Below are 72089 nucleotides of genomic sequence, written 5' to 3'. Positions count from 1 at the left end.
GTGTAGACTGCAGGGATAGTCTATCTGGGGGTGGGTAAAAAGCCCCGTGCAGACTACACCCTGGCTTCCAGTTGCCAACATTTCCATAGTCTGTGTTAATCATGAAACTGTACACAAATAAAGCAGAATGAGTCATTCTGAAACAAGGTAGGTGGAAGGAGTCTCCTTAATGTAATAATGTACAATGTAATAATGCATGAGGTAAAGGGGTCTGAGTCTTGGCCTGTTGCAGTGCAAAGGCAAATAAAGGGAAAAAGAAGGAGAAGGCTTTCATAAATCAACAGGAAAACACAACAGGAAAAACACAATTCTCCATCAGTGTCCTACTGGCCTCTGGCACTGCTGAATAATACAGTGCTTACTGATTGTGCATCATCCCAGTTGGCTTTTGCCAGAGTTGGTATAGCTTTGACTGGGAGGATGGCATACGGCCAAGCAAGACACAACTTTGATTGGCAATAACAAGGCCACAGTTTTGTTTGCCTATTCCCCTCCAGCTGGAGGGTTGGCCTGGCATGAGAAATTGAGCCAACCTGACCACAGCCGCCCAGCTGCTGTGTACCTGGGCTCCAGAGGCCCCATGGGATCTGCCTCTTTCCCAGCAGGGCAGTCAGTTCCCTTGCTCCTGGAGTCCCCACCCTGAGGAGATGGCCTGAACAAGGGCTGGTGGGTGCCCACCTGGCTCCAAGCCCCTGGCCTTCACAGCTGGGTGAACCATGCTCATTCACGAGCTGGCCTCTTAATGAGGCTCTTCAACCCCAGGGCTCCGGTACTAGATCCCTGACCAAAGGTTCTTTCTTGTGCCCCTTTAAACCACTGCTGTGACAATGAAAACTTACAACTGAAGGACGGCAAACTGTGGTGGCCGGATGCTTCCACGTGGTGCCATAAGCAGGCATCCATGTCCTAGCCCTGACGCTGCCACTGAGCTACCAGGCTTAGCTTTTGCCATGTCACGCAAGGCCAGCCCTCCATGGCGTCAATCAGCAGCCTCTTCTCAGTTGGAGTTGCTCTTAATGGCTGTGATCAGGTTGAGGCCTTGCCTTTCCCACAAATTCAGTCTAAATGGCCATAGACACAACACCCTCTTACCTTCAGTCTCCTATCTTTGCTGGGGCGCAGGAATAACACTGGCATACTATATAAGACTGTGGAACAGAATGCAACAGGATAATTCATGCGCAGCACTTTAAAACGATTGGATATATATTACCTGAAACTAACCCCTCTGCCCCAGCTACTATTTATGCCTCTGCAGACTGACTCGTTTTCACACATACATTGAAAACTGTGGAAATGAAGGATGCATATGTGTGTAGTGATAATTACTTCTTGATAGAGGTTTCAATGACCCGTGATCTATAAGGGGAAGAACCATCTGTTTAAATGTGCTTCAAGTTTTCAAACCTTAGTGAATTCACTTATAGGTGCTCAAAATGAGAACAGGATGGAATAAGTTCTTACATGACTCATTTTGTCAGCAGGGTGCTTGTAAAAAAAACAACAACAAGGGCAGGGATTGTCTGGGCAGGCTGTGTGAGCTTCAGTTACACAAGTGTGGCTGCCCAGAGAAATAGCTTGAAGCAGATTGTCTTGTTGTTCAGTGTCAAATTACAAAGAAGAGTGATATTATTGTATTATTGTATTAATTCTTATGATAATATTAATCATCATAACTGCGTACATTACCATCTCTACTGGTGTTTGCAGAACAAAAGAAAATATTTATAAATGGAAATTAAAGATTACTTTGTAAAACATGCTAGACAATGTTAATTCAGTATGAACTGGGACAGGTGATCCCACAACTCTTTACCAGGGATCAATGAACAGTAATCAATGAATCTTACAACCATTCATCTGTGTCGAGTCCCCATGGAGACCCCCAAATCCAATCATGATGCAAACAGAAAAGAGCCCAACATTCCATTTCATGCCCACCTTGGTTTACTTTCTGCTGTTATTATCACTTCTTTTAGATGGTAAACTTTTCATCCCCAGTATGCAAATGTAAGTTTTCAGATTTTTGTAGGAACCAGTTTTACTTGGATTAAGTACCAAATGTTAAAGATCCTGAGCAGACTCTACGTGTGTGTACATGCACATGTGTGTAAAGTTCCCTCAGTCACAGTAGGGTTGCCAACTTTGGGTTTCCAGGAGATTTGGAGGTGGTTCCAGGGGATGCTGGAATTTGGGGAGGGGAAAAAGAGCTACAGAGTCCAACCTCCAAAGCTTCTATTTCATCCAGGAGAACTTGGCCATCTGGAGACCAGTTGTAATTTTGGGAGATCTCCAGGCCCCATCTGGAAGCTGGCAAACCTAAGCCACAGTGGTTGACTTCAGACAAAGACACAGGCAAAGGTAGTTTGCCATTGCCTACCTCTTGGTGGTCTCCCTTCCAAGTACTAGCCAGGGGCAACCCTCTTTGACTTCCAAGATCTGCTTAGACTGGCCTGGGCTATCCAAGTCAATGCACCAAGTGGACCAGAAATAAGCACTTTATTCTCAGCTTCTAAAGTGTGTGTTGGACAATGCATATGCTAAATGGCAGTTTTCTGAGTAGGATAGGGTAGCTAACTACAGGTTGGGAAATTCATACTGGTTTGGAGGTGGAGCCTGGTGAAGGCAGAGTTTCAGAAAGGGTGGGAGCCCAGCAGGGATGTGATGCTGTAGATTCCAGCACTCAAACCTGCTGTTTTCTCCTAGGGAACAGATTAGGGCCAGGGCCTTTTCGATCCTGGCCTCGACCTGGTGGAATGAGCTCCCGGGAGACCTGAGGAGCCTGACGGAGTTATCACAGTTCTGCAGGGCCTGTAAAACAGAGCTCTGCTGTCAGGTCTGGGCTGAGGCCAGAGCCAAGATCGACATGGCCCCTCCTCAGGCTATGCATTACAGCTCTGCACCCCACCCATAGGTTAGTCTGTTCGGGAGGTAGGGGGTATTTTGGCTGCCAAAATACAAACAGTGTTTGTTGCGGAATTTTACTGGGGCTTTATTGATTTATGAAATTTTATAACTGTAAGTTGCCATGAGTCTTGTGAGAGTGGCGGGATATACATCTAAAAATAAATATCTGGAGATAAATTGAGATTCCAGGAGAAGTCCAGGTCCCAACAGAGGCTTGCAGCCTCAGGGAAGCATATGATTACTTTTAGACATTTAAAGGTACAAACTGAATCCCTTGTTTTGAGAGAAAGGTGCACAAATTCCCTCTACTTCAGTCTTGTCTAATAATCAGGTCACCAGGCACAGGGAAATACGATTCCTGGCATGAATGAGAAACAACTGTCTTTACATATTGTAAGTGCTCCCTTCCTAGAGGCTTCATAGGATGCTGTTTTCTAGGTAATGTTATTTACCTCAGTTCCAGAAAAGCCCTCAGCTGCCCATTAAGCCTCTGTTTAAAAAGCAGGATTATCCCCCTCCCCTCCCCTCGTGGCTGTTAGCCATCCTCTAGCTGGAGGCAAAGTACTTCAGCCATTTCACAGAAGTGTGTGTTCCTTCTCTGTTTCTCATTGCCAGAATCTAAACTGGATCCATCTGTTCATTAATCTCCAGTCTTTTAAATTTATTTTCTTATATTTATATGCCGCCCTCCCCTTGCAGCTTAGGGCGATAGTAATAGTGGTGATAGGAGCAATAACAATAATAATAGTAACAAGCAATAGTAACAATAATGAGAGTAATGATTGAAATGTTAACATATCAACTGTAGTGGAAATTCATAGATTGGTCAATGCAGGAATGCCCCTTGATGTATTTAATGAGCATATCTGTAGGGGAGGAGGCATTCTGGGGCCCCAGTAGTTGTTATTAGTTTGATTGACCTCAACCAAATGCCTGGTGGAAGAGCTCTATTTTATTTATTTATTTTATTTTGTTATATTTATATACCGCCCTCCCCTGAGGCTTAGGGCGGTTTTGCAGGCCCTGTGAAATAGTACTAGCTCCGTCAGGGCCTGGAGATCTTCTGGGAGCTCATTCCACCAGGTGGGACCAGGACAGAGAATAATCTGGCCCTAGTTGAGGCCAAATGTGCTTTTTGGGGCCAGGGATTGCCAGCTGATTGGTAGTGGCTGAGCATATTGGTCTTTGAGAAGCATAGGCAGGGAGACAGTCTTTCAGGTACACTTGGTTCATACCATGGATGGCCTTGAAGGTGATTACCAAGACCTTAAGCCTGATCCGGGATTCAGCTGGTAGCTAGTTCAGTTGTTGGAGTACGGGCCAGATGTGGATCCTCCACAATGTTCTAGCGAGAACCTTGGCTACTGCATTCTGGACCAATTGTAGCTTCTGGATCAGGGATAAGAGTAAGCCCATGTAGAGCGAGTGCAGAAATCCAGTCTACAGGTGACATATCTTGACATAGTTTTTCCTTCACTATGTCACCCCCCCCCCCAGAATTAAATGCAAACAAATGACAACTTAGCTTGTTATTTCTGTATGGTTCTTGAATCTGTTAAACATCTTCATTATGCCGTGTACTAATTTACTGCTCACCCTCTATGTATGGGCTGGTAATTCCCATTTCATTGTATCTGAGGAAGTGTGCTCGCATACCTTCAATAAGATGCTGTTGATCTTAAAAGTCCCACTGGACTCAGACTTTGTTCTGCTTTGTCCACAGACAAACTCACATCTGCCATCTCCTTTCAGGTGGTAGAAGGTTCAGAATTAAAAAAATGTTTATTTAATGTAATGCATAAGTCTATTGAAAGTAATTATTAGCCAAATAGATCTAGTGAACACTCCAAATGGAGGGGCTGTTCCTTGTGAAGACCTTTTGCTGGTGAGGGTTGCTGCCTTTGTGGCCTGCTTGCACAGACTCTGAGACATTTGGTACGCCTTTGTGGGAGACAGGATGTTGGACTAGTGGATCCTTGATTCAATTCAGGAGAGCAGTTATTGAGTTCTGAGATGATTCATGGTAACAGAGATGTCTTCTGTTCCTCTGGATGGATTCATTGTTGAATCGTTGCACAATAAATCCAGATTATCCAATGTTAACAAACTTGCGTGCCTCAATTTGTTATGCTGTTTTCTTGTAGTTAAACCTGAGGCACCCTTAATAGTTATGCAGAAGAAAGAGTAGTATGTGCTGTTTGTCATGTCACAGAACTACAAAGGTAAGAAAAGCCAGTGAAATGTTCCCAGAAAGCTTACAAACCGAGCATGGTGCTCATAGCTATTTTGTCCCTACAAGAACTGGCAAACAAAATTGTTCTGTCTCTGACTGCATAGGTTTAATTCTTAACAGTTACAGTTAATGCATGCACATGAAAGCTTATTCCTTGAATAAAACTTTGTTAGTCTTAAAGATGCCACTGGACACTTTGTTCTCCTGTTCAGACCAACATGGCTATACTCCTGAATCTAGTAATAGCTATAAGGTATTCTTTTTTCTAATGATCTTTTTCTAAGCAAGGGCTTGAAATCAGTCCCTTCTGAACCATAAGAAAAGGGAAGAACAAATGGAAGTGTCAGCATTATGAGGCAGCATGGTGAACAATAACGAACAGGTATGCCTGAAGCTAGACATTAAGCAGAGGGCATAGCCAGAAATGTCATCAGAGCAGCTCAGCCTTTACAATAGACTGGGGGATCACTGTTAATTTTTAAAAAATCACTTTGTATGTTAGGTACAGTGTTTGTTTGGCATAAGAGATGTTTCTCAAAACAAGGGATAACTGGCAAGGCAACCTTGTGTGAGATGCAACCCTGAAATGGTCACATTTGGTTTTGACAGAGACCTATGGATTGCCTGGCTCCTGCTAGTAAAGTGCCATTGAACTGAATTAAACATGTGCCTTCAGGAAGCCAAAGGGAAATAATAGGCTTTGTTGTTGTTTTCCATTCCTTGTGAGACAAGGTGAGGAATTTCAAGCTTGCTTTCACACTCTACTCCCTACATCAAAGGGCTTCACAAACTCCGGCTCCTAAAGTTCACCCCAGCTGTTAGGGATCAGGCTGCCCCTGCGGGAAATGAAAGGGCAAACAGTAAATCAGCAAAGAAGGCTCAAGAAAATTGGCTTCCAGGCTTCTCACTTACACAAACAGGAAAACCAAATCCTGCTGGCTAGAACAAGTAACATGCAGATGGCAATAAAAGTAGTTTTGTTTTGCTGCTAATGCTAACAATTTGGAGGGACTTGTATATAGTGAGAAATCCTTGTGCTTGTGATGGAAATGTACAGCAGACGGAGAACGATCATTAGGCCTCCCAGTAAACTTAATTTCTAATTTCTATGAATCACTTAATTTAAATAGATTGAGATGGGTAGCTGAGATGGTGTAGTGGTTTCTAATCTGATGAGCCAGGTTTAATTCCCCATTTCTCCACATGTAACCATATGGGTGACCTTGGGCTCCTCACAGCTCCTCACAGAGCAGTAATGTTAGGGCTCTCTCAGCCCCACCAAACTCACAGGGTGCTAACGTATGTAATGGCAGACTGAGTTGGCCTATGGCCTGGAGAAAAACTGGCTTTTCCCTTTAATAGATTCTTAGTGTGTGGAACTTCATACAGTTCATTAGTTTTAGGCAGTTTTCCAGTGGTAATATAATTTAAGGTTGCCAGGTTTGAGTTAGGAAATATTTGGAGATTTTAAAGGTGGAGCTTGAGGAGGGCAGAGTTGGTGGAGGGGAGTGGTTTCATTAGGGCACAATGCCATAGAGTCCACCTTCCAGAGAGGCCATTTCCTCCAGGTGAACTGATCTCAGTCACCCCAGAAGAGCTGTAATCTTAGGAGCTCTCCAGCTATCACCTGGAGATTGGCAGTACTATCTGAACAGAGTCTCAGTTTGTTTCCCCTTATTCTTCTTTTTACTGATTCCAGTTTCCTGTTCAGGATACCTGTTAGTTCACTTGATACTGATTAAATGAATAAACTGAGTTGGGTGCTATTTGCATATTGTTGAAATGCTACTCTCCTAATCTCCAGCAGGTTTTATATAGACCGATTCCACCGGGTTGGGGGGGGGGAGGCCAGGCTGACACCTGTATGGCAGTGGGGCTAATCCCTGCAGCCACATGACACAGACACTGTCCTGACCCCTTCCTAGTCCACTCTTGGCCCTGGCTCACTTTAGGCCCTCTGTTGCTCAGCAGGAAGGGGGTGTGGATCCCCCTGTTATCTTTTCCCCTGTGTGTGCCCTTTGCAGTGCCATGGGGCCAAATGGGGCATTGTTTTTATTAGCAGGAAGGTGGGATTGTGTTATTATGCAATCCCACCTTTGTGCAAATAACCCCTCTGCCACCCCAACCCCCCCTCCCCGCATGGTGGAACCTTTATGCCCCAGCTGTGTTGTAGTGACACAGAAATCCGGGGCACACAGGATCCACTGTCAAAATAGGTCTTCCATGGTGATAGAAGAAGCAGTGGAGCATGCTGCTCCATCATAATGTACTGACAGTGAACCTTAGTGGCGCTGCTGGTGCAGAATCAGTAATAGATGAGAAAATGCACTTGAGGCAAAATGTAGCCACAAGGAACACAATTTCATTAATGTCATTGGGCTGAGCAAGAGTTCCCAGCACCACTTGCTAGATTTTATAGGGCTATATCTGCTGGCACAAAATCCACAGGCCTCACCTTAGGTAAGTGGCCCAAAAGCATACCATGGCTGGTGGTACTGAATGAACAAGCTCACACTATTCAGGTCTCATGTAAATATGGGATAGGTGTTAGAAAGTCAGATAATGGTTGGAAAGATCCTTTCCAAATATCTGCTCAGAAAGAAAGCTCATCAGGTGACCTTCAGCCAGTCACTTTCTGTCAACTTAACTTATGTCACAGGAATGTTGGAAGGATAAAACAGAGGAAACGAGAACCATGTAAGCTGCTGTGAGTTCCTCTGAAGAAGGGCAGGATAAAAAATCACTCATCAGAACTACAAGACTGAAATTACTCAGTTTAGATTATCAATGTCATTCAGTACAGCCTGGCTTGTGTCATATTAGCCAAGGTTTGCCACTGGTTAGCACTGGATAACCACTAGGATTCCCAGATAACGTCTTCATGTGTGGTCTCACAGCTTCCTCACAGCCAAGACCATTTCCTCTCCTAAGGAAACATTCACTCCCTCTGAAATGTAGCTCACGACTCCTCTGTGTACACAAAATGCCATCAGGTTACAACCAATTTATGGCGACTCCAGCAAGGAGCTTTCAAGGCAGAGTTGGTTTGCCATTAACTTCCTCTGCAGAGTCTTCCTTGGTGGTCTCCCTAGCAACCCTGCTTAGCTTAATGAGGAGCTATACCTTGCTGTCTTCCTTCCCAACTCCTCTCTACCTCGATGTAATAATAAGCCAAGAAAGCTAAGATCAGTCATAGGTGCTGCATCTCTTCAAGCATTCTGCCAGCACCCCAAAGCACCAACAACTGAAACTCATACCAAGAACCTTGACTAGGTGTCCATTAGTTGGACCTCATAAAAAACTGTTACATGGATGTTAGAACTGAATCAACCTCTCTCATTAGTAAGACCTCCCAGGAGGTCCAGCTTAGTGTGCCACATCTGCAGGAAATTGTGTGTGACATCACAGTTGTAGAGCCCATTTCCAAAGAAGGCCCATCTGGATACATCACTTTACAGCTTGGATATTTAGTGAATACTTTTCTACTCTGGGGTGGTGCTGCTCAATCAAATGACCTCCCTTAAGCCTACTGGTTTCCCATATTCATGAACAAACAAAGGTTCACAGAGGGGAAGTGAAACTGAATGCAACTGCTCTCCCCTGCCTGTGCTGATCCATCTCTCAGACATCCTATGCAGGTATGAAATATACAGAACTTGGAATGCAAATTTCCCAATGGTTCTGATCTTGGTAATGGCACCTTAATGCCTCTAGTTTGCAAAACAGGGATCATTCCCACCTGCAGGAGAACACAAAGAAAGGGGAGCAGAGCCAGGACACTTCGCTCCACTTTCCATTGACACATGTAGCTCTGATTTGTCCCGTGAACAGGATTTGGCTTTTACACATACTTGCACAGTCTTGGCAACTTAGGGAGACTGGAGGGTTGATTTCTCCTATCCTGGATGTCAGACACTCTTGGGAAATTCCTCAGAAACCACCGTATTGACATATGAAATAGAAGATATAATTAGGGTAACGGCTCTTAAAATAAGTTGCAGTTTGGCAATTGAATCTTGAATATGCCCAATGGCAAGCTTTTAAATACGCTGAGAACACTGCCTCTGCCGGATAAAAACCTCTGCTTTCCCTCTCCCTCTTGAAACATCATCCCTGTGACTAGAGACAAAAACAGATCTCCCATAGGAAGGAACAGTTCCTCTGTGCCTGATAAGTCTTTGGCACACTTGCAGCAGGAACCTTCTGTAGTCTGTGTCTTCAGTTGTTAATTTCTCTCTTGGGGGAAGACCTTTGCATTATTCAGCATATGTGAGCCAGTTCTACACAGCCTTTAGATTCTGACAATAAATCATTCAAGCTATGACACGGACAAACAGGAAGAACAAATATCTCAGGGGCCATGAGCAGGATAAGGTGACAGTCAAAAGGATGCAAATGTTATTCTGAAGTTCCTCTTTGAGTTAGTGAGCAGAAGTGTATGTGTGAGGTCCAAGGAAAAAACAACAAGAGTAAGCACGTGGACCAAAATGTTTCAGGTCTTGAGAAAAGGGCATGCTTTCCAGTGGTATCTATTTAATAGACCCACAAGCTATGTTCTCACTATCTGTATACCACTTGTGGATGTTTTAGGCTGCTGCCTGGTATCTCTGATTAGAGCAATGATACTGGAAGACAGCTCCTGAAATAGGATGTACATATCTAATAGAGGATGTGCTTCCTGTTGTCCTTGTTTCTGTGCTGCCTTTGGTGGCAGTGCAACTCTCTGCCTTGTATTGATCTGACTAATAGGTGTGGGCTTACACTGACTAGAATGTGGATCTCCTTCCTTCATCCTCCTGAAGTGTGATTGGAGGTTTGGCAGTCACCTGGGCTGGATCACCTCACAGAACACTTATTTACTCAACTGAAGTACTTCTTGAAAAACGTTTATAAAATTTGTGGTATGACAGCTTGCACATGAAGCATGAGAATGAGATCATCTTTTTTGGAATAGGGAAATGACTGGTTAAAAAGAACTACCACCACCACTAGTGATGACTGCTTCCCTCATGAAGTGGTAGGCTCCAGATTCCATCTGCCCAACTCCCTGAACTCTGCATCCAAGATTTCATTTGGCTCAGGGGTGATTGTTCAACAGCACTCCTACGGAATCCTGAAACAACTCCCACTTCACTCTTTGACTATGAGTCTGGCAGAGAATGTAAAGAAATGAAGGCAAATTTAGGAAGTTGTTATTTTGTAAAGAGAACTTTGGATTGCCCTTGACTGGAAACCAGAGTAGATCATAATATGTATATTGTGGGGCATCCCTAAGAATAATCTTGCAGTTGTGAATCACTGGAGGTTCCAAGTGATCTTCAAAGGAAGAAGAAGAAGAGATGATTCTTATATGCCACTTTTCTCTACCCGAAGGAGGCTCAAAGCGGCTTATGGTTACCTTCCCTTTCCTCTCCTCACAACAGATACCCTGTGAGGTGGGTCAGGCTGAGAGAGTCCTGATATCACTGCTTAGTCAGAACAGTTTTATTGGTGCCGTGGCAAGCCCGAGGTCACCCAGCTGGCTGCATGTGGGGGAGTGCAGAATTGAACCCAGCATGCCAGATTAGAAGTCCGCACTCCTAACCACTACACCAAGCTGGCTCTCTTCCAAGCTGGATGTCTCATGAATAATCAAATCACCATAATCTAACCATGATGTAACCCTTGCATCAATAATGTGACTGGTTCTGGTGATGAACTACCATGAACTTTAAAGGAAGTTTGTGGGGTTTTATTCATGGCCAGAGAAGAAAACCGGAAAACAGCTGAGCAGCTGGGAGCACTCCCTGCCACTCCGTTGTTTTTGGCTTTCTTGTGCAGTCACTTTAAAGTTTGAAGGGACTGCACAAGAAAGACAGGAAACAAGAAGCAGCCTGTCCAGAATCAGGTGCTGCTTCAACAGGGGAAGCCCCCATCGATCAACCAGTGATTCAATAGAGCCTGGGTGCTCACCCATCATCAGCTGAGGATACCCACCAGATCTCCCATAGGGTATTCATCCAGAAGGCCAGTGGAGAAGGTTGGCAGGGGAGGAGGGATGGAGAGCTGAGCTGGTTGGCTGAAGAGATGATGGCACGTGATGGCAGCAGGGCCATGGAAGCATGACAGCAGCCAGCCTACCCTAGCAGTGGGGGATGTGGTGCTGGCAGGGAAGGAGGCCATTCCAGCTTAGGGACCAGGTGGGTTGGCCGCCTTCTTGTGCTCGCAAAGCTGAGCCCAGCAGGCAGTGGGCCTGCCATGGGGAGAGCCCAACCCACATGGTCCTTGGTCTGGAGCAGCCTCCTTCCTTGCTGGTGACACTTGTCCTACCCTGGTCTCCTGGTATGAGTCTGGCCACTGTACTACTGCTGCAACCTGTGGCCTTGGCTGTGCTGTGTGGTTTGCCACATTCTTCTCTACTGACCACCTCAGCTAGCTGCCCCTTCTCTGCTCTCAGCCTCCTGCACCACTGGTCTCATAAATGAGTTCCGATAGAAGGTCTGAGGGGCATCCTCAGGTGATAGGAAGAAGGTGGGTGAATGCTTGGGCTTCCTCAGATTGCTAGGTGATGGATGGGGAGGGGGGGTCCCCTGCTGAAGTGGTGCCCAACCCCAAGCATTTCTCAGTTGAAACAGCTCCTGCCTATCAGCTGTCTTTTGCTGCTTTCTGAAAATCCTGTTTAAAGTGGCTGTAGTTCCTTTAAATGAGGTTTGCTGGGCCCACAAACCATTAACTGAACTGGTTTGTCAGAGAGCAAATTGGTTCTATTGGATTTATGGTTTCCATTTTTGCAGTTTGTGCCTATTCCTAGCAGTTGGGGAGGGGGGAGAAGAGAACATCACATAATTTATTTGCTTGGAGCCTGAAATGTATGGCTAATTAACCCAGTATTATAAAGATAGGCAAGAAGGCACACTGAAAAAGATGATGATGATGAAGAAGAGCAAGATGGCTACATAATGCGCCCCCTCTCCATTTTGGCTTTTCTCAACACACCCTCAGGATTACTGCCAAGAATTCACCTTTTCCTCCAGAATCAGGGAGGCATGATCCAAATGAACAAGGAAATGTGGATCGGCTGCCAGCCTCCAGCATCTGGGGATGATAATGTGTAGTGTTCCTCCTTGGGGAGTTAACAGGGCTTAGGAAGGCAACTTCTGTCAGGACATGAATGGCGGCTGCTGTATGACCTCCCAGCCCTTTTTTCCTCCAAAGACACAATGTTTGTGGTGACCTATGACTTCTGCTAATGCTCAAATGCTGATTGAAATTAGAAAAGAAACCTTAAAATAGAAACATAGTCTCCTTCCACTTCTACCCTGTTCTGTGTTCCTTAGTGCTACCAACTAATGTAACATGGTGGTGTGTGTATAATCTATACTGGTGGAAACCAACTAGACTGCTGAAGAAATATGATACACTCAGCAAAAGCCAAATTTTCCTGTTCCCTAAAAATTGTACATAGCTAATATCTTCATTCTATATATATTGAGAGATAAATATTTTATTGTTTTTAATTGTCAAAAATTGTAGCTTTTATGAAAATAAAATGGAGCTCTCATTGCTGTTAATGTTTATATTGCTTTATACAGCATTTGTTGATTTCATGTATTGTAGGAAGCCTTAAATGCACTTTATGGTAGATAGGCAACATAATTTGAAAAATAAACAAATAATTTAGTTTTCAGATTCAGTTGTATCTCTATAATCCTAGGCATTTTCAGAGGTCCAAGGTAAGTCAGCTTTGATTAGAATACATATTTGCAACATTCTTTTCTAGTTATATTGTAAAAGCAAAATTCACATGGCAGACTGTAGAGTTGAGCTGCGTGCTGAATATTGCATTTTGAAGATCTGGAGACTACAGTCTGATTGCATGATTTAAGTTTAACTATGAACGATAGTCCACACAATGTTCAATAAACCTTTGATTTTATTTGGCCATTTGGCATTCATTATTGATATATGAGAAGAGCCTCTTGTGGCGCAGAGTGGTAAGGCAGTTGTCTGAAAGCTTTGCCCATGAGGCTGGGAGTTCAATCCCAGCAGCCGGCTCAAGGTTGATTCAGCCTTCCATCCTTCCGAGGTCGGTAAAATGAGTACCCAGCTTGCTGGGGGGTAAACGGTAATGACTGAGGAAGGCACTGGCAAACCACCCCGTATTGAGTCTGCCATGAAAACGCTAGAGGGCGTCACCCCAAGGGTCAGACATGACTCGGTGCTTGCACAGGGGAAACCTTTACCTTTACCTTTATTGATATATGAACAAACTATTACATTTCTATTGAACACTGAGCTACTGGAATGAAATTATGTGCAGGGTAGAATCTTAAGTTTCAACCTATAAAGCAAGCTTTCTTCACGTGTTCTCTTTTCAAAGGACAGAATGAAATGCTAAATATATTGCAGTGTGATATCTGACAAAAACTGAAATGTTGAAAGGAAAGTTGATGAGCAAGGTTGGGTTGTTGCATGTTTGAACTTCAGCTAGATTCCTTAATCTGTTTTCAAGACAGCTGGAGAAGAGGTAGAACACATTATAAAGCTATATACATCTCAAATATCAAGACACTGCAATGAAACGAACTGCAATACAGCATACATGCATGTGCAACTTTTATGCGAGCACTGATTGTACATCAAGGGGATTGACAACTATACCCACTGCCCTCCCAATCTTTGCACAGAGCCCATTGTCTACACAGAGCCCATTGTGCATAAATGTGATCTCATAGTCTCCTCTTTTTAATTGGAGTTTCCACAAAAAAAGAATATCTCATATTGTGCATTATGAGTCTTAGTGGATGATTTGCCACATGCCCCTTGCCACATGCCCCTTTTCCAGCAGGTCCTTCTGACCTCAGGAAAGTTGGTTCCCAGGGTCACAAAAAACAACCATAAGGGAAGAGGGAAAAGAGGGAAGGAAGAAGTCCTTCCCATTTCATATCAGCAATTCTGCTGATGGAAGAGGCTTCCAACCCATGTGGTTGTTAGTCTATGTTTGGGCTTTGGTGTCATCAATATGCAGCTCTACCTCCTGATGGACAGCCATCCAGATACACCCCCAGGAAATCTTACCAGGTGTCTGGAAGCAGTGATGGGCTGGCTCAAGCAGAGTCACCTGTAACTCAGCCCTTCAAAAACGGAGGTCCTGTGGCTAGGTAGGAAAGGACCAAGTGAGGAAACACATTTACTGTGCCTGGATGGGGTTCAATTGTCGATTGCTTCCTCAGCCAGGAATCTGGGTATGATCTTCAGTGCCAAATTACTAGCTTCCTACTTTACCCCATAACACCTAGCCACAGTCATCCATGCAACAGTCACCTCTAGAGTGGACTTCTGTAACTTGGTCTATGGATGCCTACCCTTATTCTAGCTCTAGAAACTACAACTGGGCCAAAATGCAGCTGCCAGAGTTCTTATGAGAACTCCTTGGACTGCACATATTTGACCAGTGCTCCAACAGCTGCACTGGCTCCCAGATGAATTCTGGCTTAAGTTTAAGGTATTGTTTTTTACCCACAAGGCCGTCCATGGTCTTACATATTGGAAAGACCACCTCTCTATTTATAACCCCCCAAGACTGCTATGCTCTGATAACACCAACCAACTGGTGGTCCCAAGCTCAAAGGAGATACATCTGGTCTCAACCAGGGTCAGGACATTTTCCACCTTGGCCCCTACCTGGTGAAATGAGCTCCCAGAACACATCAGGGCCCTGTCAGAGCTAGCATGGTTCTGCAGGGCCTGCAATATGGAGCTCATTCACCAGGCTTTTGGTTGGGGCTGATGAATGTGAACTTTTAGTTTCTATTGGGCTCACCCTCCCACATGCTTACCATCTGCCAACGACTGTGGGAGATCCAGACCATTGTCTGACTTGATTCAGATTGCAAGGGATTTAAGACAGCAGACCACTGGCTCTGAATATTTTAAATTGGAAGTTGCATTTAACTGTTCTAAATTAATTTTAATATTTTATTTAATGTGTGTGTCCAAACAAACAATGTTTTTCACCGCTCACCAGGATAGATGGTATAAAAATCAAATAAACAAATAAATTATAAATAAATATGTAGATTCCACAACCCAAAGTATCTGGAGTTGGAAGGAGACTATAGTGAAAATCTGTACACACTGATTACTTATGTTGACAGATGAAAGTACACTTGCATATATACTGATATTCCACTACATGCATAGGTTCAGGAGATGGGCCATTTTTCTCCTCATATGTTCAGTTTATGCACAATTGATGCCTGTACATGGATAATATAAATAATACAAAGGTTTTAAAAGAATCTGCTTTACTGGCTATGTTATGATGTTCTCAGTATTTATGTCTCCATACATTTCAAACTTCATGCCTGATTTCTTGTTAAATAAAAGGTTAAGCCCAAACTGTACTGTACTGGTGCAAAACTATTTATGGATTACCATTAGATTCATTTTTTAAAAACGTTTTTACAGGTTATTGTGATCAAACACTTGTGTTGTGGAGAAATGCTGAAATTCTCCTGCAAATTCAGAGACATACAAGGTAAAATTTATTCAAATTGTTTTTGACAGGAAATAATCTCCATGCAGTGACTCCCTACAATTTCTTCCTACATCAAGTTATTCTCTGCACCAGTCTTTAAAATGTGGTGAAAAATAAATCTTACCACATTTGGTGGGAATATTCATAAGAAAGTTTAATAATGAGTAGACATTGCATCTGATATGAAAGATTAATACAGCCCCCAAATTACAGGGAAAACATGGTTTATAATTTCTGCATCCTTTTCCTGTTTTCTCCCTAGTTCTTGAAATGAAAAGGAACCATGGAAGGAAAAAGGAACTGAAAAATGAACCCTCCCAGTCAAAGCTGATGAAATTTAAAGCTATTTTCTGTGCTCTTTGAGTCTGATTTTCTGAGCCATGGCATTATCTGTTTCATCCATCTAGTTCCTTTTTAGATTGGCTGCAACTGGGAGGATCTACTGTAAGAATAACAGGAAGTATGATTAGGAGAAAGGATCAGAGAAAACACTTATAATTCCTTCTCCAGACTGCATACAGCTTTTGTTTTTTCCCTTTATAGCTGCAGAAGGCCTTTTCTTTCCGGTTGGCTGTTGAGACCCTATGTGAGCAGGAAGGCAAATGTACAGTAAGGAAAAAGCTGCCTGATACTTGTAAAACATCCTCTTCTTCAAGATAGACAAAAGGCTTTGAGTATGCATGACTAACAGCACCCATTCATACAGGTATTCTGCATGCAAAATTAAACTTACCCAGGTTGGATGGAGAGACTGTTGGTTATACACATGTAAACACACTTGCTCCCTCAAGAATCTATTGCACATTATAGAGGCAATTCTCAGAATGTATTGCACAGATATTTTTGTTGGAGAGGACTTTGGTTTTGTTTATTTGGTCAGAGCAACAGGTTGCAACATGGAATGAAGTGTTATAACAATACTAGCTTCAAAGCCCGTTCCTAAGGCAGCTTAAGGTGGCTTTGGACCGCAGCTCACAGCTGGATCAAGTGGGGCGGGCGGGGCTGGCCAACTTGTTAGCAGGCCCGGGACAGAGCTCCTTAGCAGGCAGTCAGCAGGCCGGGAGGCCCTTGTTAGCAGGCCCAGCCTTGCAGGCTGGGAGGCCCTTGTTAGCAGGCCCTCCGCCACGACGCTTTGCCCAGGGCCCTCTCCCCTTACCTGCTGCTGGCTCTAGGCACTGAGGCGCATCTGAGAGCAAAGAGACTAAAGTCCAGGGATGGAGGGCAGGAGCTGCAGGAGCAGGGCCAATCAATGTGCAGCCAGCTTGGCCCTATTCCAACTTGGACAGCCGGACATGTTCCACCCTCCCCCCCCCAGGCTGTTTCACAAATATATAGAATCATAGAATCATAGAGTTGGAAGGGGTCATACAGGCCATCTAGTCCAACCCCCTGCTCAACGCAGGATCAGCCCAAAGCATCCTAAAGCATCCAAAAAAAGTGTGTATCCAACCTTTGCTTGAAGACTGCCATTGAGGAACCATGGATATAGAGGAACCACGGATAAGGATAGAATGGTAGTAATTTCTCTCACATCCTTTAAACAGGCTTCCACAATTTGTGACTTGTTGGTTCTGTATGGCAGCCCTCAGAAAACCTCCTTTTGTTTCCACCGAAAGAGGGTGTGGGATATCAAGCATCTAGCAAACACAGAGGAGGGGAAGTGTAATTGATAGGGTAGCATGGCCCAGCAACAAAACATCTAGTAGTCTCTTGCATGTTTCTGATCAGGTCAAAGGGCATAGCTGTTCAGGTTAAAGGGCATGGCTGAGGAGAACATTTCAGTGGGGCTAACTCAAGAAAATATTGATTCAAGTGGGTAGCCCTGTTGGTTTGAAGTAGCAGAACAAAAATTGAGTCCAATAGCACTTTTAGGCCTTAAAGGTGCCATTGGACTCAATTTTGGTTAAGGAAATATCTTCATAGATCAGGTTTTAAGAAGTTTAGAGAAAAATCACAGTTCACGAAATGTTCTCAATCTCTTTACCTTGTAAGACAGATATTATGTAGATATATTATCTTGATGTAAAACATTATTTCTTCCCCCTGTTCTTGCTGTCATATTATTTTTGCCAGACATGTGAGACTGTGATAGGGTTTTATGTTGGTGGGTAAGACATGGTTGTGCAGGAACAAGGATTATTTGAGATATTTGCAGGATATTCTGAAGCAGTTATACACACGCTTCTCAAAAAAAAACCTTCACATCCTGGAGACAGGAATCATTAGGAATAAAGAAGCTCAACACTGGGGCAAAAGAAACCCTAGAGCTCAGTAGAGTAGTAATTTCAGGCAGCCTGCTGCTCCCAACCAGAGCAACACTGTCTGTGACTGCCCCTCCACTCAGTTCCAGGCTCCCCCCCCCCCATTCTCCCACTTCCCTAATCTCTCATATCCTCCAGGTTCTGCAAGTAGTTGGAAAGTATGTGTGCATGGGGCTTGGAATCCAGACAGGGAGGACATGCCTGCTTCAGGCTGAAGGAGAGGACTGGAAAGAGAGGGGCTACACTCTGTTCTGAAGGTGAAGTGTGTCTCACTATAGGAGTATGACTGAAGATGCATAGTCTCACATACTCTTTGCTACTATCCACCTATGTCTGAGTTAGGAAATACTGATCCCAGGTTGCAATGGGCTTCATGTGGCATGTCCTCTAGCCACCCACCATGCCCACTATCCCCAAAGGTTTGGCTCTGAAGAGCTCTGCAATTAATGCTCTGACCATACACAGTGGACACAAGTGTCCTCCCTTTATCCCTGTTCCAGCCACAATGTGGGAGTTGTGAATCTGTATATGCCCTCTTACCTTGAAGATGCAGCCTGGCATCCAACTGGGAGGGGGCAGGGAGAAGTGGAACAAGCAGTGGATCTGCTGGTAAGATGAAAGTATCCATGGAGGGAGGAGAATGGGGCTTGGGTTGAAACTAGTGAAGGCAGTAGCAGCAGCCCACTGAGCATTTCCCCAGTAACCTAGGTGGAATCTGCACTGGGTTTTTTATTCCCAGTGACCTGGAATTTAAAAAAATCTACACTTTACTTGATTTCCATTTTGGTATTTAGTACTTTAAAATTTCCCTATGCAGCATCTATAATTGATCCATGAGGGCATTACCTTTCCTCCGTGATATCCAGGAATGGATATAACTCACTACATTTGAGAAAACAGCTTTGAAAGCCCCAGTATTAAGTGTAGATCTCTGAGTTTTGTCAGATCAACTTCCTTCTCCGCACCTCCAATGCAGATACTGATATAGTGTGGTAGTCTGTTGCTGATTGATCAGGGCGACAGTTCAAAGACTGCTGGGTCCCAGTTGCCATTCCCTTGCAAGATTTATTTTTGCCCTTGTTTTTTAAGTGACTGTGCTCTTGTCCAAAAGCCCACACTTCTATGTGCCAATATTTTCATTTTGGATTGTCTTTCCCCCCCTCATTCTCCACCCCTTGCTCATTCAGAAAAATAAAAATAAAAAGCAGCCTCGTGCTCCATCCCCCCCCCCCCCTGCTTTGGCTGTAGAGGAGACAAATGGCAGAAAATAAACCCATCTCCAGCCTTGTGCTCCTTGGAGTTTTACGCAACCATTGCTTCCCTCCCCCTCTTAGTTTCCCCAATCAAGTGGGAAGGAGAGACAATTAAGCCAGACAATTAAGTGTAGAACCCAAGTTCTGTTTCAATTTGGGAAAAACAAAGGCAGAAGGTCCAGGTTCAGATTGATTTGAATTCAGCAGAATTGACAATGGAAAAAAAAGTGAGTGCAGAACCAGTCCTAAATGCTTCTGCTCACTAGGGTGTTTTCCAGGCATGTGTAGTTTCTGCTGTTGCTGCCAATGCAGTGAAGCAGCAACAGGGCTTCCACATGGCAGGTTTCCCCATTGTTTCCTTTCCTTGATGTCCTACCAACAGCAACACCACCAACCACCACCAATTTTTCTAAAACAGCAACTGCATATCATTATATTCCTACAGTGTCATGACAATATACATAAGAAGTTCTCTGAATTTACAGTTTTCATTAAAAAAAATAAGTCTCTAGCTCTTTTCATTGCAGAGATATGTCTTACTCCTTTCATCTCGCTACAAAAAGTGCTATAGATTTACCTCTGGAAATGGTCTGAATTTGTCACAGGTTAAAAGAAGGATGCTTGAGAAGCCCAACCAATAATAAATAAACATAATTGCTAATGTTCCTTTCATACAACCAACAACATATGCATTCTGTCAAACTAATCACTTTTTATTGATAATGTACATTTATGAAAAAAATTCTCACAATTTACAAAAGTTCACATTTATAAAATCTACGTACAAAGGTTTTTACCTTTCCCCTCTCTATCAACTCCAAAGTCCAAACATCCACCCTGGCATAAAAAAATTGCTTAGAAGTGATGACAGATTCACAGAGTTCATCAATCCAGCCAGGGGGAGACAAACTGAGGCTCTTTCTTCCAGGTTTCTGCCATTGTTTGTCTACCGTTGAATTTTGGGCTGGTATTTAGTCTGCTCATATTGGAGAGCAGGACTTAGGGAAGTCCTTCAACTGTTATGACTACCCCTATGACCTCCAAATCCATAAGACCCTGTTCATTTTCCCCTTGAAATATATATATAAAAAAACAACAGTTTCATGTTGAGAATAAAATCAGATTGGATCCAAAGTTTCCATTCCATGATTGGTGGAGCCCAATGCAAAGAGTCTTCTGTTAATGCAAGGAAATTTGCTTCTGTGGAAGAAACATGTTCTGCAAACAGATAGCCCCTTATGTGGGAAGAAGGTTCTGCCATTAAGAGACCAGAAACTTAGGACCCAGGCCATAGTTTTAAATATTTCTTGTTGTTTCTATTTGTAATGTTTCTTTCATTTCTCACAAATAAAATGTGCTCTAGATTTTTAAAAATTATTTTTCTCTTTCTTTTGGTTCCCTTTTGGCTTATGAGAAGAAGGTAAGAACAGAACAGAAAGCTGATATAGTGTGATACAAAGAAGCATTTTTGACAAAAAGTGTTTTATATGGTGACTTCCATTCCATTCGCCTTTACTAAAGGTGCTTTATGTGTGTATGTGAAAGTAGTTCCGCATGTTTTTGTATTTTATTATGTTATAAACTCTGTTCAAGAACAAAAGTTCTTGGCCATGGAGTGAATTGCAATTTCAGTATGTGGAGCAAGGATACTTTAATGAAACTTTTAACTATCTGGAAATTATAGGGAAAAGCCACCATGCGACAATGATGTAAAGTTATTTGAATATGGACAAAGGAGTATTCTAAAATTTCTGCCTTCCTGCCATCTTCCACTTTTGTATCCTATCAATGAAATATGGAGAAAAAATGACACCAAAACTAGCCCTGCTAGTTAGAACAAGGGGGTGGATCTCAAATTACAATTTCTTTTCTGATTTAATTTCTATACAAATTATCATGACATAGACAATTATAGGATATAATATTTGGTTACAGTAACTATAATATAAAAATATGACTATCTGCTGTATTGACTATTTAATGACAAGTCATATCCAGAGATCATTCCTTGCACCTGTATACATAAAATGTAAAGGTTGTTCCAGGATATAAGGAATATTAAGAATCTTAGACAAGATGGAAGAATTGGGATGAATTGGGATTACCCAGAATCATCTGGATCTCTCATTGCATTTGACTTCTACATATTCAAGGTCTTGTCTGCACGTTGACCTAATTACATGCAGAGCTACAACTGGGGATATATGTATGCAAGCCCCTATGCAGACAAGGCCTCCAATACATTAGAGATGTGATGAAGAGCTGGACTAGCATATAGGTTATAGCTCAAATTACCACATGGGACTAAGATAATTTTATTATCTGATGATATAGAGAAAAAATTATAAAAACTTGGACTCACTTGTGGAAAAACCCTACATACTTCAAACTACATTAATTTGTATAACTGAATAAATATTGAAACATAGGCCCAAAGAATGATACAGGGAAAAATCCAAGAAGCCTTATGTTGGAAAGAAGATTAATGTAGAGTAGAAATGGGGTAAGAGGTGTTTCAGGGTTTCCAAGTAATTTTGGTGATGTGTAGAAGGAGGGGTTTAGAGACAGGGTGGAAGCTCAGTGGAGTATAATGCCACAGAATCCACCCTCCAAAGCAGCCATTTTCTCTTGGACAACTGATTTCTGTCACCTCAAGATAAATTCTAATTCTGGTAGCTCTCATTGCCCTTTCTGGTAACTCTCGAGCATTGGCTCATGACAGTGTGAAGACACATACCCTCCCTGCAGAATGCTTTAAAACAGTGGTCCCCAACCTTTTTATCATCGGGGACCGGTCAACGCTTGACAATTTTACTGAGGCCCGGAAGGGGTAGTCTTTTGCCGAGGGATGTCATCGCCACCTAAACCCCTGCTCCACTTGCTTTCCTGCCGGTGCCCCTGACTTCCTGTTGCCCATTGGACGGTGCTGCCAGCAGCAGCTGTGCAGTGCCAGGCCAAGGGGGAGCGCCAGCCATGACAGCCGCCGGAGAGCACCAAAGGTGAGCCAGTGGCAGAGTGACAGGGCAGCCCCCAAGGCAGCAGCTGGGGAGGAGGAGCTGTGGCCTGGTACCGGCTGATCCACGGACCGGTCCCGGTCTCCAGACCGGGGGTTGGGGACCACTGCTTTAAAATATTACCTACTGTGAAATCTTTACTATATATTAACATGTTCTCTAATTTGGATTTTCTTTGATGGCAAACAAAGATGTCACATCTGAAATTTCAATGTTTACACCAAGCAGTTGTTTTAATATTGGTAGAGCTGATGATCAATTCTAGTTTTGAGGGCTTCTTTTACTTGGGTCAATTTAGAGTATTAGTTTTGAGGGCCGAAATTAAATATCTGTGAAAACATTAGATATATCATTTAAAACTATTTTAAAATTATCTGTATAAAAGAAATGAAGGCTTAACTGTCTTTGTCTCAGTACAGAGTTACATGCAGTTTATGGCACATTCATGGAATTCCCCGATGCTAAAATCCCCATGTGTTGTAATGGAAGGATACAATATGGAGTTGTACAAAGAAAACTTATTAAACAGGTTCTCTCCTTCCATTGAAATGAATGAGGAAGTTTCATGAACAATACCTAGTTTTCACTAGAATACCTTACAATAATATTCTGAAAAACAGATGATCTTACTGTAGAGTGTCCAGTGATTCCCACAGCTACCCTTTGTCACTTCTGGGTAGCTCTAGGAATCATCATTATCAACAACAACAACAAACAAACAAACAAAAAAGGGGGGAGGAAACCAATCTGGAATAGAATTGAGAGCCTAAAAAGGTAGAGAAAGCTACAACTTTTATATAATATATATAAAAACATATTTCATTTTAATTTTATTTATGGAGCTCAAATATATAAAGTATTATAAACAATAAAAACAACACTTTTCTATAAGCCACATATGTTTTCATCATTTTTCAATCACCAGAATGGTAAACCAACCTTCATGTGAAGGTCCCTTGCATATCCACTGGATATTAAAAGTTCTTATACAAATCAAGGTTTTTCAAAGGGTTGCCTTCAATATAAACATATTTATATAAACATGTTTTATCTATAGCTGTGTGTTTTAAAACAATTGTGTGTGCTGAATAGTGACCTCTGAGGAGGACTTGCATAGGTCGAAATGCGTTAGGTCTTTGGATGTTAGGATATAACTACGTTATATGTGTGACTTATAGAAAAATGTCACTCCCTGTTGTTTTTATTAATACTTTTATATATTTGAGCTCCATAAAGATGTGGCTTTCTCTACCTTTTAAGGCTCTTAGCCCTAGGAAATAGCTCTATGGTTAGAATTTAGCTCTATGGTTAGAACCTCCTGTATGAAAACAAGGCTTTAACTTTCTTTTAAATGTTTTTCCCCAAACATAATCCCCCTTCCCAATTTGGCCTCAATTTCTGCAGTCAACAAAGTCAAGGTTGGTGGGCAAGGGCCATGATTATTTGGAGATCTCCCACCAAAAGTGGGCAAATGGGAATCCTGATTCTCCCAAACAGGCTGGATTAAATTGATCAGGGAGAGGACTATGATGAATGGGACAAAGGGATCAGCACTGCCTCTCTCTTGCCAATCTCTGCTGGGCTTTAGATGCCCCCTCCTGCTTTTTAAAGAAATGAGATAACCCAAAGTATATACCATTAAACATGCCGTAACACCTAGTCTTCCCCTTAAGAACGTTTTCCGACCTGTTGAAAAGTTTGCTTCTAAACGTTTTTAGTTTCTAGTCTGACTTCCAGATTAGTTTCTAGTCTGACTTCTCACACATAATCCCTCCTCAGCCACAGATCCTTCCATTGCTAGATGCTTTGAATTGTAAAAGTCATATATTTCAATCACAGTGATCCATAAAGCACCAACACAACAAATGATACAAGTCTATAGAGCTTTATACAGGAGAAACATGAGCTCTGTCAACAATGAAAATTCACAGTTTACCTAAATTCAAAATTGAAATATATGAATGTAAAGTTTGAAACAACTGGAACTTCACAACATTCAAATTTTAATGGGCAAAAGCAGATCCTAGACTACAGTTTGTCCCCTTAGGTAACACAAGTGATGCCTGGATGGAGTTTCTTATCAAAGTTATAACTCTGAAATGTGCTCCTTTCAACATGCAAAATCTGGCTTTGGTTTTACAAGTTTAGCTAAGATATGTAAAAGGCACCATGACTAATCCGTGTATCTGCCATGAACAGACAGCCTGGCTTTCCTTATCTTCTGAGAGCAGATGCTTTTGGTTCATGAAGTTCCAAAGGCTTAATACTGAAATGCATAGAAATTACACTCTTACAATGCATCTGGCTTCATAGAGCAAGTGCCCTGCTGCACTGCACACTCTATGGATCAGAAGCTATCATTTCAAAGCATCAGTTTGGCAATGTTTATGTCTTCTAAGATTTAAAACAATGTTATTATAGCTCTCAAAAGCAAATAGTAAAATATTGGAAAACAGAGAAGAAGAAGAAGAAGAAGAAGAAGAAGAAGAAGAAGAAGAAGAAGAAGAAGAAGAAGAAGAAGAAGAAGAAGAAGAAGAAGAAGAAGAGCTGGTTATTTGTACCTTGCTTCTTACTACCTGAAGAGATTTGCAAGTGTCTTATAACTGCCTACCCTTCCTCTCCCCTTACAATTCCCTACCCTTCCTCTACCATGTGAGGCTGAGAGCTCTGAGAGAACTGTAACTGGCCCAAGGTCTTCCATCTGGCTGCATATGGAGAAGTGGGGAATCAAACCCAGTTCTCCAGATTAGATGCTGTTGCCCTTAACCAATACACCATGCTGGCCCTCTTAGCCACTTTACCAAGAGGAAGTATGAGATTCAAGCATGCCTATTCCAAAAATGCAGATGAGATGTATTCTCAAAAACCACCAACAGTTGCCTAAATTATTCCCATGCAGAGTTGACAAGAGCATCCCAAAGCTTTCCACAATCGCAGCCATGTGAACAGCAGGACAAGAGCAAGATTCTTTGGCGATTAGGGACGGATCACACATTTGTGTTTCTCTTGATGACTGCTGCATTGATTTGCAGTTGTGAATGAACCATGCAGTAACTCAAGCATCCTCAGTGTTGAGAGATGTAGCAAAGGGGTCAACCAAGTGGCCCTGCTTCTTCCTTCGTATAGTAAGAGATACCCAGGATCACCTAATCATGAACTAAGTGCTCAGATCATGACACATTTTAAGGAACATGCACACTTGCCATGCACTGAACACATGATTTGTGTTTGTATTCCTAACACCAGGATAAATGGAACTGAGCTTTCATGTCTTATAGTGTTGCCTTTTCAAATCTGTTCAGTTTCTAAACCAAAGAATTTATTTCCCATTCAACTAGGAGCCCCTTTCAGGGCTACTTTTCATAGGGCATTTAAAGATAGATTATCTTGCAAATAATCATGTTTGCAAACATATGTAAAGGGAGAATGACAATGCATGAAACCAGCTAAGAGAGAATTCTCTTAATGTTCGGTATTCTCATAGGTATTTGCTTTTATTGTCACTCACCACATTTTCCCCTCTTCTCTGGCATGGATTTGATATGTGTGAAGGCATGTGTACTTAGAAGTAAAATAATGTGAGAAGTGGATCTCAGGTATTTGAGACCATGATATCAAACTAGATTATTTTCTGGAAAGTTTTTTTATTTTTCACAGCTGTGTCTGCATCAGCACAACATTCCATTTTAGCGGCATGTTAGCTGTGCAGTTACTTCATTTGTCTAGGACTGTAGACAGTAGTGACTGATATCAGTAGCTGAACTGTACTTAGGACAGTTCACCTCCTGCAACCATGAACTAAGATGATCTGTATGGAGAGAGTCTGGCATGTGGTGAGATGATTGTGTGTACACTTCAGTGCCTGCCAGTTCAGAACTCAACACAGTCCTATTGCTCCACAGTGCAATCCATGTTCAGCAGGGAAAATATGGATGAGTTACAAGTTGGCCACATTCGGAACAATCACAGTCACCTTACCATATGCTGCATGGAATCACTCCATTTAAAATGCTATGTTGGCCTTTGGCTCTGGAGCAGAATCAGGACGTTCCTGTTTCTGTATCAAATTAGTCCTCTTTAAACAAGTGCCGATCGTGTTGAAATAACCACAAAAGAAGACAGCCTGAAAGCCAAATGTTGACATCTTCAGGTATAAGGGATGCTTCTTATCTGAGTGAATTTGGATGGGTGAAGCAGATTCCCAGTTCTTGCTTGGGAACGGTTCTTTGTCTATAACTGTGCAACACTAGAAATAATAAAGTCGCTCATTAATTACTGACAACCAGAGGTTATCCTCAGTGTACATAGGGAAAATATGTCATTTCTATAGATTTGTTTTTTTGACTATTTGAAAGATCTCCAAAGAATCGCTTCAGTGTGATGGCATGAACATTTTGGGCTAGAGCTGTTATTAGGATTCCCATAGAGAAACCCAGGCAGAATTTCTGGTAGCAACTGAAAGCTGCCCTTGTGGATGGAGACAGAAACATTATCCAGCTTTGCAACACCCAAGGAAAAGCTCTGTTTGTTTGGCAAGGACAATTGGAGTGGCAACCACTTCAGTTTATTATTGATAAACACTGTCTTGAAACTGGATTCTCTGAACTATATCTTAAAGCAGTCTTAAAGACACAGGCATTTCATATGGAGCATAAGAACAATAACGTGAGAAGATTCTACCTTGCAAATGAAGGCCTATATGACATTAGCCCTGTATCAACCAATTTCCAGCTTTTTTTGAAAATGACATAAACACAAATTTCTTAAGGTCATTTGACATAGATTTTCTCCCCATCACAGTGGAAACGTTGTGTGAGTACACTCTGAAAAGATTCTGCTCCCCAAGAACAGATTTCCTGCTGACTTTCTGATTTTGGTGAGACCAAGTGGGAACAGTGAAGAAGGCACTCTGGCCCCTCCCTCTCTCCAGCCCTTCTCAGCAGCAGGCAGTAGTATCTTGTTTGGTCCTATTTCTATGCAAAAATAAAACTTTACACATTTCAAAGTACATTAACTATAATCAGCGCACACAGAAATGGTTATAGGCTTTATAAGGTGGTTCCCCTCCAGGGAACATTGGCTATGGTCAGATAGCTTAACCTGCCAAACAGGCATCTGAATCCTCATGTCCAACTTTATTACTAAGAGCATTACAATGGTGGGGTTGGATGCAAATGTGATATGTCATCGATCAATATTCTAGGTTCAATCCATTCTGTCGTCAAACTTATTTCTAGAATGCATGTGAAAGGGCTGAAAATGAGACATGTTATATGCTAGTTTTACTCCTGATCTTGGCTTCCTATGCAGTCTGGAGAAACCCATTGCCTTATTCCTGCTCCCCTCCTGTTAATAAGCCCTTATGCTCAGGAAAAAGATAAACAAGAAATGTTATTATGGGGGGTTTGGAGAAATGCTAAATATAGCTGGATAGTAGCAAGTCTGAACTACACAGAAGTTCCAGAATTCTAGAATCCCTTTCCATTCTTTTCAATGCCGGCTTTCAGGAAGCTCTACAAGTGCTAAACTTTGTGGTTCATTCCAGTCTCCCTCAAACTACTGGTGCCATGGATTTCCATGAATTCCCAGTCCTAACATGTAGCACCATCTGCTGTTAGAGTGTTGAGTAAGAAAGACAAAACCAAGGCCAGTCATCACAGAGCTTGGAAAGCCAGCCTTCACTGCAGATTCCAACTAATTTAATTATCTTTCTCTCTGGGGCAAAGGAAATATGGTGGACATTTTCCAGCACTCTCACAAAACTACTGATTCAAATGGGTAGGTGTGTTGGTCTGAAGTAGCACAATAAAACCATAGTCCAGTAGCACCTTTAAGACCAACAAAGATTGATTCAGGGCGTGAGCTTTTGAGTGCAAAAATAGTCTGAGGAAGAGTGCTTGCACTCGAAAGCTCACACCTTGAATAAATCTTTGTTGGTCTTAAAGGTGCTACTGGACTCTGATTTAAAAAAAAGAACTGCAGACTGCAGGATGTCTGAGGGAGAACCACAACTATTTGATATAAAATGGATACAAATTTGTAATATGGAAATGAGCAGCAGATTACTGAAGAAAAACAAAGTTTCAGAAGCTATGAAGAATTTGTATTCAATAATTTATGGTAACCCTCATGTTTCAATGTTGCTTCCTCAAGAATAACTTCTTATAATGTTATTCTCTTTAAAAACTTTACTTTCAACAAGTGGCATCTTTTGTTTTTCTTCAGAGGCTGCACCCTCTGTCTCCGCAGCTAATATAACCCTGGATGCAACTTCTCAAAGCCAATAGTCTCAGTCCTGATCTGTGGTCCAGTGACCACGATGTCACTTTAGATGTGATAGACCGTAAACTACCACCTTCTCTGCTAGCTACACAGCAATTTCATATTTTATTATATGTCTCATTATAAGGTGCCATTATACTGTAACATAATGAGAATCTGTGTGCCATTTGTACAACAGGTGCCTTTGGGAATGCAGGCATCCCTGACAGGAGACAGAACACTAGCCATGTGGCTAGCAAGAGACCAGTCATGAAGACAACAGATAGATATGTAAATTGTAGCACCATCTATGCCAAATGATTAGCATCTGGGATGGGAAATAGTTTTGCTGGGAGTTCTGCTGGACCTCAGTTTTGTCTCCAAAATCTTCTTGGAGATCTTGACAGAACAACAAGTGTTGTATATATAAAGAATGGACTACTGGCCTGGTTCTAAGTACAGATCTACCACTCTTAACAATTATCCAGATTGCCTTCATGTGTTTAATAATAATGTTCTCTTAACTCAAATGGGACTTGGATTGGTCAAAGAGATGGGATCCTCACATCACCCGAGAGGGAAAATTTGATCTTCCAGTGTATGCCCATATTCAGGTACAGAATATGTATGTGGATCTGTGCATCTATTTGTTATGACTGTATGTTCAAGGCATTCACTTAGAAAGGTGCAACAAATGCATGTTATTATGTTGCGTGCCTGTGTGTGTATGCAAAGAGTGGTGAGGAAGGCAATGGATGAAGAATGGTTTGAAGCATCCACTAATGTATTTCCATCACTTTTCAGGCCATGGTTCACTGGCTGTTTCCAGTGTGAAGAGGATTGTACAAGGCACGCGTCAGTCTCCCTAATCTTGCTGGCCCAATTCCTCACCCTTGAAAAGAAAGACTGATGAATGGCAGTCTTGTGCAGACATACAGGGGTTGGTGGGAGGAAGGCTCAAGAAAATGGCAGAGCAGGGAAAAGACAAGTGATCTTCTTTCCCTGAACTTGATAGCCCTTGGCTTCCCCCTGACTGGGCAATGCAGGAGCAGGAAGGATCGGGCCATGTGGCTATATCTCCTCATCCTCACTTGCCTTGCTCCAACGGTGGCAACAGTTGGCAGTGATGCCTAGTAGGAAGTTGGTGGCAACTGAAGCGATGGAGACCACAAAGCCCACAAAGGCAATGAAGAGATAATCATCCAATGTCAAGGTCAGGTGGCAGGCCTTGAAGCTCTCCTCTGTCAGAGAAACCAAAGGGGCTCCCTCTACTTCAGGAGGTGCCCGGCACTCAGCCAGCTGAGTATCTGCAACAAGAAGCAATGTCTTTAATGCATCCACATTCACACATAGATTTGCTCTTCTCTTCCTAGCCCATGCCCACTTATTAGAGTCCTTACCACTAATTTTTAAATAGCTTGAATAACTAAGATTTTAAATATTTCAATACATTTTCTGAAATTTTCATGGCATGTCTGGTTGTTTGAATGCCTAGAATTTCACCTGTAGGGACATGTGGGCAGCTATGAATTTTAAATGTTTATGAAATTTAGTACCTCCACACAGTATAATCAAGTTCCAACAGCCCAGTTTCTCTTCCCTCTTTTATGCACTCTTTATGTCTAGAACAGGCAACTCTGTCGCTACTTGTAACCACTCCCAGTCCTCCTTTTCTGATTTCTTTTCTACTACTTATAGTTTTTATATGGCACTTTCAATTTGTGAACACTTTTATGTTTGCCTTCAAAGGAATGCTCCCAAGGAGGTCACTATTGTTCCCATTGGACAGATAGAAAAATGAGGACAAATGTGTTGAAGAAGAAGAGTTGGTTCTTATATGCTGCTTTTCTTTACCTGAAGGAGTCTCAAAGTGGTTTACAATCTCCTTCCCTTTCCTCTCCCCACAACAGACATCTCATGAAGCAGATGATGTTGAGAGAGCATGGATATTACTGCTCGGGCTGGATAGCCATCTGACGGAAAGCCTGATTCTGTGAAAGCTGAAAGGGGTGGCAAGTTACAGTGGATGAGCCATAGGGTTGTGAGTGCCCTGCATAGTGTAGGAGTTTGGACTAGATGACCCATGAGGTACTTTCCAACTCTATTATTCTATGATTCTATGATTCTTTATGGAATTGTTTGCATCCTTTGCCTCTTTTAACCCCAATGGTAATACTATTTCTCCCTCACTGTGTTTAAACCTAGCAGCCTTCCAAGCCTCAATGTACATTTAGTGAAGCTGGCTATAGCCCATGAAAGCTCAATTTACAATATGTTTATTAGGATGTATAGTACCCCTTGTGGTTTCCTGGGGCTTTTCTTGAAGCCTCCTTCTTAAGCTAACTCTGCATCATCTCTTCTCTTTCTGTTCTTTTCTCCCCAATCTCCATTAGATGTTAAGAATCAACCTGCACATCTTGCAGATTCACATGGTGCAGTTTACCCTGGATTGTATGACCACCGACAGCAGGTTTGTGTATATGATCATCAAATCTCAAGGACCCTTCATGAAAAAGCCATGCTTATAGAAAACTAACATGCCCAGAGAAGCAATCCAAGGAAATGTTTGTTATTTTTTGGTATGCAGAGAACTGTTTTGTGTGGGTTGAGTATACAAGGGGACAATCCTCACTATCAACCTTAAATGGTACGATCCAGCAAAATATAGTATCATATGATTATACGACCATGTGTGGACTGTGTCTCTGCACAGCAGGTTCTGTACTAGGCTTTTCAAACATCAAATACCAATTAAATAGTAGCTGTATTAATGAAAGCTCACTCATAAATGTGGCCTTTGTATCCTAACAAAACAGGTATAGGTATGCCAGACAATCTATATGACTGTATGAGTATGCTTTCAGTACACAGGCCTGTGATGCAAATGGTTGAATGAAGGCCCCAAATCAGATCTAAACATTGTACAATCCTCAAAAGAGAAAATGCTACACTAAGTGGAGATGAATGGCATCCCCCCTCCCATTGTCTTCTGTGCATCAATCAATGGGATATTTAGAAAATATACAAAGAATCAGAATACTAAAGATGTTAAAGGATAAAGGTGATTACTAATAAAGGGTTGTTTTGTGCTGACTCTATACGGGCAGGATTTCCTGTCATCAGGAGCTATTATTTGCAGCTTGCGAGATAAGCAAGAAGGTTAGGAAAAGACTAATGCCAGAAGAAATCAGCAGGGAGTGGGAGGGATGATATAATCTATAATTCCCTTATCAAGCTTTCACTGCAAAAACAGGAAACAAGCAGAGTACCATGACAGCAAATCATGGAGGTAGCATGTTTAGAACACCTTAGTCCTATTTGATGTGGTTGATGAGGAGTTGTTAGCCCACCGCCTTGCTGGAGCTGGGATACATGGGACAGCCCTTCAATGGCTGATCTACTTTCTTCAGAACCAGACACAGAGGGTGGCAGTGGGTGAGAAAATGCAATGGCTCTTCCAGATCTCTTGTGGAATCCTCTGACCTCACTGGTCCAGAGTTTTGGGCTGGGCAGATGACACCCAGCTCTATCTCCTGACTGACAGCCCCCCATCCCCCCTGAAATGTTTGTCAGATGTTTGGAAGTTTTAGCTGTGTGGTTAGAGCTGAGTCACCTGAAACTCACCCCCTCCAGGACAGAGTTCCCATGGCTGGAGAGGAAGGGGCCAGACCAGGAAGCACACCTTTCTAGCCTGGCTGGGGTGCAACTTAAGATCATGCCTGAGGTCAGGAATTTGGGGGTGATTCTTGATGCTTCCCTAACAATAGAGGCAGAGGCCACCAGAGTAGCCCACATAGTATTTTTCCATCTATGCCTGGCAAAGCTACAGGTACTATATCTGTCCTTGGAACACCCAGCCACGGTGATCCATGCAGCAATCACCTCTAGGATGGATTTCTGTAACTCACTCTATGATGGTCTTCCCTTATCCTTAACCCAGAAATTGCAACTGGTTCAGAATGCAGCTGGCAGGGTCCTCACAGGGACAACTTGGAGGGCCCATATCCAGCCAGTGTTTAGGCAGCTGTACTAGTTGCTGTTTGCATTCCAGATCAAGTTTAAGGCTTTGGTATTGACCTTCAAGGCCATCCAGGGTCTGGGCCCCACATACTTGAGGGACTGCCTATCGCCTTATGCCCCTCACAGGGCTCTTCGTTCTGTGGGTGCAAATCTATCAGTGGTTCCTGGTCCAAGGGAAGTGCACCTGGCCTTCACCAGGGCCAGGGCCAGGGCCAAGGCCTTTTTGGCCCTGACCTGTTGGGATTCACTTCTGGAAGAACTAAGTGCCCTACAGGAGCTTTCACAATTCTTCAGGACTTGTAAGATGGAGCTCTTCTGACAGGTATTTGGTTGAGGCTGGGGAAATTAGATCTATCGGCCATTCCTAGCCTCAGCTGGGACAACATGCTGACTTCCACATTTTCTTTCCCCAAAGCACAGGATGGATAAAAGCAGTATACTGATCTATGGGAAGTTGGTGGATGTGGGCTTAGACAAAATGCCACCAATGGGTTTAAAGGGATTGGGATTTTTATGGGTCTTATTGTGGGTATTTTAAGTACTGTAACCTGCCACAAGCCAGCCAGTCTGGGAGTGGTGGGTAATAAATTGAAAAATAAATAAATAAATACATCTCTGACATGGACTCATGTTTTAATAAATAGAAAATCTCTAATTGGATTCCAAAGATCATTTTGAGTGTGGTGGCAGACACTTAAAAACTCCCCTGTGGCACACTGATCTCTTAAATACCCAGATGCCATTAGCCTCCAGTGAACATTGCTACCACCACCCATTTGTCCCTTGATGGGTCCCCCCAGTTGGCTATATGCCCTTACAAACCCTTTAGTTGTATTGAGAGCTAGTGGTCTGCTTCTCTCAGTCACATGGTTAAGTAACCATCACTATGCCCTTAGAGATTCATGGAAATGAAAGGTCAGGTGGTGGCAGTGTTCAGTTCACTATGTGGCTGGAGCCTAGTGATGACTGGCTCTCCATATGGTTAGAGCTCCCACATGGTTTTTCAGTAGCACCCACGCTACACTTGCTCCCGTGAAAATCATTCTCAGCCCCAATCTGTTCTGCCACTTGCCTCACCCTTGGTCTGCTGGTACATTTTCCTCCTTCCCTCACCTGCCTATTCTATTATTCCACTACTGGACACTACCCTTTCTTGCCCTCTTTTTGCAGTTCCATAACATTTTGGATGGCAACTTAAGTGGGATGACTGGTAAGGAGAAATTACAAGATTTAAAAAAAACAAACCCATTTAAATCTGATATTTTTTGAGTAATTGCAGCTCACTCTAACTGGAGATAAGTCTAAGTACTGAAATTAATTATTTTTCTCTGTCCTCTTGCCAAAACTTCAATGTATCTGTTAATCTGAAATTTTGACATCTTTATTCTTATAGCCTGTCTTATCATCTCTTATAATACATTGTTTGGGAAAACTAAATTTCAGGAGTGCTTTGTTTACAAAACATAAAGATCTGGACTGAGAACAAGGTCCTTCTGAAGATCCCAGATTCCAACATTTAATGATGATCCTTACCTCTCTAAGTTTTATGGTGTTTTGTTAAGAGATCTAATATGTTCTGTTCTCATTGCAAGTAGAGAAAGAGTTGGTGGCAAAATAGAGAAGAGGAGAACCCCATATCTGAAGTTAATTACTGGACTATTGTTTGATTTCACTTACCTGACATGCATCTCTGGATCCTATTTCTCAACCACTTTAACAGTGGCTCCATGGTACAGCTGCAAACCCAGGGATTGCCTCCAATCTGAAGAGTCACTAAACCTGTGAGGCCCTCTAGAGCTTCCAGGCTGAGGAATGAGAGACCCCCATAGCTGAGATCAAGGTTCTGAAGCTGGACCAGACCTCGGAAAGCCTGAGGGTGCACTTTTCTCAGCCAGGGGTTGTGGCTCAAGTCAATATGTACCAAACTGTAGGCTTCTTTGAACATATCTGCCACCACATGGCTGAAGTTATTGTAGCTCAAATCCAAGTGTGACAGGCGTTTGGATGTCCAGAACAGTCCAACGGGTAATTCAAAAAGCGAGTTGTTTCGCAAGTCCAGCACCCGCAGCTCAGAGTAACATGTTAGATATCCCGGAGGGATGGCAGTGATGCGGTTGTGTGCTAGGCTGAGGTTCCTTGTATCCAATGGAAGATCTGGTGGCACAGAAAAGAGCCGAAGTCCACTGCAATCCACAACCTGGTTGCGGCATGTGCACAGGACAGGGCAGCCGGTGACAGCACTAGCGAAGACCACCACCACTGCTACAAAAAAGGGGTTCAGTATCATGGCAGGGCAGCAGTGGGGTGCAAACTGCTCTCCTCCCAACTGGGTACAGTCTACACTCATTTTAGCCAGCTAGAGTTACATGGCCAAGGAAGGATAAGAACTCAGGAATGGGAGAGCAGTGGGCGGGGATTCAGCCCAAGGAATGAGAGCCACTAATGCAGAAAACCTGCTACATTCAGGCTGGGTGGAAGGTAGGACCCTGAACCAAAATGTGTATTGATCTTGAGGCACCTTGAGGAGAAGTACATATTGTGGAAGGGCTCTGATTGGGTCACAAGCATAAGACTTATTAGTCATCTGTTTAACTGCCTATATCACTTTCCCCCTTTAGGATAGGTGCAGTAGATGTTTACTTGCATATGCACATGAACACCTTGGTCTATGAAAATACCAAAAATACCTTCTCCAAACAAATACAGAGTGTGGCTTTTAATAGGTGTTTGATGACTACCGGGTTTCTTGAATCTGAATTGCCAGAAAATGTGTTTCCTCTTGGTATACTGTCTGGTGGAAACAGGCCTGTGGATGCCTCTTCAAGATGTACTTGTTGCACCCGTGAAATATAATCAGGCCAATAAACTGTACTATCCCTCTGTTGTTCTACAGATTTGTAATTTCTCCTGTAGGCATTGAAGTGCCCTCAGAAGGAACAGATACAAATAAAAACGTTGAATTGCACATCTTTATGCAACCTCTTGCTCAGTATCCCAGGGACCTATCAGCAGAAGATCCTCTTGACAATGAACTGCTAAACTGTAAGGGGTGAAGATCTCTTGGGAAGGTCAAGAGGTGCTGAGGCTGGATGCAAGCCATTTAATAGTCCATAGTTTTTGTTGGTTGGGAAGAGGGTGGGTTGTCATCACTCAATTTAAATAAACCTTTTGACAGCATAATTACCAAATAAACATTGACTTCCTTGGAATTGGTTGCTTGTGTCCATGGTGTTCCTTGCTTTGAAATGCTGATGGGAAAAGTTATAAGGTCTCCCACATGCAGGAGAAAAATCTACATAAATCTTGGTGGAATAGAAGGGCTGATAATACAAAAATGTTGTGCTTTAAACATGGTTTTCTTTCTCAGTTGGAAGTGACAGGAATTTGACTGTGCAACCTGAAATGAAACAAAAAGGGGATCAAACGACTTGGTAAACATACCATTGCTTTCATTACTTTTCTTGACATTACTAGAATCCATGTTTCCATCTTATACTTGTCATTTCTTTCTTTCTCTGTTCACTCTTAAAATTCCATTCTTTACAAATTTCATCCAGAACCTTTGTCTCTCCAGTTTTCCATAGAGCTTTGTTCATGTGCTTCTATCCTTGAAACTGTAGATTTATGATCGGAGAAGAACTTAGAAAGTAACAGGAAATGTTAACTATTTCTATTTGACCAATCAGTGAAAATTGTGATAATGGCCTTATAAACAAATTAATGTATATCTATTCAACCTAAGACAAAGAGAAAGATTAATAGTTCTCAGTTCTACATTATTTATAGCCCTGGGATTCCACATAACCTTATCAATATGCCATAGTCAGAATGACCTACATTATCTCTTACTATTTCAGGCCCAGCTGAAGGGCACCGCCCATCCACAGAGGTCTTTTGAGGCATCTTAATTCCCTTGCATCACCCTTAGTTATGAAGTGGTTTCAGGCCTCTGTGTAATCTCAGCACTTGAAACACACTTGGATGAAGAACTGGTCTGTGTGAATTCAGAGCCCCTACATCCCTCTCTGCTATTCCTGAGCTTCCATGTACAACTCCACACTTCCTTTCTTGCCCCTCTTTGATGTACCTCCTTTCATAGCTTTTTTCCTCCTGAAGAACTATAACCACCCCTCTCTCATTCCTGTCATCTCTTCTCTTTCATCTTCTGTTTCCTCTGAACAAGCAAGTAAAATCACAGACTTGGATGCCCTGAAGATCTTATATATCCCATTTGCTGTCACTACACATCCTTCCCAGGTCTTGGCACATATTTATTTCCCTTCTCTCTTGACACTAGGGCGCATCATTCCTTCAAATGCACTGTTCACCTTCATGCACTGAAGATGCACCCTGGTCACGACACAGCAGTCATCAAAATCCTAATTTTCTTACAGTCATATTGCAAGCATGCATTCCCTCTTTGTTTCTCTCCACCACATCATCTAATTTCATTCAAAGGAGATACTTACTCTGAGAGTCGCGGATTTCTGCAGCTCAGCTCAGTTCTGGTGCTGATTTGTATTGCCTTAATCCATTAAGGGTCCTTCTTCTTTATGATAGTGGCAATTCTTGCCCCTCTTCTGCCATGCTTCTTGTCTCCCTTCATACTTTCTTTCATCTGCGCCTCTTGAAGGCAGAGAAGCTGGGTGAATTTCAGTATCTCTCATTGAATTACTGCTGCTCTTGCTGTGTGCGTGTCATTTCAGCCAGGTCTTTCCCCACCTCCTATTCCCTTCTCCTCCTTCTCCCCCTCTATTTTTTTCCTTGAGGGCCAGGTACTGACGTTTCACTGTCTCTTAGCAACTGCCTCCTCATCTCTGGGCAACAGGAGAGCTGGCTGCAGACCCCACTGAGCTGAGAGAAAAAAAGGAAGATGAAGCAATTGATGGAATAAAAAACCCACCCACGGGATCCCAGAGATAGAGACTGAGGACACACATCCTGGGGGAGGGGGACAACAGAATCAGACAGACAGGGGGGCGGCTGGAGTTCTGGGAGACAGACATGGGCAGAAAAAGATAAGGCAGATAGGGACAGACACACACTTGCAGCACACACACACAGAGAAAAATGGGGAAAAATAGACTGGGAATAAATAAGAGATACTAGCAAGGCAGCTTCTCATTGCCACTGATGGGAGGTGCATAGAGTTATGAATTTACAGCCAGGAGGAAATCCCTTGCATGCATCTTACTGAAAATGGCAGCCTTAGCTGGGCATGCCCTGCCTGAAGATCTATTCTTGTTTGTGCCAACAGCCTGAGGCAATAGACTAATTGCCCAGCAGCTATATTCTTTCCCCCCTTAGGACTGTTTGTGGCCTATCATTACCCCCATCTCCCACAAGGATCTTTTGATTAGTTATTTATCACTCCCCACTTGGGGGTTATTTTTCTTCTTTCTCTGTGGGGGTTTGGCACCTATTAGAGGATGCTTCATGTCTACTTTTTCATTCCTGTCTTGCTGGCATCTGGTGGAGAGGCAGATGGTGCAAACACTCAGGGGAGAAGTTGGCTTTTGCGTGTGTGTACAGAGCTCTCCCTGGGATAGATATTAATTGGTTTTTCCTGCAAGATCCCACTAGGTTGCAAAGGAATCTCCTGCATGAATTAGGCTTCAGAAAGGCAGATGTTCCAGCAAAACTTCAAAAGACACAGCAGTGGGTAAATATCTCCACATTTTCTTCCTCAGATGCACAGGTTACCTTTGTACTTATTTAGAATCCTCATTAGGTATTATCATTAGCTAAGTCATCCAAATGTCATGTAATGACCCCAATGACATTTACCCTGGGCTATTGGTAATAAACCAAGACTTGAAAAGTTCAGATTCACAGTAGAGAAACTCCAAAAAATTTCTCAAGCAATGTTTCATACTATTTATTTATTTAAAAGATTTATATGCTGCCTTTTCATCCAGTCAGGGTCCCCAAGGTGGCACTCATAAAATATTAAAAACATTTGAACAATTAAAAATAGCATGAAATTGATAAAATAATTCAATAAGAACACAAGCATATGTGAAGACACGAGATCACTGACTACCACATAGTCTATTGAGATTTTCAAGAGCTGTTCCTTACTCTTCTGAAATGAAATGGGTGATAATTAGTGTCAGGGCTTTCCTGGAAGTGGTTCCACAACTGGGAATTTCTGCACCTAAATAACAAAGGTTTGGGTTGAGAAAATCTACTGACTCCTCCTGCATGAATTTTAAACTCTGTCAAATTTGCAAAGAAGGGTGTAGTGCCAGGCTGCTTAAAAGAACAAAATAGTTTTATTATGAAGACAAACAACTTTGGGGGAGGGGGGAGTGAGTGAGTGAGTGAGTGAGAGAGAGAGAGAGAGAGAGAGAGAGAGAGAGAGATTTCTAACTGTTGAACTGCCCTGTTCTATTCATTGTTTTGTTGTGTTCATAAGATATTTTTCATATACCTTTGAATGATTTGAATTTTTGACAATTCCTGGAGAACAGGTGAAATGCCAGAAGACTGGAGGTAGGCAGACGTGGTCCCGATCTTCAAGAAGGGGGAAAAGGAGGATCCAGGTACCTACCAACCATCAGCTTGATGTCTATAGTTGGCAAAATTTTAGAACAAATCAGCTGATGGCGGTAATGACTAAGAGTCAGCATGGCTTTCTCAAGAACAAGTCAAGTCAGACTAACCTTATCTCTTAGTTACTACCTTACTAGATCAGGAGAATGCTGTGGACATCATTTACCTTGATTTCAGTAAGGCTTTTGATAAGGTTAAATTATGATATTCTTATTTGCAAATCAGTAAAATGAGCTATGGATCTTATTACTGTTAGGTGGATCCAGAACTGATTGACAGATTGCACCCAAAGGGTGCTTATAAATGGTTTATAATACTCTTGGAGAAAAGTGACTAGTGGAATGCTTCAGGGATCTGTCCTGGGCCCTGTGTTGTTCAACATATTTATAAATTATTTAGATGAAGGAATAGAGACGGTACTTAAATTTGCAGTTGACAGTAAACTGGGAGGGGTACCAAGCATACCAGAAGACAGAATTAGAATACAGGATGATCGTGACAGGCTAGAAAACTGAGCTAAAATGAATTTCAATAGTGATAAATGCAAAGTTCTTCATTTAGGTAGGAAAAATCATATGCATCACTATAGGATGGGTGAGACTTGTCTTGGCAGTAGTACATGTGAAAAGGATCTGGGGGTCTTAGCAGACCATACATTGAACATGAGTAAGCAGTATGAATCGGTGGCTAAAAAGGCAAATGGGATTTTGGGCTGTATAGTGTCCAGATCACATGAGATAATGTTACCACTTTACTCCACTGTGGTTAAGACCTCACTTGGAGTACTGTGTTCAGTTTGGGGCACCACAACTGAAGAAAGATAAAGACAAACTGGGTGCATCTAAAGGAGGGCTACGAAGATGGTGAGGGGTTTGGAGACCAAATCGTGTGAGGAAAGGTTTAAAGAGGTGGTCTGTTTAGCCTGGAGAGAAGATGACTAAGAGATGATATGATAACCATTTTCAAATATTTGAAGGGCTATCATGTAGAAGATGGAGCATAGGGTGTGGCCTGCTTGGTGGGTGGGGCCAACAACAAATTGTGAGAGTCCTAGTGTTGCCATGGTTGACATCAGGTCCAGCCCAGTTCTAGAGGATGGCAGCTCAGCATGGATGTTAAAGTCCCCCAGAACAAATAGTCTATGGAACTGGTCACCCCCCAGGCCACCACCGCCACAGCAGGGCATCTGGAGGTGTATTGGACATGCAGTACGCCAACTAGATGGCCACGCTCTCCATTGATCCCCACCCAAAGCCAACACATTCAATACATGGGATTGATGGTCTGGGAAGGACCCTGAAGGAGAAATCGTCTTGGTTTAGGATTGCCACCCCTCGTCCACACCCCATGGTCCAAGACTGGTGGAAGATAGAGAACACAACAGTGACTAGTTCTTTAAGGCTAGTTTCGCCCTCCCTGGTCCAGGTTTCTCTCTCCAAAATGACTCACGCATGCCAGGTCCACTCTGTATTCTGCAAAATAGGTTTGCAGGATAGAGGTTTTGTTGTTTATTGACCTGGTATTGCACAGCACCAGTGTCAGAGGCAGGTTGTTCACATTCTTTTCTACGCTAGTGTCACAAGGGATGTGGCGGAGTTTGGAACAGGCCTGAGTGTGTTTGAATTCCAGGCCCTTTCACTCAACCTATCTCCACTGTCTGCTGTCTCTGCTTCTTCCCCTTATTATTGGGATCCCTGCCCCTTTTGGTTTCTGATTAGTGTGTAGTGGGATTGTGAGTTTGTGTGTTTATCGAAGGTTAATCCTGATCACTATTTATGGCCTCTCAGGACTGCCCAGTTCCACCTGTTCATTGTTTGTAGAGTGTGATTTGTTGTGTGATGTTTGTTTGTATCTGGAGGGGTGGCCCCAGTCACCAATTGTGGTATTTCAGGTTTGCCCAGTCCAGATGTGTGTTGTGTGTGTACGACTGAGTGTTAGTTCATGTTGGGGTTTGCAGTTTGGGGTAGGTTGGGAGCGATTAGTCATGGTTGGGTTGGACAGAGAGGGTTGGTTGATTAAGTTTATAGAAGAGGAGGGTAATCAATTTGGGTTGGGTTGGAGGGAGGTTAGGTGATTGAGTAGGTTGGGGTGGTTGGTTTGGACTGGGTCAATCTGTTGGTAATAATTAATTGTTTTGGGAGTGGGTAATTGGACAAAGGTGTTTTCCTCTCCTCTCCTCCCCTCCCCCTCCTCCCTCTTTCCTGTTGTTGGACACAGTTCTTTTTTTTCCCTCCCTTCCTCTTCCTTCTTTCCTGTTATTGGACAATGTTCTCTTTTTTTTATATTCTTTCCCTCCCTCCCTCCTTCTTTCATGCATCTACTGACATTCCTTGGTGATTTCCTCACACCCCTCTATTCTCGCTTGCTACGTTCTCACCTAACTTTGATGATCCAGATGTTCTTGCTCTTTTTTTTTTGGTAGAATGTTCCTGTCTAAATTTGTGGGCTTGGCCTGGGTTTTTCTGATGCATTCCTCCAGACCAGGCTGTATTCCCCTCACCTCCCTGCAATAACCTGATTTTGGCTGGTATGGTTATGGGTTTGTTCTTCCCTCTTCCATTTTGTTCTGGGGTCAGTCCTTCTGGGATTGGTCACAACAGGGCTGAAGATGTTGGGTGGGGTCCATTGCAGCTTGTGGTGGAAGTTTTGTTGGCTCCTTGAGTGACCCATGTTACTCAGAGATCATGGTGGACCTTAGGCTGGTGTTTGGGAAGCAGCAGGAATGGTCGTGGTGATGGTGGGGCCGGGTGGGCCAGGAATGTGCTGGGCACAGCGTTAACAGTGGTCCTGCATGGCCCTGATGCTGGCAACAGTAAACTGAGGAGAAAAGAGGGTGAGAAGACTGGTGGCGGTGTGAGGCCAGGGGCATCTACTTTCATGTCTTGGAGCACTTCAAGATGTAGAGAGTTGAGGATTGAGTCAGTGTGGTATGATGTGATGTGATGGTTACAGGGCTAGGTTCAAAACTCCATTGAACCATTAAGCTTGGGCCAGCTACTCTTTCTCTGTTAAACCTGTCTATTACAGAGGGAATCAGTAAAAATTAAGTGCAAGCAGAAGTCTGTCATCCTAGCAGATGGAGTCTTAGGATTCACTGCAAAGCATTTAAACACATTTAAAGATGCTTAGTTGCCTTTGGCAGTTTACAGTAGAAGTTATGAGAAAGTGTGGGATTTATGTTTGTTACTAGAACAATTAATGTAATTGGTGTGAAAAGAACAATCTTAAAAAGTGCTGTTTAAATGACCTACAATAATACATTGGCCAGGCCTGTCCAGACGAAAGCCCCATATGATTAAGAACATGTACTGTGTTATTATATGTCTTTTCTCACCATATCCTCATATTCTTTCCCCTCACATTTTCATTTTGGATTCCTCTGTCTTTCATTTAGTTGTAACTGCCACTACCTTTCATGAACCAGCAGTTTTACCATCCTGGAAACTAGATTGTACTGGCATCAGCCAAAAACCTAGGATGCCCCAGGGTTTTTTTCAAGCTGAGATTTATGAAGCCAAGGGAGTGAGAGGGAAAAGACTTCCAATAAGAAGCACATGAGCATAATGGCAGGGAAAAAGAGAAGGCCACTTAATGAGGTGGGTGGCAGCAGTAATGTACTGTATTTCATATCTTAAAATACTTATCGACTCTCTTTATCTATACAGTAAGCAGAATACAGTTTATAGGTGCAGTCTCTGAGATTATTTAGGGGAAATTATGATAGTTATTGTAGTATAAAAGACATGTGCTTTGTTTTTACTGTAGATGTGCCCTAAGATCAGTAGAAAGCCCCAGGTTCAGTTATTTACTCAGGTACTGATTTATGCTGCATTTTCTGTCATATTTATTTATTTTTATTTATATTCATATTTATTAAACCCCCCCCCCCCCGAACCCTGCTAGCTCGAGGTGGTTTACAATAAATAAAAACCACATAATACTGGCAGCAAAACCAATCTCTAGACTTCCCTGATCCCACCTGCCCATGCCCTACCACAACAGCCACCATTGCCCCCGGGGGGGAGGAAGGGGGTATCTACTTGTGATGTCTGGCCTATGGGGCCTATACAGGGACTACCTACATGATGGAACTCATAAGATACTGGTTTATATTGTTCTGTAATTTGAAGAAGTGATGAGTTACACTATAACATTATTCTTCAACTGGAGGACTGTTGATATCATCCATTCAGTTGTGTCCAACCCTCAGCAATTCTATAGGAAAGTCTTCACCATGCACCCCTGTCTCTGACGGCTTCTTTTAGTTGGTTCATGGTCATCCCTGTATCAGCTTTGATCGTGTCGAGCCAGCAGATCCTTTGGCGACTATGTTTCCTTTTGCTGCTGATCATGCCAAGCATTGATGTTTTTTCTAGTGAGTTTGATCACATGATGTGTCCAAAGTAAGTGAGCTTTAGCCATAATATCTTCCCTTCTAATGACATAAAACTGGAGAACTAGGACTCCATAATTCACTGGTGGCGTTGACTAGTGGCATTTGTTTAATTTAATTTCTACCCTTTTTTCTTAAGAGAAACAGAAAAACATGAAGGATGCAAAAGAGGACATTGATGAGAGAAATTGCACAGGCCCAAATCTCTTTTACACAAGCATTAAAAGTATAGGAAGTCTGGTCTCTCAAAAAATTGTTCATCCTGGATAAAAGAGAGATAGATATATAAGATCAAAAATGAATAATGGTCCCCATGTTGTATGCTGGGCTTTGGTGAATCGAAGTTCTGGAGCAGGAAACCAGCCAGAGAAGTAGATGGGCCTTTGAATGACAAAGGAATAAAGGCATTTCTAAAGGAAGAAGAGGGGATAGCAGAGAATGTCAATGATTTTTTACCTTCTCTGTTCACTCTGGAAAGTGCAGAGCATGTACTCATGGCACAACCACTATTTTCAGGAAGGGATTCTGAAAAACTGAATCAAATTTAGGTGATGACACCTATTCAGGAAATCAAAAACTAATAAGTTTCCAGGTCCTGATGGCATACATCCAAGAGTTCTTAGGGAATTGAAATGTGAAATAGTTGATCTATTAATCCATATTTGTAACCTACCACTAAATTCACCCACCCTACCAGAATACTGGAAATTAGCAAACCAGGGCCTATTCTGCACACAATAGATAACGAACTCTCAATGCACTTTTGAAGTAGATTTTCCTGTTCTGCACAGGAAAATCCAGCTGCCAAAGTACATTGAAAATGCATTATCCTATGTGTGTGGAATGGACCCAGGAAATCACAGCCAGCCAGCCAGCCAGTCGTCTTATTATTATTATTATTATTATTATTATTATTATTATTATTATTATTATTATTATTATTATTATTATTATTATTATTATTATTATTATTATTATTATTTAATTTTTAGACCGCCCTTCTCCAAATAGGTCTCAGGGCGGTTTACAACATAAATAGTTAAAACACAATAAAATCCCCTTAAAAACCCCAATTAACATCAACGACAAGTTACATATAACATATAAGCGGCGGTGGTCACAATTCTGATCTTAGTTACCTGACTTCCCCCCAAGTTCAGCCTGGTGGGGAGAATAATATTCAGAAGAGGGTGGCACCAATACAATAGATCTAACAATGATCTCGATGTTAGAAATCTCAATAATGCCTGTTCCTAGTGTTCAGCCGAAAATTATTTTGAATTAATTTCCACCCATTGGTTCTGGTCTGAGGAAATTAAGCAATGGAGGTCTCACAAGGCTGGGGCTGGTACTATTTAATTTATTCATAAATGATCTGGAACTAGGGATGAGTAGTGTAGAGGGCAAGTTTGCAGATGACACAAAATTATTCAGGAAGATGAAAACTAAGACTAAATATGAAGAGCTCAAAGAGGATTTTCACAAACTGGGTGATACTATGGCAAATGAAATTTAATTCTGTAAGTGTAAGGTGATGCACACTAGGACAAAGAAATCCTGGTTTCAAGTATAATGGGTATGAACTTGCAATCAATGAGAGGGGAAAAGATCCTAGGATCCATTTTCCTCCTAAAACTCAAGACAGGTTACATAAAAATATATAATCCCATAAAAAACCCTAAACCAGCATCAGCTTCCAAGGTACCAAGATGGCCAGGTCCTTCCTACCTTCTACAATCATTTAACAAGGGGTGACCTAGAGGTTGTATAGCACAGCCTGAGGGGGGTCCATTGCTGTTACTGACCTGGCCTCTACCATAGACCTTGTGGAAGAGCTCCTTTTTACAGGCCCTGTGGAACTTTGCCATCTCTGTCAGAGCCCTCAGCTCTCCCAGGAACTCATCCCATCAGGTTAGGGCCAGAACTGAAAAGGTCCTGGCCTGGGCCGAGGCTTTCAGGAACTCAATGACCTTCCACACCTGAAAGTATTGTTTCATTTAATGTCTGTTCCCAATGAAATAATTCCTTTTGGCCATCCCCCCCTCCCAGTTGCTGGCACATCAAACTCCCATTAGAGTAGGTCCACCATGCCTAAAGCGCCCGTTCAGGCCAAAATGCAAATGTGACGAACATCTGAGAAATTCTGTATTCATTATGGCAACACTGGAGGTTTTCCAACAAACCAATTAAGGCTTCTTTGTCAAAGACTGGCTCACCCATTAGCAGAGTCTCCACTGTCGCACACTGGCAACACATGGTCATAGAACTGAATCACTCAGATCTACCCCCAGGCTACATTTTTGGGTATGAAAACTCCCTGATTGACTCAGTCCAAGAATAATGGTTTGCGACCTCTATTACTGGGGATTAAACTTCTGGAGATGCTGCAGGGAGGGGCGATGGAAGCTGTGGGGTGGTGCTAGGGTTGAGCTGTGGCTGGTTAGGAAGGCAGGTAGAAAGTTGTTTAGGTAGGTAGGCATGTAGGTAGTTGTTTAGGTAGGTAGGTAGACAGTTGGTTAGGTAGGCAGGTAGAAAGTTGGTTAGGTAGGCAGGAGGGAAGTCAGAACACCTGACCCAGGACCCAGGGAGCATGTTGGGAGCTACACCCCATCTAGATCCCTCCCAGCTTGTGAACCCTCATGATCATATGTGTAGTCACCACTTGGCCCCCTTGGGGGCTCCCAATGCCCATTTCAGTCATCATCCCATAAGTCCCCAGGAAACCTTGCTCCTCTCTAAAACTATGACATGGGAAGGAGGTAGGTGGATGACCACCTCCCAGGGCCAAAGGGGAGGAGGCTGGACACTGGACAAGGCCCAGAAACCATGTTTACAATGCAGCGATACAGTCAAGGGGTGCCACAGTGAATTTCACATGCACAGCACCTCAGGAAACAGCTAAACGGTTAACGAATTCAAGCAAACTCAACGGTTTGTGAATGCGGGGAAGAGGGTGTCCATGCAAGTTTGACATTTGGGGTTCATGACTTCCCCCTGACCTGCAACCACCCACAAATCCAATGAACATACACTTTCCAGGTTTGTGTCCACCTCTAGTACATACAGCCAGGCCTTCAGGGCATAGTGGTCTGGCCAAGGGACAGGATTTACCACCATCAGAACTACTTCTACCCCTGCACCAAAGATCAAATCCAGGGCCTTCTTGAGCCTTTCCCCAACCTGGTGGAATGAGCTCCCAGACAAGACATGAGCTTTGCAGGAACTGCTACAATTCCAAAGGGCCTGAAAGAGGAAGCTCTTCCACCAGGTGTTTGACTGGGGCCAATGAATCTTATGAACATCACCAATAAGGACCCTCTTCTGCACCCTTACTTACTACAGTGAGTGTTTTCATTTTTAAAGGATTCAAACTTTTAAAACATTTAAATGTTTTAATTGTTTTAATGAATTGAATTATTTTATCGTATTGTTGTAAACCGCCCACGATGGCTATGCTCAGAGGGGCAGTCATAGAAACTGAACAATAAATAAAATAAAATCAAATCAGTATATACCTTTGCCAGGGGGGGGAGCAACTGGAGTTAAGAAGGTTTAGTGGGTTGGATGGGATAGATGAAATTCTCAGGTAGGCAGACCCGCACTTAAGATGTTATTTCCCTGGCCTCAGCTGTAGGCCTGGTGGAACAGCTCAGTCTCACAGGCTTCACAGAACTGCTTTAATTCCCAAAGGGTCCTGATCTCCTTAGGCTGGACCAAGGGTTGAAAAAACCCAGACTCTGGTTTAGGCCAATTTTACCTCTCTGGGGTTGGGATCCTGAACAGATTTTGGTTGCCCAACTCTGTGGGATATAACGGAACAGGTGGCCCTGTAACCCTCATGGGGGGGGGGGGGTTTCTCATGGGCTACAGTCAGGTGGATTGGATGGTTTTTATCAAGGCAATAGCATGGACAAAAGGCTGCTTAGGAAATGCTTAGGAATTCTGATAATGGATGCTCCCCATCATGCAATGTCCTGTTCGTAATTTCTCCATCAATAAAATTAACCACCAATCTCCCCATACAAGTATTCTTCTTCCTTGTTGCCTCCTGGTTTTGCTGCATTAATGATCATAAGACTCAAAACTTTTGTATTAACCAATTAGGAAGGGTGAGGGATTGTGTTTTTCCATGTTTGTGCCACAATGAGACTCAGCTGTTAAATGGATTGTTTATATAGTGGCATAAGAGCCTCTTGTGGCGCAGAGTGGTAAGGCAGCCGCCTGAAAGCTTTGCTCATGAGGTTGGGAGTTCGATCCCAGCAGCCGGCTCAAGGTTGACTCAGCCTTCCATCCTTCCGAGGTCGGTAAAATGAGTACCCAGCTTGTTGCTGGGGGGTAAACGGTCATGACTGGGGAAGGCACTGGCAAACCACCCCGTATTGAGTCTGCCATGAAAACGCTGGAGGGCGTCACCCCAAGGGTCAGACATGACTCGGTGCTTGCACAGGGGATACCTTTACCTTTACCTTTTATATAGTGGCATGGTGTGTCCATTTCATGAAGCAGATGATTAAAAAAAAAGTGTTGTCATTGCTTGCAGATCTGAAGAATGCAAAACAAAAGATACATTAAAATCAACCAATATGCATATCAAAATGAAAGTATAGCTTACATTTTTGGTGATGTCTATAAAAATCTAAAAGCAGATTTCATGAAGACCTGTTCCCCTGATGATATACTGGCCAGCATGGCAGCTGGAGAAAGCTTTGGCTGTGCTGTGTCCAGACGTTCATCAGCTTGGCCTTTACTTAGCATGTTTATCCCTGCTGCCCACTTTTTTGTGTGGCTCAGTGGGAGATCTGCATGGAAGCTGATGGGTAGCGTTGACTGGCCCTAATGGAGAGCAGCCATTGGTCCCAAAGGGAAGAGATGTGTGTGAAATAAATTAGATATTGTAAAATAAATGTCAGCATCTTTTAAAAGGCAGGCTCTTCAGAGAAAGATTTTTTGAGTAGGTGGTTGTTGGTTTTAATTCTGAATTCTCTGGCAGATGCACGCACTGTCAGTGCCCAAGTCGAGAGCGATTCACATCAGTTGCCCTCTGGTAAACAAGTTGACAGGCTGACAGCAGCCATCTACTCACATGAGGAACATTGTTGAAGAAAGGAAGACATCCTGAGATGATTTTTTTTTCTGATGAAGAGCAAATATTGTGATGCACTATTGCCACCTGCTGGACTTTTCTCCAAACAGCAACCAAATGTAGAATTTGCAGACCTTGGTCTGAAGGCTTAGTTTCTATAACCGATTCTGCACAGAGGCTAAAACGCATTCCACCTCCTGCTTGGGAGTACGCAATTGGAAGCCATGCATTTGCAAGATTCCTGACAGAAGACCCTCTCCCGTGTTTTTCTGCCACTTCATTGTGGCTTTTAATCTCCGGACGAGGCAGCGGAGAAGCCAGAATAGAACAACCTGAACTTCTCTCCCGGCTCCTTAGCTTGTCAATCAAGGCAAGCCACCAATCCCTTCACAGATGTTGTTTTGTGGACTCAAATTTCCTTCCCCCCAAGTGCCAAAATTTATTATTATTTTTTAAAAGGCATTTCTGTGTTGCTATGGGGAAACACATAAAAATATATATTTAAAAAAACCTTACTCTTCCATGTTGTCACAGAATCACATCACAACAATGAAACATTCCCTTAGATCTCTTTTCAGGATTCTTATACTATTTTCAGGTACATTTGTGATAGGCTGCCCGTGGTAACTGGATCCTGATGATTGTGTGTTCACAGTAAAGATTTAAAAGACAGAATACAGATACCAAGGGCTGCTAAATCACATGTCCCCCCTCTCCCCATTCATACTCTACCACCAGAAAACACACACAGGAATGTGTTTTGGGTACCCAATCCCAAAATTACTGAGCACTATGAAAAGAACGTTTTATTTTTATTGAGGGCACATAGCTTTGCGGACCTGCAGCAATGTGGACCGTGCCATTTTAAAGAAAAATTCTTGATCCGGAAGTAGAGAGGGGAGGGCATGTGCGAGGGTGAGCAAAATGCTCCCTCCACACAGGCTTGCCCCTGTTTGCACCCTGGATTGCAGTGTGGCAAGTTGAGGGAAATTGGGATTTGTTTGTTTCCCCTCATTGCGGGGAAAATCTTATGAAAACTTGCACCAGCCACTTGGGAGCTCCAGGTTTATGCTGACATCATGTGAAAACAACACTAAAACCCACAAGTTAATGTCTGGGAGCAAATTTCTCATGCAGAATTGGTCTATGTACAATGCTATGTGGGGAGGTATCCACTGTTTACACATTGGGAAACTTAATGACAGCTATCCACAATTTCCCAGCAGAGAAGACAGAGGCTCACTGGAAACAATTTCAGTGGAGAAAAATTTGTGGAGAGGGGAAGGCTAAAGCACTTTTCCATATCTGGTGGAGTCCAAATTTAAACTGGACCTGCATGCACCTGGAAAGCATGGAAATACCAGTGAACATATGACTTGATAATGTCTTATACATTTGATTCTGAAATCTTTTGAATACAGTTCTATGGGAGTATGCCCCATTGACTACTGTAGCAGTTAACATCTGAGTTATAATGCTTAGACAAAGCAGGGGCAGAATACATGTGTTTTTAAAATTCTGCACCTTTTCCTCCCCCACTTTTTTCTTGCCTGTAGCTGAAGTATAAGCATATCTGTCTAATTAAGGTATAGAGTGAATTCTGTTAATAAAAAACCTTTGCTGAAAGAAATGTCTTTCTTTAAGTTGTAACTGGACTCCTGTTTATTTTTTCGACAATACCAATAAACAAAGCTGCTGATCTCTTTTACAAGAAATTACGTTAAATTATTCTGGTCCAATTCTGTTCTATTTTATGCCAAATGAGGTAATTTAAAAATTGTGAAAACAGAGAACATTTTTCTCTGGAGAGTACGGTGCACAGAACTGTAGAAGGCATGTGTATGTGTATGTGCGTGTAAGGGGGGGGCAGAGCTTTAATGGTAGAAATCATTACCTGTCTGAGTGCAGTTTAAGATGAACTTCCATAGGTATGGAGCTTTGCTTGTTCTCCTCCCAATATATATCGTCCATTGGCTAGTTGCTGTGGAGTAGAAGACGTGATAAAAACAATCCATGTGCTGATTCAGAAGAGTATTCCCAATTAAGACTGTCTAATCTTCAATGCTAATCTTCCCTGTAATCTTCTCCCCACACTGGCCAGTCAATTGGCAGTGGAGAGGTGGGGTCCCCACTGAGCAGTCTAGCTTCTCTCACTCCAAATCCTGTGACCCCTGCCAAAAAAGTCCTGGTTTATGTGTTAGTTTCATTATTAATATTATATAAAGACTTTCACACTGATTTCAGCTGTGCAGAACTAAGTAACTGCCTGCTATGTTGTCCTCCAGTCTTGACAGTGATTTCTGCTGTTTGCAAAAGTATAAAGAAGCCAAGGTTGCATGAATTGTTTGTGAACTTTGAATTGTTTGTTCCTGCTGGGTCATTTCAAGCCCTAGTCCTAGGCCACATGCACATATTGATAGGCAGGACAAACAGCAGGAGGAATATTTCACATTTTATTTTGCTCAAAGAAAAATGATTTTGCTTTTTAGCTTCAGGGTGTTTAGACCTCCTTAGCCCCACACTATAGCTCCTCCATGTTGATATGGGAAAAAAAACTTTCATGTGTGCCCAATTAAAAGCACTTAGCCAGGCTTTGTCTTTCAACATAGTTGCTACTTATTCAATTAATTATGAATGCAACATTTAAGGAAGAATACAATTTGAATACATAACTTAAAAAGAAAGATACAACAAAAAACAGGTTTAATCAGAATCTTGCAACCCTCCCCCCCCCCCCAAAAAAAAGGCTTCTCAGTGGCATTATAACATAGGACTTTCCATGGTGTTTTTCTTTGTAACTTTTAAATGTGTGGAATTAATAACATATAACAGAAAATGATTGAAAGCCCATGGATGTTTTGTATAAAAATGGAAACAACCAATTTGGAGACAATGCTGTGAAAAATATATAATCTTAGCAAAATCTCTTTCCCTTGATTAGTCTTCTCAAAGCATCTTTCACTTCCTTATTCCTTATACTGTAAATCAAAGGATTCAGCATGGGGATCACCACTGTGTAGAACATGGAGATTAGTTTATCTTCATCTACTGAGCAGCTGGAAGTGGGCCGCACATATATGAAGAAGAGTGTCCCAAAAAAGATGGAAACAACTGTGAGGTGGGAGGAGCAAGTAGAGAAAGTCTTGCGCCGGCCTTCAGCTGAACGGATCTTCAGGATGGCTCCAAGGAGGTAGATGTAGGAGATGATGACAATGGAGCTGCTAACAGTGCCAAGAGTACAAGACATGGCAAAAAGCACTAACTTGTTGAGTTGTGTGTCAGAGCAGGAAAGTGATATCACAGCAGGGATGTCACAGAAGAAGTGATTGATCTTGGACTCGCAGAAAGTTAGCTGAAAAGTTAAGCTTGTATGTGTAATAGCATTCAACAGACCTACAACATAGGGACCAGCCAACAGCTGTGCCCAAAATTTCCTAGACATAACAACTGTGTATAGCAGAGGGTTAGAAATGGCAACATAGCGATCATATGCCATTGAAGCCAAGAGGTAACATTCAACTCCCACAAAGAGACCAAAAAACCACATCTGTGCTGCACATCCAGCCAGAGAAATAGTTCTGCTTTCCATTACAAAATCCACTAGCATCTTGGGGGTAACAACTGAAGAGTAGCAGAGATCAACAAAGGACAAATTGCTGAGGAAGAAATACATGGGGGTATGAAGCCGGGAGTCCATCCTGATTAACAGGATCATTCCGAGATTCCCTATAATTGTTATGAGGTAGACCATTAGGAAGAGTATGAAGAGGGGGATCTGAAGCTCTGGAGAGTTCACAAGTCCTAGAAAAATGAAGTGATATACTATGGTATGGTTTTCTTTCACCATTTCTCCTTATTCTCTATTGAAAATAAGATGAGTGCTATTAGAAGACAGGCTGTATAGTAATCTTTATTATGAAGTAATAATAATGCTTCTATTCCAGCTAATACATGTTTTTAGTCTTGTGATTTAAGCAGGTTCTTAAAAATCCATATCCTTAAAACAACTTTCTTTTCAGCCTTTTTGCATGCTGAATAAAATTAAAAATAGGACTTAACTCAGTCACTGCAACTCAAAACAAATAGCCAATATTATTCATATTTTAGAAGTTATTTCAGTATTTACAAGAGATAACATTCTTTTCTGAAGTCCTGAAAAACATATTCTTTTTGCATCAATTTAATTGCTTAATTCACATGTTTCTGCCATTTAAAGATCTCGAAATCATGTTGGACCAGTGATAAACTATTAGAAAAAGGGAGGAATTCTAAGCAGGTCTAATCAGAAGTTTGGCACACATTATTCAATGAGGGTTTCTCACAGGAAAGAATCCATGGGCTTGCAGTTGTAAGCACTGAAGCAATGAAAAGCAATACAAACTCTCTGATTTCAGAAATAAAGAGATGCTGTCTTCTCATGCAATCCGCACTGTGCCATTTGAAGTAAAGATGAAGGATATCCTTTTCTATGTTGCTCTATGGTTATTGCTCTGGATAAGCCGTAAGAAATGTGACACTGAAATGTCATTGCTTCTTTCAGGAATATCTGCTACATTGATGGGTAGGAGCAATGGTAATATGTATCTACCAGATCTAATAATTCTCTGGGTGCTTTTGTTGGATAATTTCCAGTGCTGCTTCTCAGACATGAGGCTTTGAATTCTCATCTCCAGGACCTTGAGACTATACTGTAAAGTCAGGTGGCAAGCTGCAATTATCTTGCTTTCTACTGGGAATAAAAAGTAATTGCTTTGAGAAGTATTCTCAGCTGAAGGTGCTTCAAACACAAGTATATTTTTTCACTTGCTTACTTTTCAAATATGAATATGCCTTGGAATGTCAATAATTTGTGTACAGAACAGGTGGACTCAGGGAGTAGAAGCAGTTTCACCTCTACCCATGACACTCGTTTCTACCCTAGACCTTCAACAGGATTAATTCTTGATTGTTTTCCAAAAACAATCAATGGGTGTCCCTTTGATGGGAAGTTATTTGGAATGTTGATGGCATTTTAAATCTGCTGCACTTAATTTTGAGATGCTTTTATTATATTTTTATTGTTAAATTGGCTTTATGATTTATCTCTGCCTTAGTTTTATATGAGAGAGAGGGAGACTTTCAATTTTGCATCCCATTGACTTTTGGAGATGGTTGTGGTGTGTAAATCCTCCTTCTGACAGTTGGTCAAATGCAATAAAATGGTTCCTTGCTCATTTATATTCATTCAGAGTGTTTGAGTCTCAGATTCAAACTCTACTCAGCCATGATGTAGCTCACTGGTGCCTGTGGGATAGTCATCTGACAGCATAACCTGAAAGGAAGATGCATATCTTAGGACAATAGGCTTCTCAGATAAGGTTGACTTAATTTGTCAATTTTTCAATCCCACTCTCCAGATACCTGCTCACCTCAATTAGGAACTCCTTTCCTAAACTTAGAAGCTTTCCCATCCAGTAAACAAGGGGTCATCAAGAAACCTTTACCACTTATTGTTAATCTCAGGTGAAGCAGTTATTGTTATTGTTTTTCTCCTGGGAACCCATCAAAATTCCTCCCAGAGCACTGTCTTTCTTCGGACAATCCCATCATGTGTCTTCCAAGATCATTGCAACCTTTGAAGATCTCATGAACACATTGTTTTAGGGGCTTGCATGTCAGCATTGCCCCAGGGAACAATTTTCCATCTAAAGTATGGGCATCTGCCTCTGTCTCTCTCTGTGTGGCTGGGCACCATACATACACCCATACTTGCATGTAGGTCCTCTTCCTCCTTTTCTCAATGAAATGTTGGTCATTTTGCTGCTGAATCTGCAGTGATTCACATTGTGATTGGTAAATATTACCTTTCCCAACAAAACTCTCACCCTTTTCCACTCTTTATTTCCTTAGCCAGCCATGTTTGCATGTTTTTCTGTGCTTGCTGTAGCCCTTTAATCCCTCTGAATAAAACACATTCCAGATTAACACTGGACTGGTTATTTTGAGTTCCTCTAAGGATATTGGTGGAGATCTTGAGTTACCTCCTCTTACTAAGTCTCTGATTAGAAGCTAATTGCTCCAAACTAATTAAGAAACATCCTATTAGGGTGACTCACATTGCACCCCTAAATATCATGAGTTGAAACACATATTTTAGAAGTGTCCTTTGTGGGAGTGGAGGATGGGAGAGTTCTTCCCAGAACAGAACCATGATTGGTTCCCATGGATGTCCAAAACAATGTCCCATGGATGTGAGAAACAATGCATTTTCCAGGAGCTCAGTCAGCATTACCAGGGTTAGTTGTGTTGGGGGAGCAGAAGAGGCCAGGGAATGATGGAGAGGTAGGTGATTCTGGAGGGGGAGGGTGAAGGCACCACACAGAGCCTTGGAAGCACAGGGTCTGTAGCACATGCTACATGTGCTTCATGGACAGAACTGATGTCATCTGCCTAATTCAAATTGTTAATTTTTCTTCCTCCAGTTTTCATCCCACCTTCATCTGAATCTAATCCACTTTTCTTTATGATATATTCTGCATATAGATTGAACAGATATGGAAATAAAATACATCATTGTCAATTGGAAACATTTTTGTTTCTTTATAGCTCTCCTAACAGTAGCCTCTTGTCCAGAGTATTGGTGCTGTAACACAGTGGTCCCCAACCTTTCTGAGGTTGGGGACCGGCAGGGCATCGGGGCGCGGCCCATGGCTCGCGTGGGCCACGCCCACTCATCGGCCCTGATTCCCTCTCCCCGCCCTTCTGCAGTAAGAAGCTTCCCGGGCCGCAAGGTTGCGGCTTGGGAAGTTTTTTACTGCGGGGGGGGGCGGGGAGAGGGAGCCGCAGCCCGGCGCCATGGCCTTTGCGGCCCGGCACCGGGCCACGGCCCGCAGGTTGGGGACCACTGCTGTAACACACCCAATTATTTGTTATACCAACCATAACTTTCCACGATCCACACAGTCAAAAGCTTTGCTGTAATCTGGGAAATACAAGATGAGTTTCTTCTATAATGGAACAACTTACATTTTAAATTAATCTCTGAAAGTCAGTGATCCCCAATGTGGTATCTGTGGGTGCCATGGTGCCATTTATTTGCCGACTAAAATGTTTATTTTCCAAAGCAAAGAGCCAGTCCTGACTTTTCTTACCCCCACTGGAGCAGGAAATGTTTCATCATGGTAGAATGTAAGACATCCAGGTTCAGGTCCCAATGTGCACTCAGAGAGGGCTGGGTGAGGAGCTATACAAAGATGGCAGATTGTGGTGAAGAGTTGGGTGATAAGGCTCTCAGTGCAGTTCATCTCTCACAGTAGGCAGAGGGCAGTGAGGTACTGCAGGGAGGTGGACAAGAGGTTTTGGTGTTGAAGGAGAAGCACCAACATAGACCATGCACATCCTCTGGGTTTCCCATGACTTGCATTATTATTATTATTATTATTATTATTATTATTATTATTATTATTATTATTATTATTATTATTATTATTATTATTATTATTATTATATCCCATCTCTCCCCGAAGGCTCGAGGCGGCTCACATAAAATCCCATCCCCTAAAATCCATAACAATAACATAAAATAACAGCTCCCACCCCCTCTCTAGCCTTCCCTCCTTCTTTCAATTACTACCATGAAGTTACTAGTAGATAGATAGATGGTTCCTCATCATTATTGCCACAAAGAGGGAAGGGAAGATGAGAAAGTGGGCAGTTGGCAAGGAGGAAAGAACGAGAAAGATGCAAAGGGCAGGAGCCACCATTAGGAAGGTCTCACCTACAATGCATTTTCAGAGACAGACAGACATGTTGTGTAATACTTCCCTAAGTTATTAGAATGCATCTGGGGAAGCAGAAGACTCCTAGTGGTTAAACAGCTCCACATGAGCCACATGCAAAAGTCACAGCACCAGATCTTTATAAACAAGATATTTGAGAAACCCTTCCAAAATGTTTATCAAAAGTGCACCTGGATGCCAGGGTGATAGACTGAGTACTAATTTTGCGCATCTGTTGAAACACTCCCCACCAAATTAAAACAGAACATGTGATAAAGTGTTTCTAGGTCATCACAGCACTGAGCTGATATTGACTTTTTAATGTGATAGTGGGATAAACTGCCAATAATGCCCTACTTTCAGGGTTATGTTACTGCTTTCAACTGAAACAGTTTTAAGAGGTATTGTGATGGAAAACACAAAAAAAATTGCTGAGTTCAACTAGCTACCCATGTGTGTTCCTTGTAATTTTTTCAGGTCATCACTAGGCATAGGCACAAACTGAATCGCAAAGCAAACTAAATTATACGTTTCCCTTTTTGTGGTTTGCAAACCAAAGTTCATGAAGGATCTATTCTCATGAACTTCCACAAACTTTTAAAAGCGGTTCATGGTGGCTCATGAACAGAGCAGAGAACAGGGGTTTAAGGTGACTCTGAGTCCTTTTAAACCACTGCCTTCTGTTCCCCAGAAAAGCTACAAAAATAGCTGAACTGTGAGAGCAGGCTGCTTTTCTCATCTGTTTTCCTGGATTCCTGCAAACCCCATTTAAATGGATTCCTGCAAACCCCCCTTTCAATGGGGTTTGTTTGGCCCCATGGTTCAGGACCACAAACCAGTTTTGATTGCAAATGAACCTCCCAGTTGATTGGTGGTTCAGTTCATGATTTGTAAATAACCCAAAAAGAAAACAAAAATCCAGCCTGAATGCACTTGTACGATACAAAATATAACATTAAGATTTGGTAGGTGGTAAAAAAAATCCTGAACAAGTAATAAAAGATGTAATCATGAGTATTTATGAAAAATATGTTTTGTAATAAAATTATTTATTAATATTTATTATTATTAACTGATATAAATAAAAGTGGTGGCTACTCACTAGAACGTGATTCTTCAACTGATATATATTGTATAAAAGAATGTCTAACATGGAGCTGACATTGTAAAATAAAAACCACCACTCTGTAATATGAATGCTGAAACCTTGTGAGGCAAGGTGAAGGGGGAAGGGAATAGATATAAGGATTATAATTGAAACCACTTTGTCAGTCTATTTAACACTGCTAAACAGAAAAGTTAAAATACAAACATCCAATCCATCTCATTAAGTCCATGTGGAGAGATGAAATTTAGCTTCCCACAATGTATGAAAGGTACTTTACCTGTCATAGGAAAACACGGCATTTTCTTCATAGTCAGACCAGCCTCCCTTGTCTGGTGTAGGACAGTGGCCAGGTATCTATGGTCATTTGCCTAGCTCTGGCTAAAGATGCCTACATCATCAATGTAAGTTAGAGCTAACTCACCCAGACCCTCCAACAACTTGTTGATTAGTATCTGGAAGGTGGCATTAGCTTTTCAAAACCCAAATGGGAGGAGTGTGAATTCAAACAAACCAGCCTTGGTGGTAAAGGCAGTTTTGAGTCAGTCTACCTGCCAGTAACCTTTGATAAGGTCCCAAGTGGTGATGTACAGTGCTACGTCCAGGATTTCTACCATTTCATCCATTTGAGACATGGGGTATGTTTCTGTCTTTGTGACTTTGTTTAGCTTTCTGTAGTCAGTCTCTAGACCCTAGTTTGGTCAGGCATCTGTACTTGGACTACTAGGGAAATTATCTACTCCTAGCCTTTTTGATGGCACTATCACTCTGAAGTCCAGCATTTCTTTGATTTCTCTTTCCATACATATGGCATTATTCCCTGCCCCCATATATGGTGTGATTGCCTCATCTGTTTTGATCTTGTGATAAATGAGCTGTGTCCTAGGTTAGGAAGAAAACACATCTGCCAAGACTACCTTCAACTTTTAAAGTAGAGTATTGACATATTGATATGGTACAGTTTGTTTGATCACCCTCTGCAAACACATGTACAAGGTAGTTTACATAAGAACACGTACCCACAATTGCAAAGGGTCCTTACCCATTTACATCACAAGACCAACACCTTGTCTCCTGGTTAAAAAGATCTGTCTTGGGCTCTTGCATCATATCAGTTCTTTTGCTGGGCATGATGAAAATTCTGTCCTGCCAATATCTCACACAGAATGTTCTGCAAATCTTCCACATATTGCACAATGGTTTCTGGTTCGGGAATCTCTTCTTCCCATACCTCTTTGATGACTGCATTCCCATGACTGGAAGGCAGTAGTGGATGCATATGAGTTGTTAAAAAACCCCAGGATAGGTCAAAGAGGAGGTAGAGTGGTGCTATATGTGAGGAGAGGGCTTGTCTGTCAAGAAATACTAGAGGAGGAAACTAACACACTGTAATAAATGTGCCTAGGGGTGAGTTAGCTGCAGCATCTTGCCACATTGGTGGTTGTGGAGAGACATACCTTTGCCATGGCTAACTTTCTTTTCCTCCACAATTTTTGTCCACAAGCCCAGTCCTTGAAACATGTGATGAACAGGACCGTATTGCCCTCACTTTAGAGGGCCACCAAGGTGTACATGGAGGCAGAGATGTTCCAAGCTGCTAGGAGAACCATACACTTCTGGATGGCATGCTAGACACACAGTGCATATCTCTCACTGACTATGCACCTGGTGGTCAAGAGGTCCTGTGTGCGGGTGATAGGAACAAGTGGTAGGCAGGGTCAGGGCCACCAGCCTGGCTATTGAAAGGCTTTGCTGCATGTCAGGTACTTCGATGAGAAGTGCACAGTGGTGAACATCAAGGCCACCAATGAAAGACAGATCAAGAGACAGAACAAGATGCAGTGGGACAAGATTACCATGGACTTCTTGGTGATAGATGGTGGCTGAAACATGAAGGTGGCAATCAGGAAACTGGACCTACTGCATATCTCCTGTGTGGCCCATCTTTTCCACCTCTTGGTCAAAAATGTCCGGGGGCTGGTTTCTGACAAGAACACCAATCTAACCCTTATCTGCTTTTTAATAATTTTTGTTGGATTATCTTAAGACTTAACGTAATGTGATCTATTAATTAATTGTCTTTGTGCTTGAGATAGTTTTTCTCATCCCAAATCACTATGGCATCTCCTTTGTTCACTGCCTTGCCAATGTGGGGATACAGGGGTAAGCTTTACAATGGCTGATCCCGTTTTCCAATGTTGGGTGCAGAGGGTCACTCTCAGGAAAGCCAGAACATACCATCATCAAAGCTGAGAAGTAGCAATTGCCACAATTTCAAAATATTCATATTATTTATTGTTTTAGTTATACTGTTCACTGTTTTATTGTTAACAATAGTGATTGTGAATCTGTTGTTCACCTCCCCAAGAAAGGAAGCCCATGAGGGATCAAACAATAAATAATGTGGAGTACCAGAGGGTGTGATTCTCTATCTGATTTTTTTTTCAACATCTTATATGCCCAATTGCTCAGCTTGTCTGGAAACATGGACTTAGGTGTCATCAATATGTGGACAACACCCAGCTCTATCTGTTAATGAATGTCCAGCCAGATACTGCAACTGATTCCTTGGATAGGTGGTGGCCATGATGGAATGACTCCAGCAAAGCTACCTGAAGCTTAATTCCCTAAAGATGGAGGTCCTGTGGCTGGGAAGGAAGGGACCAGATGAGGAAGCACATCTCCCCTGCCTGAATGGGGTTCAGCTACAAGCTGCACAGACCATTAGGAATCTGGGGGTGATCTTTGACACCTCTCTTACTTTGGAGGCACACATCACAACAGTAGCTCACCATGTGTTTTTTCCCCTTTGCCAGGCAAAGCTAATAGCTCCCTACCTGGACTTAGAACATCTAGCCACAGTGATCCATGCAATGGTCACCTCCAGACTAGATTACTGTAACTCACTCTACATGGGCCTATCCTTGTCCCTGACCTGGAAATTACAGTTGGTCCAGAATGTGGCAGCTTGGGTCCTCACAAGGACCCCTTGGAGAGTCCATATTTGACCACTTTTCCAGCAGCTATACTGGTTATCAGATGAGTTCCAAATCAAATTCAAGGTGTTAACCTGTAAGGCCTTATGGAATCTGGAACTTGCATATCTTAGGGACCATCTATCTGAGTATATCCCCCTAAGAGCACTTAACTCTGCTAGTGCCAACCTGCTAGCAATCTCAAGCCCCAGAGTGGTGTGCCTTGCTCCAATCAGAGCCAGGGCCTTTTCAGTCCTGGTTCCAGCCTGCTAGAATGAGTTGCCAGCTGAGATCTGGGCTCTTTCAGAATTGTCAGTATTCTGAAGGGCCTGTAAAATGGCACTCTGCCACCAGGATTATGGTTGAGGCCAGGCTTATGGTTGAGGCCAAGGCTAAGAGCCAGTTTGGTGTAGTGGTTAGGATTGCGGACTTCTAATCTGGCATGCCGGGTTCGATTCTGTGCTCCCCCACATGCAACCAGCTGGGTGACCTTGGGCTTGCCACGGCACTGATAAAACTGTTCTGACTGGGCAGTGATATCAGGGCTCTCTCAGCCTCACCCACCTCACAGGGTGTCTGTTGTGGGGAGAGGAATGGGAAGGCGACTGTAAGCCGCTTTGAGCCTCCTTCGGGTAGGGAAAAGCGGCATATAAGAACCAACTCTTCTTCTTCTTCTTCTTCATTATCATCTGTATGGGCTCCCCTACCACCACCCCTCTCTTTGACATCTAAGCCTGGGTGAAACGTATTATATCCATCACCAGGCCTAGTGATGGAGTAGGCTATCTGGATTTGTTATACTGTTTTATATTGATTGTTTCAAAGGGTATATGGTTTTACTTGTATTTGAAATTTGTATCTGAGATTTTATTTGCTGGAAGGTGCCCCAAGACAGTGAATTTTAGTGCATGTGTTTACAGCAAACTTGGTAATTGCTCTTCAGTGTGTATGAAAGCATTAGCTAGCAGAAAAGTCACTTCTATTATCATAGTATAAAATCCACAACACTTTTGCTAAAATGCCCTCCTGACATTAGAGGATCTAACATAAATATTTGATGATGTATTTTTATATCACAAAGCTTTCTACACACTTTGATATTGTATGGAATTAAAATACTTCAAAACATTTGAAAGGATACATTTTACTCAAGACTGTTCATTTTCCATCATGAAATGATCAAAAACCGTACACAGTTCTCTCTTCTAGAGTAAGCTTTTCCCCCTCAGCACTCGCCTCATGGCATTTTTCACTTCTTTGTTCCTCAGGCTGTATATCAAGGGGTTCAGCATGGGGATCATCACTGTGTAGAGCATAGAGACCACCTTGTCCTCCTGCGTTGATGAGATGGAGCTGGGGCGCACATACATAAAAAAGAGAGTTCCGTAAAAGATAGTCACCACTGTGAGGTGGGTTGAGCAGGTAGAGAAAGCCTTCTGTCTGCCTGCACTGGAGTGGATTCTGAGAATGGCCGTCAGAATATAGAGATAGGAGACAATGATGATAGCAATGTTCACAATGCCAAAAGAGCAAGATAGAGCAAAAAGTAGCCTCTTGTGAAGTCGTGTGTCTGAACAGGAGAGTGCTATGACTGCAGGGATGTCACAAAAGAAATGGTTGATTATGTTATTCTTACAGAAGGTTAATTGAAAATATAAAGCTGTGTGTGTTGTGGCATTCAACAGTCCAATAAGATAGGGTAAGGTCACCAACTGGGAGCAAACCTTTTGTGACATAATTGCTGTATAGAGCAGTGGATTGGAAATGGCTATATATCGATCATATGCCATTGCAGCTAAGAGGAAGCACTCAGCAGCTAAAAAGAAAACGAAAAACCACATTTGGACAGCACAGTGGGTTAAAGAAATAGTTTTTCTCTTCATAAAAAAACCTGTCAGCATCTTGGGGGTCACAACACTGGAATAGCAGAAGTCTACAAAGGACAAATTGCTCAGAAAGAAGTACATAGGCGTGTGAAGTTGGGGGTCAATCTTAATTAAAAGTATCATTCCAAGATTTGCAATCAGAGTGGAAACATATATTGCTAGAAAGAATATGAAGAGAGGGATCTGCATTTTTGAAGAGTCACTGAATCCAGCAAGAACAAATTCATATACAGTAGTATGATTTTCCATTGTTATATCTTCTTGTACTGTATGGAACAAAAGAAACAATTCTTACATTCCCATTTTGTATCCCTACTAGGAGTAAAGCCTGTTGTGTGCTGTAATGCAATGGGTGCTAGCTCATGGTTTGGTGTGGGTTTAGTGCCTCACTTGGAAGCTGGCAACCCTAAAATGCTCTCTCGGTACACAGCAGTCCTGACCCAAGTCAGATTCATGCACACCTAGGAAATGTGGAATTCCAGAACATGAAACTCTTTTGAGGTCCCACTTCCAAACCTCAAGGAATATTTCCAGACCAGAGATAGCCAACCTCCAGATTGGACCTAGAGATCTCCTGGGAATTACAGTTCATCTCCAGACTATAAAGATCAGCTCCCTCAGGCAAAAATGGCTGCTTTAGAGGGTGGACAGGGTTGTTGTGCAAAAGAAACATTTAAGGCCTCCCACCCAGGTTGTGGTGGAAGTGAAACACTTGAGGCCTACTGTACAGGGTTGTTGTGCAGATGAAATAGGAGGAAAAAAGAACCACTGCAACAGCATCCAGATTCATCTGCACAGCAAGTCTGTACAGTAGGCCAGGAGTCACCCTGGACTCCTTCTCTCCCTCTCTGAGTATCTTACATGCCAGGTGCTACCTGCATGCTGCCCGCAGTGGATTGTTGTCCACGTAGTGACCGGTGTTCGATATGCTAGGGAGGGAGGGAAGGCATACAGGATGACTGTGGGCTGGCATGGACTGTCTGAGCAGTGGGGTGGAGGAAAAGAGAGGAGCAGAAGGGATGGGAGGCTACAGACAGAAGATGAAGGGAAGGCTGCACATAGGTACGAGCACCTAAAAAGGGAATTATGCTGTTTGATAGGGGGGGGGGGAGAACCTCCTGCCTTTGCCATGCCCTCCACTGGCCAGCCGTTGTTTTGTTTTGGGCTTTAACTCACATTTGCTGTTTGCACAACATGTGGGAAGGGGAAGATGCAGCAGGATGGTTTTACAGTGTGGAGGTGAGAAACAGCGTGATTCAATATCACATTATTGCAGATGGGAGGCATCTCACCATTTTGTGTAGAAAAGCCCTTATTTTTATGTGTATGAGTTTCTCTCTTTTTGTGTCTGTAAAAAGAAGTAACGGTAGCTCTTTTCATAGACAATTTGACATTATGAAATGTTTAAATTCTGAATGTTTTCACTCATTTGGGATGGAAATAATGAATTACACGAGCCTAGGTAAGTACAAGAAAGCATGCAAAGCAAAATTTGGGGTCCGTGCGGGCGCGGCCTGATGCCCTGCCGGTCCCCAGCGTTACACCAGTGAAATGGCATAGCGCCAAAAAATAACATGCTTCTGGCCATTCCTCACGTTCTGGCTCTCTTGCTTTCGTCTACCACCTTCTTGCGCTTCTTAGCACTCTGCATGCCTGATTGAAATAGCAGAAGAGAGCAATGTGCTTTACACATGACTCTCATCCACCTGTCAATCAAGCCAGGCAGCCAATCACCTTTCTCCATGTTTTAAAGGGCCCACAATGACAACTAATTTTTTTTCAAAGTATAACTTCTCAATTGAAATGCCTATGCATCTAATTATAGAAGCATAGTGCTTTTTTAATGCCACCCCTTTCAGAATCATGAGCCTTGAAGCTTTTAAAATTAATCTAGTTCCTGATTTTGGGGAGGGGGGGGAGGACATTAGAGAGTCATGCTTTGTGTTTTAACTAAGGGGAAAAAAATTTTTTTTTGCTTTGCCTGCACAGTTTAACGCCTATTCATTGCTCCAGGCAGTTAAAAAACAAAACAAAACAAAACAAAAAAAACTCATCCCAGGGAGAAGGGAGAGGGAAGTGGGTGCGAGGGTTGGAATTGGAGGCAGAGATAGTGCTACTTTGGCTCACACATTTCCTGAGCATGTGGATTGCTGGTTGCTCTCCTCTAGCTTGTGTTTTTTAGTTGAGGGAATCCACTTTATGCAATTCCCCAGCTAGTGGGAGAGTGTAGCTACCGGTTTGCAGCTTGAATGCTGGATGTTAGCGATGTTGTTCAAAATGCCAAAAATATGGCATCTGCGTAAGGTATTTCACTATATTTATTGGTTGTGGAATGGCCCTTGGCATTGTTGGAATAAATTGCAATACACCTGTATTGGGTGAGTTCTACCAGGGTTTGCCATGGCCAAGCTCTAGCTCTGGTTATATTTGAATGGCTTCAAACTCTGGTGTATTTCCACATGTGTCACCTGGAGATCCCCAGGACCCACCTGAGGACTGGTATCTCTAATAGCAAATGTATTTTTGGAATTATTTAGGAGAAGTTGTGTTTTATATACCGCTTTTCACTACCCAAAGGAGTCTCAAAGTGGCTTACAATCACCTTCCCTTTCTCTCTACACAACAGACACCTCTGAGGTAGGTGTGGCTGAGAGAGTTCTGAGAAAAACTGCTCTGTGAGTACAGCTCTATCAGGACTGTGACTAGCCCAAGGTCTCCCAGCTAGCTGCATGTGGAGGATTGGGGAATCACACCTGGTCCTCCAGCTTAGAAGCCACTGCACTTAACCACTACACTGCTCTTAAACACTACACTTCCGATGCATTCCTCATAGTCATTCTGTTTCCCTTATTAGGCAGACTATGTCTGCCTGTAAAAACTGTAAAAATGGTTTTACAGATGGAAATATGTCTCTTGTTTCCCTGTCTTATAATGAGTATCCTGTTATGAAAGGTATAGTCAGACTCCTGTATTGAGTCATTAAGCCACATGGCTCACAGAGCAATGAATAAGATTTTAAACAACCAGAGTAAATGGATGTAAACAAGGCACTTCATTAAACCTTCAGAAGACTAGAGGATCACCTCTTTTGGGTCAGTCGCAATGTTCTAACTTCTGACTTTAAAAGCTTTAAGTGGCAGGAACAACACATTATTTTATCAGGACAGAAATTATAGGTTTGTTTAGCTTTAAAACTAATTGTTCCTAACTGCATTATAAACCAGAATTTGAATGGGTTAGATTGTAACCCAACTCTTTCAAAAGTCCATTTATGATGATAATAATTTTAAAAGTTAAAATGTTTTTCTTGGATAACTGCCTGTTGGAAAGCCAGCTTGGCATAGCGGTTAACAACGGAAGCCTCTAATGTGGAGAATCGGGTTTGATTTCTCAGTTCTCCACATTTAGCCAGCTGGATGATCTTGGGCTTGTCAGAGCTCTCTCAGCCTCACCTACTTCACAGGATGTTTCTTGTGGGGAGAGCAAGGGTAGGTGATTTTAAGCTGCTTTGAGATTCCTTCAGGAATTGGGGTTCAAAAACAGCTTGAGGAAGCTAATATCAATAAAAACACAAATACAAAACATTTACAAATAGTAATTAAAAATTAAAAACTAAAAACCTTCTGGAGTGCTCTGGTGCTGCCCCCATGGGTCAGAGTGGCATTGATTTTATATCTAAATTTCAGATGGATGGAGAGGTGGAGAGGGATGTCATGTTTGCTTGTATTGACCCCTTTGGGCTGCAAGCTCCGATGATGCCTGGATTTTGGCTGGCAACTCATTCCACCAGGCTGGAGCCAGGGACAAAGCCCTTGAGACCTATCACACTTCTTCTTTTGTTGCCAAAAAGATCTGTGTCTTGTTTAGATTTAAGAACATCTAATAATGTTGTTCTTTAGCTTTGAGCAAGTATATGATTTATTTTCCTTATTTCTTGCCCTGAGACTGGATTTTCATGAATGCATGCCAAATCTAGACTAAGTACAAAGTCATTAATCATCCTTCATTGTTTCACAATAAAAAATAGGCTTACTGCCTTGTCTTCTTTTCAAGTAGTCAAGATAATACAAGTTTTCTTTGTAAGCATCATGACAAATCCAGTTTTCTTTTGGATGCATGGGCATGCCCTCTCTTTCAAAAACACTTTTTTCACTGTGGATATAATTTACAGGTATGATTCCTCCCCCCTCCCCCAGCACATTCACAGAAAATGACCAGACAGTCTTCTCTTTATGACAATCACCCTCCAGTGGTTACGTTCACTTTGATAAAAATTTCTTTTGGGTAGAGTGAACAACAGGGCTGGGTAAGAATGTCAGGGAGGACGTCAATTGGTAAAGAAGCATATTTTGCCCTCTTTATTATGCTCTTAATTTGGTAAGGAAAGGATAAAAGGGACAGGAACATGGCATGCCACAAGGAGTGGGAGAGAGATCTGGCCATCTGTGATAAATAGAATTAAAAACTAGAAAGATCTTTTACCTACCCATTTTTCTGGGACTTCCTAGTTCTTTCCCCAGTTATTTTGAAATTTTCACAGCAGATTTGTTCTGGTGCATTAATGGGGATGGTGGTGATCAATTTCTTTTACTTGGTCTACTCTTTTTCATCAGTACAATTTCCAGGAATGGAGCAGAGGATATGCAGTAATGACAGTATCCTTACGACACTATCCTTATGACACTTACAGATTGAACTGGACTTCTTGAGATGAACTCTGCAGTAGCTCAGATGCTGCTGTTCAACAAAACTTTATATACTGCGAGCTTAGACTGGGGACTAGCTCTCTATGTAATCAGATCATATATAGCAGTTGCAATTATCTCTATGCCTTTGAGTATAGAAAGTACTTCCAAGGGAATATGATTTGAAGATATTATTTCAAAACAAAAGAGTTACATTGTAGATATCACCAGAAGGTCCGTTCACTTATTTATTTATTTACTTATTTAATTTATTTATTCATATTTATATACCGCCGCTCTCCAAACTCCCGCGGCAGTTTACAGAAATTCATAAAAACAAAAAAAATCCCATAAAAACCCATTAAAGCATAATTAAAACACAATATCACGATGGCGGATAATAACCCACTTCCCTCTCCCCGTCCAGCAAGGTCTATTACTCTCTGTCTGGGAGCGAGGGACTTAGCTGGTTTCGGCTAGAGATCCACTGCTGACAGCGCCGGGAGTCACCCTGGCCTCAACCGTATGCCTGGCAGAAGAGCTCCATCTTGCAGGCCCTGACAAATCCTGCAGGGCCCGCAGCTCTTCTGGGACCTTGTTCCACCAGGTTGGGGCCAGGGCTGAAAAAGCCCTGGCCCTGGTCGGGGCCAGGTGTATGTCCTGGGGGCTCAGGACCACCAGTAAATTCATACCCACAGAGCGAAGAGACCTGTGGGGCATAAGCTGATAAGCAGCCCCGCAGATAAGCTGGACCCAGGCCACGTATGGCCTTAAAGGTTAAAACCAAAACCTTAAACTTGAGCTGGAAGCACTGGTAACCAATGCAGATGGCGTACCACCGGCTAAATATGGGCCCTCCAAGATGTTCCAGTGAGGACCCTTGCAGCTGCGTTCTGTACCAGCTGCAATTTCCGGGTCAAAGCCAAGGGTAGGCCCGTGTAGAGCGAGTTACAGTAGTCAAGTCTGGAAGTGACCATTGCATGGATCACTGTCGCCAAGTGTTCAGAGGGCAAATAGGGTGTTAGTAAATGCGCTTGGCGCAGATGAAAAAACACTGTTCGGGTTACTTTCATGACCTGAGCCACCATGGAAAGGGAGGCATCAAAGGTCACACCCAAGTTCCTGGCTTCTGGTGCCAGTGTTAATTGCACCCCTCCAGGCATGGGAGACGTGCTTCCAGATCCTGCCCCCTTCTACCCAGCCACAGTCTTGGAGGGGTTGAGTTTCAGGTGACTCTGCCTGAGCCATCCAGCCACTGCTTCTAAACATCTGGCAAATGTATCGGGAGGGGAGAGTCCAGCCGGCCATCCATTAGGAAGTAGAGCTGGGTGTTATCTGCATATTGATGGCAACCCAGCCCATAGCCCCGGACCAGCTGGGCTAGAGGGCGCATATAGATGTTAAAAAGTGTAGGGGAGAGTATCGCCCCCTGAAGTACTTCACATGGGAGCCCGAAAGGGTCTGACAACTCTTCCCCCACTGCAACCCTCTGTGTCCGGTTCTGGAGAAAGGAGACCAGCCACTTTAGTGTGGTCCCTCTAATCCCTGCCCCAGCAAGGCGGTGGGCCAAAATCTTGTGGTTGACCACATCAAATGCGGCCGACAGATCTAAAAGCATGAGAATGGCTGAGCCATCTCGATCCAGCTGGCGCCGTATATCATCCGTCAAGGCGACCAGCGCGGTCTCCACCCCATGGCCAGGTCAGAAGCCAGACTGGTATTGGTCCAGGGCCGATGCAAGGGAAGAGTCATTGCATGGCTTTTGTGGACTCACTTGCTATGATATTTTGCAAGATAGAACCTTGAAATCTGTGTCCTGGATCTCTCCCCAGTTTTGCAGATGTTGTTTCTTATAGTGCAGATCAAAGCAGAAAAATACAAATGGAAAGAGCTGGAGTAGGATTTTCTGCTTTCCTCAGGGAGACAACAGAGAGAAGCTGTGCTGCCACCATCTAACTTTCACTTTAAGATATTTTATTTATATTTAAAGAGATAAAAAGAGAGCATTTGGTAAAAGGCATCAATAATTCTATTCTCAGAGAGCCAGAAGTTATTAAACATGAGGATTATTATGAACAGCAAAGGCTCACTGAGGGTTCCCAGCCTCCACGTGATCTTCCTGAATGACAACTGATCTTCACCTGGAGAACATGGATGCTTTGGAGAGTGAACTGTATAGCTTTATACCCACTGAGGTCCCCCCTCCCCAAACCTTGCCCTCTACAGCAGTGGTCCCCAACCTGCGGGCTGCGGCCCGGTGCCGGGCCGCGAAGGCCATGGCGCCGGGTCGCGGCTCCCCCTCCCCGCCCCCCCGCAGTAAAAAACTTCCCAGGCCGCAAGCTTGCGGCCCGGGAAGCTTCTTACTGCGGGAGGGCGGGGAGGGGGAATCAGGGCCGGGCCGCGCATCACGCATGCGCGGCCCATGCGGGCGCGGCCCGATGCGTGGGTGCGGCCCGCGGGGTGCGGCCCGATGTGCGGGCGTGGGCAGCGGGCGCGGCCTGATACGTGGGCGCGGCCCGCGGGCGCAGCCGGTCCATGCGGGTGCGGCCCGATGCCCTGCCGGTCCCCAGCCTCGGAAAGGTTGGGGACCACTGCTCTACAGGACCCATCCCCAAATCACTAGGAAATTCTCAACTTTTAATCCAGCATTGAGTGAATTATAGTAGTCCTGTCTCAAAGTGGTCATTGCATGAATTACCATGGCAAGGTATGTTCAAGACAAATAAGGAGCCAGTTGGTGGGCCTGACATAGGAAAACTCAGTCATTGTTACGAAGTCTTGTCGCTCTGCCGGGACCTGCCTGCCATGATTGATACAGATTGTGAACTGGAAGCTCCATGGCCACGATTGAGGGGGTTAATATTTGATGGCTTCAGACAGCTCTCGTTAACTGAAGTGGACAAATTGCTGGGGTCAGTGAGAGTGGCCACTTGCCCCTTAGATTACTGTCTGTCCTGGCTGCTCACACTGGGCAACCAGAGGATAAGAGGCACTTTGAGGGAGATTGTGAATCTCTCCCTAACAATCCGCAAGTTCCCTGAAGAGCTTAAGGAGGCAGTGGTTTGTCCTCTCCTGAAAAAACTATTGCTGGACCCATGTGACCCCACCAACTATCACCCAGGGTCGCAATTCGCGTTCCTGGGAAAGGTAGTGGAATGGTGCTCTTGGCATTTTTGGAGGAAACTTTGGCCCTAGATCCATACCAGTCTGGCTTTTGTCCTAGCCATGGAGTGGACACTGTGCTGGTCACAAGATGACATTGTCAAGAGTGGTGGGGTATAAATTAAATAAACAAATAAATAAACGTGTGTTTGTCCATGGAGAGTTACAAATTAAGCAATACCCCAGACTTCTGACTGAGTCAAGTGTAGAAGGTTAGACCCCCTCAAGGATTGATGGAAGTGGCTCCCCCAGTGATATGGACTTCCACAGCCATGGATTTAGCTTCAACCAACTCTCACCTAGCCATTCCATCACAGCATCCAGGCAAGAGACCAAGACCAGAAATACAGCAAATGGTAGCTCTTCAAATAAAAGGAAGAGTTGGGTGTTATCTGCATATCAGTGGTACCCTATTTCATACCTCCTGATAATATCGATGTTAAATAACACTGGTGAGAGAATCACCGCCTGTATATACAAACCAGAGCCTGTGGTAATGACCTCTCTCTAGCTGTGATTACCCTCTAGGACTGATCTGGGAGGAATGAGGAGCACCAGCTCAAGGCTGGTTCTCACCCTCACACCCAGAGAGACTAGGCAGTTGACTAGGACCAAATGGTCTACTGTGTCAAAGGCAGCAGACAGATCCAACAGGATCAGTAGTGCCATCTTGCTTGCGTCAAGGTGTAACCAGAGATTGTCAACCAGAGAAACCACAGCTGTTTCAGTTCCAAACCCTAGCCGGATCCAGATTGGAAGGGATCTAGGGCAGAAGTTTCATCCAGGAATCCTTGGAGCTGTTCAGTCACTAATTGTTCAATAATTTTCCTAGAAATTGAAGATTACATACTGGGTGGTAATTGGCTAGGTTCCTCTGATTGAACAATGACTTTTTCAGGATGTGTGTCACCTCTGTGACTTTGAGGGAGTTAAGGTAGGAGCTCTAGGAGAGTGGAGATTTATATTGTCTGCCAAGGCTCCTCCTAACTCTTCTCTGGAAACTTTCAACAAGGAAGGACAAGGATCCAAGAAACAGGTAGTAGGCTACACAGCCAATAGGAACCTGTGAACTTCCACATGGAAGAGTGGGTTGAAGGAATTTTTAAAAAAAGAACCTAATTGCACAGATAGGGAACAATTGAGCTACATGTGATACAACGAAGGCAGAAAAGAAAGAGTGCTTTGCTGCCTTCACTGCCACTTCATGGGCCTTCAAACAGGCTCTATAAAGTGTTCTTGTTGCTTCATCATGTGTTTGTCATCAGTGCCACTCTAGCTGTCTAGCCCCTTTTTCCCATCCTTAGTTCATTCATATATCATGGAGGCAAGGTAGTAGGGGGGTGAAGAGGGTACCAGGGAGCAAACCAGTCAATGTCCTCCTGAAGGCCCAGATTTCAGGCCTCAGTTAGCATACTGAAAAAGCTGCCAGCAGAGCCAGTTAGCATACTGAGAGAGCTGCCATGCAGAGAATTCTGGAATCTGATTGGATCCATGGGTCTCTGTGGGCAAGCATGAATAATCCCACTGTCCCTGCAGGTGGAGAAGGCAAATCTCAAACTGACCTTTACAAGTCCATAGTACCAGTTTGGAAAGCACTGCTGAATTCAGATTAATTCCTGCACAAAAGATCAGATCCAGCGTGTGTGGCCTGCCCTGTGCATGGGGGCCAGTACAATCTGAGAGAGTCCCAAAGATGCTCTGGCAGTCATAAAGTCCAAGGAAGCACCAGACAAGGCAGCATGAAAATGGACACTGAAGTTCCCTTTAACAGTCTGGGGAAACCCAAGGCCCACTCTGCCAACCTTAGCAGAGAGTCAGCTGAGTGGACAGTAAACATGCAAGATTCCCACCCTTTCCCTCGTATTCTATGTCAGGCCTACCTATTCAATGCCAGTGATGTTTGATGCAGGAAGCTGCTAGAAGGAAAAAAGAATCTCAGGTGAGAATTGCCCCCTCATTCTCCTGTTCAAAGCCGGTGATAAAAAGCAGCTGTTTATTTATACCTCATTTTTCACTACCT

At 42.9% G+C, this 72089-nt stretch overlaps 3 protein-coding genes across 4 annotated transcripts; all 3 read right to left on the bottom strand.

The window, feature by feature from the left end:
• Positions 1 to 19865: 19865 nt before the first annotated feature.
• LRRC55 (leucine rich repeat containing 55) lies at positions 19866 to 50785 on the bottom strand. 2 transcript variants are annotated; one of them, XM_077320944.1, is made up of 5 exons: positions 50394 to 50785; positions 47883 to 47958; positions 36938 to 37094; positions 34146 to 35865; positions 19866 to 29755 (listed from the first exon to the last, which is right to left on the bottom strand). In XM_077320944.1, the coding sequence occupies exons 4-5, from the start codon at positions 34813 to 34815 to the stop codon at positions 29520 to 29522; spliced, it is 906 nt and encodes a 301-aa protein (XP_077177059.1). In that variant the 5' UTR covers positions 34816 to 35865; positions 36938 to 37094; positions 47883 to 47958; positions 50394 to 50785; the 3' UTR covers positions 19866 to 29519. The 2 variants fall into 2 exon arrangements, with proteins under 2 accessions (XP_077177059.1, XP_077177058.1); XM_077320943.1 differs by lacking the exons at positions 47883 to 47958; positions 50394 to 50785 and having other exon boundaries at positions 36938 to 37684.
• A 628-nt stretch (positions 50786 to 51413) lies between these two features.
• On the bottom strand, positions 51414 to 52346 carry LOC143828725 (olfactory receptor 5G9-like). Its single transcript, XM_077318975.1, has one exon. The coding sequence runs from the start codon at positions 52344 to 52346 to the stop codon at positions 51414 to 51416; it is 933 nt and encodes a 310-aa protein (XP_077175090.1).
• A 9195-nt stretch (positions 52347 to 61541) lies between these two features.
• On the bottom strand, positions 61542 to 62471 carry LOC143828723 (olfactory receptor 5G9-like). The gene has a single exon (XM_077318974.1). It carries the CDS (start codon positions 62469 to 62471, stop codon positions 61542 to 61544), a length of 930 nt encoding a protein of 309 aa, XP_077175089.1.
• Between the last annotated feature and the right edge of the window lie 9618 nt (positions 62472 to 72089).

This window comes from Paroedura picta, chromosome 2 (assembly GCF_049243985.1).
Source record: "Paroedura picta isolate Pp20150507F chromosome 2, Ppicta_v3.0, whole genome shotgun sequence".
Lineage (NCBI taxonomy): Eukaryota > Metazoa > Chordata > Lepidosauria > Squamata > Gekkonidae > Paroedura > Paroedura picta.
The sequence above is the reverse complement of the archived record's forward strand: the minus strand, read 5'-3'. Positions and strand labels throughout refer to the sequence as shown.

Bases quoted from the DNA above. Each gene is read 5' to 3' on its own strand.
- LOC143828725 (XM_077318975.1), bottom strand. From the start codon at position 52,346: ATGGTGAAAGAAAACCATACCATAGTATATCACTTCATTTTTCTAGGA.
- LRRC55 (XM_077320944.1), bottom strand. From the start codon at position 34,815: ATGAGTGTAGACTGTACCCAGTTGGGAGGAGAGCAGTTTGCACCCCAC. The intron at 29,756-34,145 runs GTAAGTGAAATC...TTCTTGTTGCAG, and splicing joins GATCCAGAGATGCATGTCAG to ATACTCAGCTGGCTGAGTGC.
- LOC143828723 (XM_077318974.1), bottom strand. From the start codon at position 62,471: ATGGAAAATCATACTACTGTATATGAATTTGTTCTTGCTGGATTCAGT.